Here is a 66662-nt window from a genome sequence, read left to right as displayed (position 1 = left end):
CTTCCTCTCCCACTCCCCCTGCTTGTGTTCCCTCTCTCGCTGGCTGTCTCTATCTCTGTCAAATAAATAAATACAATCTTTAAAAAAAGTATATTTTTCTCAATGTTGCTACTAAAATTCAGGGTAATCCTTACAGATTCTGAGGGAAAGTAGCACGTAAACATCGAAATTATACCAAATCCAGTTTGGGAGATACCTTCCCCCCTTTGTGCCCTTCCATCACAAGCTTGCCTCATATGTAGGGAAGCTTCACTGGCAGTGGTGGCCCCAGGTAGTATTCAGATCAAGGTGAGTGACCAAGACTGAATGCTGGAATATAGAAAGAAAATATCAAAACTTCAATTTGTTATTTATTTTATCTCTTCCCTTTAAAGCATTTATATTTGTATAATATTTATCACATAAAATTATTGAAAAGTATTATAGCCATGCAACTTACAAATAAACAAATATACATAACTGGGGATGTATGCTCAAAAACCATCTTCCAATGGAAAGAGAAATGCAAATGATGGAGTACACTAATGGATCCAGATTCCACATGTTATTGGTTGATTGATTGATTGGTTGGTTGATTTATAAATTTAATTGCTTAACATATAATGCAATATTGGTTTCTAAAATAGAATTCAGTGATTCATCACTTATATAAAACATAAGTCTTTTTAAAGGAATACACCCAGAATCCACTATAACCATGGATCCTGGATTCCTTTACCAGGCGAATCACATGTGGGACTTTTATCAAGAGAGGATGAGGCCACAAATACAACCTGAAAGAGCTGTTTCATCAAATCTGAAAATCAGGAGCTCCATCAGCCCACTTCTGCATTACATTCCCGTTTGTGAATCCTTTTCCTTCACTCTGCCGCAGAGACCACACAGATTTTTGAAGGGAACTTAAATCAATTGCAGTGGTTGTGTCAGATAAGACAGAAAGATCAGCTACAGTTAAAATAGAAAGGAGATAGAAGGAGCAATCACAAAGCCTGTCACGGCTGCAGAGCTCCAAGGGTAAAAAGTCCTCAACAGGATTACACGGCAGCCTCCTGTTGGAGAATGCTGAGCACCAACATGCATCAGACCTCTTGGAGAAGGTGCAGGGAGATGCAAAGTAGACAGAACAGGTTGGATAGTATGCAAAATTCATAGGGAAAACCAACCTACAGTTGTCCATCTGGTAGCCATCAATCAATACAGCTTACTATTACAGTGACCTCATGTGTTCCCATGAATTAATATTCAGGTTATAAATATCAGGGTTGACTTCAGAAACCATCATTGATAAGGAGTACTATTACGTTTTTGTGTTCTTTTCAGCCTTACAAATATACCACTGGGATGACCAATTAATGGGAATAATTTTATATTCTTCCTAGGTGGATTGGACACAGCCACAGACAAATTTCACTTTCTATTCAAAATTTTTATAGAAATATCTAAGGAAAAATGAGAAAGTGCTCCTGAAATGTAAATGCTTTCTAGGAATAAAAGAATGATGTTGACAATATATTATTTTGACAATAGCTTCATATAAAAAATGAGTGGAGAACATCAATGCAATGATTTGCATTTTTATAGAAATTTATAACTTTTAAATTATTTTTGAAATAAAGGAAACATTCTGAAGATGGTAGTTTTATTTGCCAATTTTTAATTTTTTTGGTTTTGTGTGTGTGTGTTCTTAAAAAATTTTTATTTAAATCCCAGTTAGTTAACATACAGTGTAATATTAGTTTCAGGTGTAGAATTTAGTGATTCAGTGGTTCCGTAAAACATCTGGTGTTCATCACAAGTGTACTCCTTAATCCCCATCACCTATTTAATCTATCCCTCCACTCACCTCCTCTCTTATAGCCATCAGTTTATTCTCTTTAGTTGAGTCAGTTTCTTGGTTTTCCTCTCCCCTGCCATGTTCATTTGTTTTGTTTCTTAAATTCCACATATAAGCAATTTTTTAAAACTTTATTTTTACATATGAGGAAAATCCATGGGAATATATTCTTTGGGATAATGCAAAAGAGTTCTGGGAGAGACAATAAGAATACACTCTCAGAGGGAGGCAAGATGGTGGAAGAGTAGGGGGACCTTGTTTCATTTGGTCCCCTGAATTTAGATAGATAACTATCAAATCATTCTGAATACCTATGAAGTCAACCTGAGATATAAGAAAAGAGTTGCTGGAATTCTACAAATAGAAAAGCAACCACTTTTTGCAAGGTAGGAGGTTCAGAGAAGTGAATCTGAGGAGATGTGTCAGAAGATAATTGGCAGGGGAGGGAGCCTCTATAAGCTGGCTACTGGAAAGTGATAGAGTCCCAGAGTGCAATATCAGAACCTGTAGAAATCTGCTCCAGCGAGAGGTGTCCCTGTCTGAAAGGTGCTCAGGTGGTGAAGTGGGACAGAATCCTGGATGGGACAGTGTGGTCTCAGGATCCCTGGGGTCACAGAAAGAATGGGGGTGCCTGAGCTGGCAGAGTTCCCAAGCGTTGGAGTGGGGAAACTGGAGAGGGTCAGCTAGCGCAGGAGGAGGCTTTCAGCTTGGTTCACCATAAACCATGAACCACAGCACAATCCAGTGGCAGCTCCCGTGCAGGGGCCGTGTAAAGGACAGAAAAGCAGCAACCCTCCGCCTTCTCCCTGGTAGGGGGCAGTGCTGGAGTGCACACAACTGCTCACATTGTGGAGGTACTGCAAAGGACAAAAAGAGGTGGCCCTCTGCCTTCTCTTAGGAGGGCTGGTGCAGGAGCATGCCCTACCATGTGACCACTCTCTGTGCAGGGACCCTACAAAGCACAGAAACACAGGGACCCTCTGCCTTCCCCCACAAGGATCAATGCAGGCCCTCACAGCAGGATCTGCAGAGTTTGGCACACACGAAAGTGAAGTCTGCTTATCACTGAGGGTTTAGTGAAGAGAGGGGACCATGATCTGTTGGGTTTGGGGCTTGAGATTGGGGCACAGCCATTTTAGAGAGGCAGGGAAGGCCTACAGGTAACAAAACCCACATAGAACAACCAGTAGCAGCTCATACTGAGCCCAGCGCCCTGGCAAGGGGTGGTGCAACTCCGCCCAAGCAAAGACACCTGAGAATCAGCACTGCAGGCCCCGCCCCCGGAAGAACAGCTGAAACAATAGAGGAACACCAAATTAACAGAGTACACAATACTGCAAAACTCCAGGGTTAGGGGAAGTAATATATAGAACTAAACTTTTTTTTCCTCATGATCCGTTTATCTTTCACTTTAAAATTTTCCTTTTCTTTTTTTACCCTTCTCAACTAGTTTCTTATTTTACCAATTTTTTCTTTTTTAAGTCTTTTTTTTAACTTTTCATTTTTTATATTTACATTTTATAGATATATTCTTCATTTTTTTGGCTTCTTTTCACTGTATTCAATTTTACTTTTGTACATATATAAGTTTTGCTTTCTTTAAATTTTGGGATTTAGTGTCTTCTAACACACAGACCAGACACAAGCAGGACCAAGTGGATCACCCTGTTTTGTCCACCTGGAAGATTATATTCTCTCCCCTTCCTTCCTTCCTTCCTTCCTTCCTTCCTTCCTTCCTTCCTTCCTTCCTTCCTTTTTTTTCTCTCTCCCTCTTTCTTTCTTCCTTTCTCTCATTCTTTCTTTCCTTTTCTTTCTCTTTCTTTTTCTTTTTTTCCCTTTCAGATATGTTTCATTTATTTATTATTTTTTATAATAATATTTTTATTGTATTATGTTAGTCACCATACATTACATCCCTGGTTTTTGATGTAAAGTTCCATGATTCATTAGTTGCATATAACACCCAGTGCACCATGCAGTGCCCTCCTTACTACCCATCACCAGCCTTCCCTTCCCCCACACCCCTCCCCTCTGAAGCCCTCAGTTTGTTTCTCAGAGTCCATAGTCTCTCATGCTTCATTCCCCTTCGGATTACCCCCTTTCTTTATCCCTTTCTTCCCCTACCTATCTTCCTAGTTCTTATGTTCCACAGATGAGAGAAATCATATGATAATTGTCTTTCTCTGATTGACTTTTTCACTTAGCATTATCTCCTCCATCCATCCATGTTGCAGCAAATGTTGAGAATTCATTCTTTCTGATAGCTGAGTAATATTCCATTGTATATATGGACCACAACTTCTTAATCCAGTCATCTTTTGAAGGGCATCGCGGTTCCTTCCACGATTTGCTATGTGGACAATGCTGCTATGAACATTGGGGTGCATATGGCCCTTCTCTTCACTACGTCTGTATCTTTGGGGTAAATTCCCAGTAGTGCAATGGCTGGGTCATAGGGTAGCTCAATTTTTAACTTTTAAGGGACCTCCACTGTTTTCCAGAGTGGCTGCACCAGCTTGCATTCCCACCAACAATGTAGGAGGGATCCTTTCTCCACATCCTCTCCAGCAATTGTTGTCTCTTGCCTTGTCAATTTTTGCCATTCTAACTGGCATAAGGTGGTATCTTAGTGTGGTTTTGATTTGAATTTCCTAATGGCTAATGATGTTGAACATTTTTCATGTGTCTGTTAGCCATTTGTATGTCTTCATTAAAAAGTGTCTGTTCATATCTTCTCCCATTTTATGATTTGTTTGTTTCTCATGTATTGAGTTTGAGAAGTTCTTTGTAGATCTTGGATACCAGTCTTTTATCTGTAGTATCATTTGCAAATATATCTCTCCCATTCCGTGGGCTGCCTCTTAGTTTTTGACTGTTTCCTTGGCTGTGCAGAAGCTTTTTATCCTGATGAAGTCCCACAAGTTCATTTTATCTTTTGTTTCTCTTGCCTTTCAGATGTGTCATGAAAAAGGTTGCTTTGGCTGATGTCGTAGGGGTTGCTGCCTATGTTCTCCTCTAGTTTTGATGGATTCCTGTCTCACATTGAGGTCTTTCATCCACTGGGAGTTTATACTTTGTGTATGGTGTGAGAGATGGTCAAGTTTCATTCTTTCGCATTAGCTGCCCAATTTTCCCAGCCCCATTTATTGAAGAGACTGTCTTTTTTTCCACTGGATGTTTTTTCCTGCTTTGTCAAAGATTAGTTGCCCAAAGAGCCGAGGGTCCATTTCTGGGTTCTCTATTCTGTTCCATTGGTCTATGTGTCTGTTTTTGTGCCAGTACCATCTGTCTTTGTGATCACAGCTTTGTAGTACAGCTCGAAATCCGTTGTACTTTACAGCTTTGTTTCTCCTTTTCAACAGTTTCTTGGCGATTCGGGGCCTTTTCTGGTTCCATACAAATTTAAGGACTATTTGTTCCAGTTCTTTGAAAAATGTCATCGGTATTTTGATCAGGATAGCATTGAAAGTGTAGATTGCTCTGGGTAGCATGGACATTTTAACTATGTTATTTCTTCCGATCCATGAGCATGGACTGTTTTTCCATCTTTTTGTGTCTTCTTCAATGTCTTCCAAGAGTGATTTATAGTTTCTTGAATATAGCTCCTTTACGTCTCTGGTTAAGTTAACTCCAAGGTAACGTATGGTTTTTGGTGCTATTGTAAATGGGATGGATTCTCTAATTTCTCTTTCTTCAGTCTCATTATTCATGTATAGAAATGTGACTGATTTCTGAGTGTTGATTTTGTATCCCGCCACATTACTGAATTGCTCTATAACTTCTAATAGTTTGGGGGTGGATTCTTTTGGGTTTTATTGAGAGATACGATTTTATTGTTGTCATGTTGCCTGTGAAGTCCTTGTTTCTATAGATTGTAAATTTCTGTTCTGTATCAGTTTTGGGATCTTTTTACTTTTATAGAACCTCCCTTAATATTTCTTGGAGGGCTGGCTTGGTGGTCACCTATTCTTTCAGTTTCTGCCAGTCTTGGAAGCTCCTTGTCTCTCCATCCATTCTGAACGGCAGCCTTGCTGGATAAAGTATCCTTGGATGCATATTTTTCTCAGTGCTCTGAATATGCCTTGCCAACCTTTTCTGGCTTGCCAGGTCTCTGTAGACAGGTCTGACATTATTCTGATGTTCCTCCCTCTGTACATGAGGCTGTAATCCCCCTTCCGCTTTCAAGATTATTTCCTTGGATCTAAGATTGGCGAATTGTACTACTATATGTCGTGGTGTTGGTCTGTTCTCATTGATCTTGGGAAGGGTCCTCTCTACCTCTTGGACGTGAATGCTTGTTGCCCTCACCAGATTAGGAAAGTTCTCAGCTATGATTTGTTCAAATATCTCTTCTAGACCTCTCTCTTTCTCTAACCCCTCGGGGATGCCGATGATTCTGACATTGGAATGTTTCACTGAGTCAGTAATCTCCCTTAGCCTTTTTTCTTGAAAGTGGAGTTTTTTAGCCAGGTTTCTTCTCTTTCCTTCTTTTCTATCACCTCATCCTCTAACTCAGTAAATCATTTTTCTGACTCATTTACCCTGGCTGTCAGACCATCCAGTTTAGATTGCATTTGATTTATAGCATTTTTAATTTCTCTCAGATTCGTTCTCATTTCAGCCCTTAGAGATTCTATATTTTCGCTAATATTTTTTACAAGCCTACACATCATCTTGACCTTTGTTACTCTGAAATCCATTTCTGACAATTTGGTTATATCCATATCCATTTGTTCTGTGGCAGAGGCCACAGTCTCTGTTTCTTTCCTTTGTTGGGAGTTCCTCCTCATTGTCATTCTAATGAGGTGTTGTTGCGGGGATATACAGAGACCAATTTATTGACCAGGATGCCAGCAAGATGCACCTGTTTTATAGGGACCTTAGGGATGTGGGCTTCTTGTTTTTTCAGCCTGCCTTCTGGGGGATGGTCCTGCCCCGCTGATACTTAGGCAACCCTGTTTGGACAGAGTTGCCCTGTCCCCTGTGGGGGAGGGGGAATGTGCACAGTGAGAACCGGTTTTTCTGGGCTTTTGTTCTCTGGCAGCTTTTTGTGACTCTTCTGAGAGTCAGAGCAGCAGTGACCATATCCAGACCTCTGTCTCAGAACAGAGAGTTCTGCTCTTTACTGAGCTCTCCAGGCCACTCTAACTCAATTTCTGTCCGTGCTACTAAAAACCTCCAGTAGCCCAGGTTGGGCACCCCACAGCCTCTCTCTCAGTCCTGGATGCCAGGGCCAGCAGGTCTCTGCCCTTTGTGCTTCTAACACCACCAGCTGCCCCTGGTTCCTGTGCACACTCCCGAGCTCCTGGTTTCAGTCTGCTTTCCCCACAGCTACTGGTCCAGGAGTCCAGCCTGCCCCCCAGTGCAGGAGGCTTCTGCTTCCTGATGCCCGAGCACAGCGGCTCCTTCCCCCTTCCGTTTATCTTCCTATATTTGCATGCTAACTCACTGTTCCCCACTTCATACCTCAATACCCAGCACCGGAGATGTTCGTTTGTAGAGATCCAGATGTATCTTCTTTTTTTTTTTTAATGTTTTTTTATTATATTATGTTAGTCACCATACAATACAGATGTATCTTCTTACATCTCAGGCTGATTTTGTGGGTGTTCAGGATGGTCTAGTAGATATCCAGCTCAATTCATTGGACTGGCTGAAATAGGATCCCCTACTCCTCTGCCATCTTTTTTCCTCTAATTTATTATTCTTTTTAAGGTGGAGGTTGGATATATGTAGTGGAACTGACAAATTTTCCTCTGGGCACTCCTTTAGCTGAATCTCACAAATTTTGGTATGGTGTTTTCATTTTCATTTAGGTCAAGATATTTATTTTTTCCTTCTGGTTTCTTCTTTAACGCATGGTTATATAGAAGCATGCAGTTTATTTTCCAAATATTTGACAGTGTTATTTCTGTTACTGATTGCTAAAGACAAACCATAAATCTGTTTTGGAACCCCTTAATTTACTAGCCAGTTCCACATGGTCATTGCTTCATTTGTTTTTTTCCAAGCTCAAAAAGTATTTATCTTGGCCTGTGTCCAATCTTCTATTCTGGGGAACTTGTTATCCAGTAGACAGATCGTTTTTTGGAGGCTATGTCTGGGACTATTATGAAGTAGAAGTGTGTATCCTCCAGAGTAAGAACTCACTTTCATACGGAACCACAAAGCAAACCACCCCATACCATTTACACAGACTTTTATTCAAGGTAACTTACTGACAGGGGCAATTGGGCAGGTAAGTGGTTAGAAAGATGATCCAGAGCACTACACAGCTATTCTCTGCAGGTATTCTCTGTGGATATTCTCTTCAGCTATTCTCTGAAACTATCTGGATCTTAATCATAGCTTTTATGAAGTGAGGGGCATGGTGGTGAGGTCACGAGGTAGTTATCTAAAGTGGGGAGAGGGAAGAACAAGATGGAGGATCAAAGAAAGACTCTGTGTTGTCAGCACTCCTATACTCCACCTCTAACATCTTTGGCCCATGGCCCATACAATTTTTGCTTAGTGTTCTTCCACAATGACACTAGAGGCAGATATCAGAAGGTGACTTACATCCCTATGCCAACAGTGGCAATATGAAAAGCAGCATGATATTCCTCAGAGACTCGGTAAGAGGTCCTTTCCTCAAACCTAACAGTCGGAGCGATTATGAACTTCAACGTAAGTGGTGGGCCATGACAGGAAAACGTTTCCTGATGCAACAGGAAGGAACATTAGCAATGGAAGGCTAAGGACATAAGGCAAATGTTTTACAGGCAATAAACATGGCAAATCTTACTTTAGCAACAACGTGGTAACTATTTGGTTCCCATGAGCCAATACCATCCCAGGATTTTTACAATTTCTCATTCTTAACCCATGGAATGCAAAAAGATATTTGCAAATGACACTACAGATAAAAGGCTGGTATCCAAGATCTATAAGGAACTTCTCTGGGAAACAAACTGAGGGCTTCAGTGGGGGGAGAATGGGATAGGCTGGTGATGAGTATTAAGGAGGGTACGTATTACAAGGTGCACTGGGTGTTATATGCAAACAATGAATCATGGAACACTGCAACAAAAACTAATGATGTACTTATGGTCTCTAACATATCATAATAATTAAAAAAAAAATCTCTGTGCTGCCCAGAGCAATCTACATGTTCAATTTACCACCAGATTTTTTCACAGAACTGGAACAAATAATCCTAAAATTTGTATGGAACCAGAAAAGACCCTGAATCACCAGGGGAATGTTGAGAAAGAAAACCAAAGCTGGGAGCCTCACAAAGCCTGACTTCAAGCTCTATTACAAAGCTGTGATCATCAAGACAGCATTGTACTGGCACAAAAACCAACACATAGATCAAAGGAACAGAATGGAGACCCCAGAAATGGACCCTCAACTCTATGGTCATCTAATCTTTGACAAATCAGGAAAGAATATCCAATGGAAAAAAGAGTCTCTTCAATAAGTGGTGTTGGGAAAATTGGACAGCCACATGCAGAAGAATGAAACCTGACCATTCTGTTACACCATACTCAAAGATAAACTCAAAATGGATGAAAGACCTCAATGTGAGATGGGAATTCATCAAAATCCTAGAGGAGAACATAGGCAGTAATCTCTTCAACCTCAGTCACAGATACTTCTTGCAAGAAACATCTATAAAGGCAAGGGAAACAAAAGCAAAATGAACTTTTGTGACTTCATCAAGATAAAAAGATTCTGCACAGCAGAGAATACAGTCAACAAAACTAAATGGCAACCTATAGAATGGGGGAAGATATTTGCAAAGGACCTTACAGATCAAGGGCTGGTATCCAAGACCTATAAAGAACTTATCAAACTCAACACCCCAAAACCAAATAATCCAGTCAAGAAATGGTCAGAAGCCGTGATCAGACGCTTCTCCAAAGACATACAAATGACTAACAGACACATGAAAAATGCCCCACATCACTTGCTATCAGGGAGATATAAATCAAAACCACAATGAGATACCACCTTACACTAGTTAAAATGGCTAAAATTAGCAAGACAGCGAACAGAAATGTTGGCAAGGATGTGGAGAAAGGGGAACACTTTTACACTGTTGGTGGGAATGCAAGCTGGTACGGCCACTCTGGAAAACAGTATGGAGGTTCCTCAAGAAGTTAAAAATAGAGCTACCCTATGACCCAGCAATTGCACTACTTGGTATTAACCCCAAAGATACAGATGTAGTGAAAAGTAGGGACACATGTACCCCAATGTTCATAGCAGTAATGTCCACAATAGGCGAAGTGTGGAAGGAGCCCGGATGTCCCTCAACAGAAGAATGAATAAATAAGATATGGTTCGTATATACAATGGCATATTACTCAGCCATCATAAAGGAAGAATACCTACCATTTACATAGACATTGATGGCACTGGAGGGTATTATACTGAAGGAAATAAGTCAAGCAGAGGAAGACAGTTATCATAGGGTTATGTGGAATATAAGGAATAGTGCAGAAGATTAAGGAGAAGTGAGGGAAAACCGAACGGGAAGAAATTAAAGAGGAAGACAAACCATGAGAGATTCTTGACTCCAAGAAACACACTGAGGGTTGTGGAAACTGGGTGATGGGCATTATGGAGGGCTCATGATATGATGAGCACTGGGTATTATACACAGCTAATGAATCATTGAACATTATATCACAAACTAATGAGGTACTATATGTTGGCTAATTGAATTTAAGTTTTAGAAAAAAAGGCTTCCTTTATCATTTTAGGAATTGGGAAGGCTTGCATTTTATCAATGACCACCTCCAGCATTACTTTAGTCTTCCCTAACTAGGTGACACCCAGGAACTTTACTAATTGACCTGGCCCTTGGATCTTGCCAGTATTTACCTCCTCATATCTTTAAATATGGCTGTAATGTCACAGGTGCTTGAGACCTCACAATCATCACAAGATATGCAACCTGAATTCAGTTGTTGTTGTACCTGGGTCCAGATCTTGTAAAACACCCATGCCCAAAATATACTCATGAATGGGGGAAATATACTCTAGAAAACAGTGGGGAGGAAGACTGCTGATCTGTAGGTAGAGACTAGTTTGTCTTACCTTAATAATTTGTCCCTTATAACCATCAATAGTGTTTATTTTTCTCAAAAATTTTGAGCGGTCTTCATACATAAATGTGCATCCGGTTCCAATGTCTATTAGAGCTAGTAGAGTTTGCTTGTTAGCGCAAACCCAATAAATGGTTAATTCAACAGGTCTCTGGTCACCCCCATTACACCCACTTGAGGGCAACGTTGCCCTAATATATAGTCTCTACTGGTAGGTTTGGTCTTTCATACCAAAAGAAACTAATTCTTCATCTGGGTTTCTAAAATGCTGGGTGTGAGTGGCATGTTCCATTTCTAGTTCAAATATAATTTCTTATGTTTCTTCCATAAAACTTTATCATAACGGAGGGGAGGAAGCATCCCTTTTATTAGGCCTTATTATCTTAACGCCAGGATTTATCCAATCAATCAGATTAGCTAAGCACCTGAGATTTGCAATGATCCCTGTGGCATACAATCTTTGTTGAAAGGTAGGTTGAACAATGACTGAGGACAGTTTTGATATCTCAAACCCATTTAACATAATACCATCTTCCCTAGCATCCCACAGTCATAAATCCCAAGTAGCCACCCTTTCTCAGCCCTTTTTGCTTAAAGCAGCTTGTTAGTTTCACTAATTCAGCTGCAGAATATTCCCTAATAGTCGTTTTCTGACTAGTGGGAATTTCTTCTTGGTCATCCCCAGGCTCATGAGTGGCCCAGGTCTCCACTCAAATCAAAAAGCATGTCTGCAAATAATTTCCCTCCTCTATGATTATGTCATCACAGGAATCTTCACCCCAGGGATCCCATGACTCAGTGTTCCAACTCTCCCAAAATACAATAGTTCTCACTTCAGTGTGTGGCAGTCTGTGTCCATGCTTCTTGTCATCCCATATGCCACAGTCTCCATGTGTTTCTCCTGCTGTTGAATTATTTAGGACGTAATGTCCATATTAGAGGCATATGTAGCTTATGGATCCCTCTCTAAAGCTGAAGTTTCTCCAGACTTTTCCAATTATCTCCTTACTCGTAATTCTATTTTCGATTTCCTTAAAAAAATTTTTTTAATAATAATATTTTTTTATTATATTATGTTAGTTACCATACAGTACATCCCTGGTTTTTGATGTAAATTTCCTTTTCCCCATTGTTTTGGATAGGATATCTAACAATCTCTTGGGCATTTTTGGCATGCCCCTGTATTCATGCACTAGTTTGAAATGCTCTAAAGATTTGGCCAAGTCTCCCCACGTGGTGCTGGCTGGCCAGCTTGGGGTTTCACCCATGGACAATGGGTTCCCCCTAGCATGGCCCCTTTCTCCATGCTTGTTTCAGTTTCAGCATCCTGACAATTGTTAGAAGGTGGATAAGAATCAGCCTGCAGACTGAGAAGGCACTTTACTACCAAAAAATGAAGGAAGCCACTCCATACTATTTACAGAGTTTTATTCAGGGTAACTTACTGATGGGCAATCAGACAGGTAGAATAGAATGGAAGGACAAAGATGGAGTTGCTACTAACAACACTCCTATGGGACAAAAAGAAAATGTTCCCATCAACTGAACAAATGGTTCAGTCTGATCCTTGTTGACTATCTCATTATCCAGGTGCTCATGTTTTCCATTATATGTTCATATCAGGGTTATGGTAGCCATAAGGTAATTTCATCTTTCCCTATTGTCATCCACAGTACTTATCAATTGGCAGAATCCTATCAGTACCCTACTGTTTTATTATGGATATGAAGAACCATTCCAAAAATCCCTGATCAGTCTTTACACACTCTTTTTGCTCATGTCATTAGCCAAGTTGGTGGTGGGCATGATGGCTTAGTGCATGGTGTCGATCACTTGGTGATTGATCAATTTCCATTTATTGTTATCCAGAAAAACCTTCATGGCCAGATGCGCCATCCTTCTATCATCTCATCAGAGTTTTGCTGAAACCTCCCTCTAATTGCCCTTTCCTCCACTTATTTTAGGAGTGTATCTCAAGTCATCTCTGAGTAACAAAACTTCCTTAATCACCAGGGAGTATTTTATCTGTAGTTATCGACATGGATGGGCCAGAGGGAAGTGGGTCTGCTTTCCTGGTATTACAGAAGGGTGAGAAACAAGCATGGATTATTAAACTTTGTGATATCCTCCCTGCCTGTCCTCTAACTCTAGCCATTGATACAACTCATCAGATGTCTCCTGGACAACAGTAAAAAACAAAAACAAAAACAAAAACACTTGTTCCCTTGTCATTGAACACTTCAGCAACTAGATTCAGTTCTGCTTCCCAGATTCCTATTCCATACCTAGGTATTTGGCCTGGAGGATCCTTCCAGTCCTTTTTACAAAAAGGCATTGTGATCTTTTTCAGCTTCTGCAACAAAGGTGTTAAAAATCTAATCTGGCCAATCTATCAGGAGTAGGTGGGTCCAAATTCCCTCTAGTGTGGCCTCTGTTCTGCAACTGAAATGGACCAACTTTGCCGCAGTTACAACTTTTTTATCAGGAGAATTATTTAATTTGTAAGAGATAGCATTTTTATCCTTGTCAGAGAAATTTAGTGTTATGCCACTTACATTGCTTTGAGAAATTTTGCAAGTAAGTCAGAGCAGGCTCTTGAATTTTCCTAGGGCTTATAAGTTGTTACTGCAGATGGGCCAAAGACACTAAAATACATCTTTAAATTGTTAATCACCAAGATATCACTTATAAAGTAAAAACTTGGGACATTAGAGGGATTTTTAAAAACAGTTGTAAGCATTTACAGTTCAAACATGTAACATATGAGTTCTAATTACACACTTTTTTACAATACATATAATTAATCAGCTCAGAACCTCATTTACAACATAATTTAACCAATTTTTTTCTGTTTATTACAATCTTTACCCAAACTCTATTAGGCATTTTTAACAGAAACATAGACCAACAAGTTTACACAGAAATTTTAGGAATTACTGAGTGTCTGCTAGAAAAACATCTTCACAGCTAGAAACTCATAAAATGGGAGTGAGGTGAGGGTGGAGCAGTTCTTACCAGTAAGCACGACTTTGTATTTATTTTTTTTATTGAAATATAATTGACATTCAATGTTACACTAGCTTCAGGTATACAACATATTGACTAATAATTCTATACATTATTCAATGCTGACCAACATAAGTGTAGTCACCATACAATGTAGTATCAATAGTATTGACAATATTCCCAATGCTGTACTTTCCATCTCTGTGACTTTCTTTTTATAACTGGAATTTTTTTTACCTTTTAATCCCCTTTATCTATTTCCCCATTCCCTTATCCACCTTTCCTCTGGCAACAACCAGTCTGTCCTCTGTATTTAAAAATCAATTTGTTTTGTTGTTTATTTGCTTTGTTTTTTAGATTCTATAATTAAGCAAAATCACATGGTATTTGTATTTCTCTGATTCCCTGACTTATTTCACTTAACATAATACTTTCTAGGGCCATCCATGTTTTCACAAATCACAAGATCTCCATCTTTTTTGTGGCTAAGTAATATTATATACATTATATATATATACATATATATATATATATATGGTGGCTAAGTAATATTATATATATTATATATATATTTTTGTGGCTAAGTAATTATATATATATATATATCATATCTTACCCATTCATCTATCAATGGACACAGGTTGCTTTTATATATCAGCTATTATAAATAATGCTGCAATAGACACAGGAGTGTATATACCTTTTTGAATTAGTGTTTTCATTTTCTTTGGGTAGATTTTCACTACTAAAATTACTGGACCATATGGTATTTCTTTTTTTTAATTATACGTTATTATTTTATTTTGTTTTATTTAATTTTAATTCCAGTAGAGTTAACATACAGTGTCATATTAGTTTCAGGTGTACAATATAGTGATTCAACAGCTCCATTCATCATCCAGTGCTCATGATGACAAGTGCAGTCCTTAATCCCCATCACCTATTTCACTAATTCTCCCCACCAACCTCCCCTCTGGTAACCATCAGTTTGTTCTCAATAGTTAAGAGTCTGATTCTTGGCTTGTCTCTCTCTTTCTCTCTCTCTCTCTCTCGCTCATTTGTTTTGTTTCTTAAATTCCACATATGAAATATGTGTTTCTGAAATTCCACTGACTGAAATATGTGTTCAAATGACTGACTTATTTTACTTAGCATTATACTCTCTAGGTCCATCCATGTCATTTAAGTGGCAAGATTTTATCCTTGTTTATAACTTAATAATATCCCATTGTATAAATACCACTTCTCCTTTACCCATTCATCTATTGATGGACCCTTGGGCTGTTTCCATACTTTGATTATTGTCAACAATGCTGCTATAAACAAAGGGGCGCAGAAGGAGTTAAGATGGTGGAGGAGTAGGGGAGCCCTAAGTGTCTCATCCCTTGAATACAACTAGATAGTTATCAAATCATTCTGAATGCCCAAGAAATCAATCTGAGATCTGAGAAAACAAATGCTGCAAGTCTACAAGTAGAAGAGTGACCACTGTTTCGAAGGTAGGAGGTGTGGAGACCTGAATTTGATGTGATACAGCTGAGGATATGGTGGAGGGGAGGGAGCCTGCTTAAGGAAGCTACTGCGAAGTATTATAAGCAGTGGAGTACAAAACTGGATCTTTCAGAGTCTGCTGCGGTGGGGGAAGTGCCTGGCTTAAGGGTGCTCAGGTGGTGAAGCGGGTGGAACCCGAGGCGTGACAGCATGGTCTAAGGATCCCCAGGGTCTCCATAAGAATGGCTGGTGCCTTAGTGTGGTAGAGTTTCCAGGCATAGGACAGGGGAAGCTGGCTGAGAACAAGGAATTTAGGTGCCTGCTTTCTGCTCTGTGTTGTAACTACTTTCCTGGGATGGGTCCAACAAAAGACAGAAGCATGGTGAGACAAGCCCCACCCCCCACCGGGGGGTGGTGGTGGGGAAGAGGGTGGTCTAGGCTGTGGGAGTTACTAAATTTGGAGTTTTTAAACTCAGTCACATGTCTGAGATAAAAATGCTCAGTCACAGCCTGGGTGAACACAAAATTCTGATGGAAACTGGGGAGACAAGAATAATTAATTGCTTTTCTATGAAAGCTCACTGAATAGGGGTGCGAATTTCCAGCTCCATGGCTAAAGAGTGGGGCGCAGTCGTATTCAGTGAGCCCATCAATGCTTTTAAAAGACTTCAGAGTGCAAAGCAGCACCACCTAGTGGATTCCAGAGCTGCTTACACCAAGCCTTGCCTCACTGCATACTGCAGGCACTAGTCCACTTGAGAATCAGCCCAACAGGCACCTCCCCCAGAAAAGAAGCTTAAAAAATTCACACAAAGTTTATCGATCATTGAGGGATGCAAAGCTTCAGTTCTTGGGGAAACAGTACATAGAATTCTTTGTATTTTTATTCTTTAGTCTTTCAGTATTATTTTTTTCAGGTATTTTCTTATTTTTCCAATTCCTTTCTATTTTTTTAATTTTAATTTTTATATATATTTTATATATTTTTCCTTTCGTTATATTTTATTTTATTTGTATATATACATACATATATATGTATATATATATTTTTTCTTTTTTGGAATCTATTTTCTTTTTTTAAATTTTATTTTATTTAAATTCCATTAATTAACATATAGTGTATCATTAGTTTTGAAGTAAGGTTCAGTTATTCATTTGTTGCATATAACACCCAGTGTTCATGACATCATGTACTCTCCTTAATGCCCATCACCCATTGACCCTATCCCCCCACGCACCTCCCCTCCAACAACCCACAGGTTTTTTTGCAATAATTGAGTCTCTTATGGTTGATCTACTTCTCTGAATTTGTCTTATTTTATTTTTCCCTCCCTTCCTCTATGATACTGTTTTGTTTCTTAAATTTCACATATGATTTATATGATAACTGTCATTCTCTGATTGACTTACTTCTCTTAGCATAATACCCCCAATTTTCTTCCACATCGTTGCAAATGGTAAGATTTCATTTTTCGATGGCTGAGTAATATTCCATTGTATGTATATACCACATCGTCTTTATCCATTCATCTGTCAATGGACATCGGGACTTTTTCCATAGTTTGGCTATTGTGGATATTGCTGCTATAAGCATTGGGGTGCAGGTTCCCCTTCAGAACACTACGTTTGTATCCTTTGGATAAATACCTAGCAGTGCAATTGCTGGGTCAAAGGGAGCTCTACTGTTAACTTTTTGAGGAACCTCCATCCGTATTCCAGAGTGGCTGTACTAGCTTGTATTCCCACCAACAGAGTAAAAGAGTTCCCCTTTCTCCACATCCTCGCCAACTATTGCTGTTTTCTGACTTCTTAATTTTAGCCAGTCAGACTGTTGTGAGGTGATATCTCATCCTGGTTTTGATTGTATTTCCTTAATGATGAGTTATGTTGAGCATTTTTTTCATGTGTCTATTGGTTGTTTGTATGTATTCTTTGGAGAAATAGTCTATTCATGTCTTCTGCCCCATTTCTTGACTGGATTATTTGGTTTTTGGGTGTTGAGTTTGATAAGTTCTTTATAGACCTTGGACACTAGCCCTTTATCTGATATGTCATTTGCAAGTATCTTCTCCCATTCTGTAGGTTGCCTTTTAGTTTTGTTGACTGTTTCCTTTGCCGTGCAGAAGATTTTGGTCTTGATGAAGTCCCAAGGGTTCACTCTTGCTTTTCTTTCCCTTGCCTTTAGAGACGTTTCTTGCAAGAAGTTTCTGTGACTGAGGTTGAAGAGGTTACTGCCTATGTTCTCCTCTATGATTTTGATGAATTCCCATCTCACATTGAGGTCTTTCATCCATTTTGAGTTTATCTTTGAGTATGGTGTAACAGAATGGTCAGGTTTCATTCTTCTGCATGTGGCTGTCCAATTTTCCCAACACCACTTATTGAAGAGACTGTCTTTTTTCCATTGGATATTCTTTCCTGATTTGTCAAAGATTAGATGACCATAGAGTTGAGGCTCCATTTCTGGGGTCTCCATTCTGTTCCTTTGATCTATGTGTTGGTTTCTGTGCCAGTAAAATGCTGTCTTGATGATCACAGCTTTGTAATAGAGCTTGAAGTCAGGCTTTGTGAGGCTCCCAGCTTTGGTTTTCTTTCTCAACATTCCCCTGGTGATTCAGGGTCTTTTCTGGTTCCATACAAATTTTAGGATTATTTGTTCCAGTTCTGTGAAAAAATCTGGTGGTATTTTGGTAGAGATTGCATTGGACGTGTAGATTGCTCTGAGTAGCATAGGCTTTTTAACAATATTTATTCTTCCGATCCATGAGCATGGAATACTTTTCCATCTCTCTATGTCTTCCTCCTCAGTTTCTTTCATAAGTGTTCTCTAGTTTCTAGAGTACAGAGCTTTGACTCCTTTGGTTAGGTTTATTCCTAGTTATCCTATGGTTTTTGGTGCAATTGTAAGTGGGATCAATTCCTTGAGTTCATTTCTTCTGTCTCACTGTTAGTGTATAGAAACGCAACTGATTTCTGTGCATTGATTTTATATCCTGCTATGTTGCTGAATTCCTGAATCAGTTCAAGGAATTTTGGAGTGGAGTCTTTTGGGTTTTCCACATAAAGTGTCATGTCATCTGTGAAGAGAGAGTTTCACTTCTTTGCCCATTTGAATGCTGTTTATTTCTTCTTGTTGTCTGATTGCTGAGACTAGGACTTCTAGTACTATGTTGAAAAACAGTGATGAGAGTGAGCATCCCTGTCAAGTTCCTGACCTTAAGGGAAGACTCTCAGTTTTTCCCCCTTGAGAATGATATTCACTGTGGGATTTTTGTATATGCCTTTTATAATATTGAGGTACGTTCCCTCATAGCCCCCACCCTTCAGTGCATCCTCAGGGAAAAGCAATCACTTTTGTGTGTATCGAATTCTGCAGACTTCTGGGTGCACACCCGCACAAAGCTGCCTGGGGAAGGAAGTGGGCTTTCACTGCAGTTCTGCCACTTGCTGGGCCCCTGCTTGGAGAGTGGTCACCCAGTCTTGCTGTGGTTTACAGTTTATGGCAACACCTAGCTGAGTGCCCACTCCGGGTCTCATTAATTGTAGCCAGCTTCCCCACTTCAGTGCTTGGGAACTCGGTCACACTCAGTCACCCCCATTCTTTCTGTGACCTTGGGGATCCTGAGACCACACTGTCTCAGCGAGAATCCTGCCCCACTTCGCCACTTAAGTACCTTTCAGACAGAGACATCCCTCACTGGAGCAGACTTCTAAAAGTTCTGATTTTGCACTTCGTTGCTATATCACTTTCCAGGAACCGGTTTATAGAGGCTCCCTTCCCCCTGCACCTCCTACCTTGCAAAAAGGGGGTCATTTTTCTATTTGTAGAATTCCAGCAATTCTTTTCTTAGATCTCACGTTGAATTCACAGGTGTTCAGAATGAATTGATAGATATCTAGCTGAATTCAAGGACCAGATGAAACGAGGTCCCCTTACTCTTCTGCCATCTTCCCCCCTCCTCCCAAAAAATGCTTAAAAAGAAAAGTACAGTTAGAGGCATCACAATTCCAGACTTCAAGCTATGTTACAAAGCTGTAGTCATTAAGACAGTATTGTACTGGCACAAACAAAACAAAACAAAACAAAACAAACCAACCAACAAACAAAAACCAGACACATAGATCAATGGAACAGAATAGAAAACCCAGAAATGAACACATAATGATATTGTTAACTAGTCTTTGACAAAATAGGTAAGAATATCCAATGGAAAAAGACAGAGTCTTCAACAAATGGTATTGGGAAAACTGGAAAAAAACATACAAAAGAATTTGAAACTGGACCACTTTCTTACAAGATATACAAAAATAAATTCAAAATGGATGAAAGACCTAAATGTGAGACAGAAATCCATGAAAGTCATTAAGGAGAACATGGTCAGCAACCTCTTCAACCTCCACCATAAGAACTTCTTACTGGACACATCGTCAGAAGCCAGGGAAACAAAAGCAAAAATGAACTATTTGGGACATCATCAAGATAAAAAGCTTCTGCACAGTCAGGAAACAATCAACAAAACTAAAAGGCAACCTAAGGAATGACAGAAGATATTTGCAAATGGCAGATCTGATAAAGGTTTAGTATCCAAAATCTATAAAGAGCTTGTCAAACACAACACCCAAAACCAAAAAAATGCAGTCAAGAAATGGGCAGAAGACATAAATAGACATTTTTCCAAAGAAGATATCTAGAGGGCTAACAGGCACGTGAAAAGATGCTCAACATCACTCATCATCAGGGGAATACAAATCAAAACCACAATGAGATACCACCTCACACCAGTCAGAATGGCTAAACTTAAAAACCCAGGAAACAACAGATGTTGGCAAGGATGTAGAGAAAGAGGAACCCTCTTTCTTGGAATGCAAACTGGCACAACCACTGTGGAAAATAGTATGGAGGTTCCTCAAACTACCTTATGATCCAGCAATTGCACTCCTAGGTATTTATCCAAAGGATACAAAAATACAGATTCAAAGGTGTACACGCACTCCGATGTTTATAGCAGCATTATCAATAATAGCCAAACTATGGAGAGAGCCCAAATGTCCATCAACTGATGAATGGATAAAGAAGATATGATATATACATATGATGGACTATTACTCAGCCATCAAAAAGAATGAAATCTTGCCATTTGCAATGATGTGGATGGAGGTAGAGAGTATTACGCTAAGCAACATAATCATTCAGAGAAAGATAAATACCACAGGCTTACACTCATATATGCAATTTAAGAAACAAAACAGATGAACATGTGGGAAGGAAAAAAACAGAGGGAAGCAAACCATAAGAGAGTCTTAACTATAGTGAATGAATTGAAGGTTGATGGAGGGGAGTGGGTGGGAATGGGCTGAATGGATGATGGGTATTAGAGACATGAGCATTGGGTGTTATATGTAATGTTGGATGATGAAATTCTACTCCTGAAGTCAATATTACACTTTATGTTACCTAACTAGAACTTAAATAAAAATTTGAAAAGAAAAAACAGGGGTGCCTGGGTGGCTCAGTTGGTTAATGAGATTGAGCCCCTGTCGAGCTCCCTGCTCAGCAGGGAGTCTGCTTCTCCTTCTCTGTCTGCCCCTCCCCCTGCTTGTGCTCCTTCTCTCTCTCTCTCTCTCTCTCAAATAAGTAAATAAAATTTTTTAAGAAAGAAAGAAAGAAAGAAAGAAAGAAAGAAAGAAAGAAAAAAAGAAAGAAAGAAAGAAAAAAAGAAAGAAAGAAAGAAAGAAGAAAGGGACATCTGGATGGCTCAGTCAGTTAAGCGTCTGCCTTAAGCTCAGGTCATGATCCTGGAGTCCCAGGATCAAGCCCCGCATCAGGCTCCCTGCTCAGTGGGGAGTCTGCTTCTCCCTCTGCTCCTCACCCTGCTCATGCTCTCTCTCTCTCTCTCTCTCAAATAAATAAATACTAATAATGAATATATATGCCTTTATCACGTATATCATTTGCAAATATCTTCTCCCATTCTGTAGGCTGCCTTTTAGTTTTGTTGATTGTTTCCTTCACTGTGCAGAAGCTTTTTATCTTGATGAAATCCCAATAGTTCATTTTTGTTTAATTTCCCTTTCCTCAGGAGAGACAGCTAGAAAAATTTTGCTATGACCAATGTCAGAGACATTACTGCTTAAGCTCTTCTCTAGGATTTTTATGTTTTTAGGTCTTACATTTATGTCTTTAGTCCATTTTGAGTTTATTTTTGGGTATGGTGCAGAAAGTGGTCCAGTTTCATTCTTTTGCATGTAGAGACCAGTTTTTCCAACACCATCGGTTGAAGAAACTGTCCTTTCCCCATTGGATATCCTTTCCTATAATTTACTATAGTTTTTAAAGCATGCATTTTAATTAAAAATTGCAGCAGCCACTGGCCAAGAGCATATGCTAAGGATATAATAGGAAAATATGTTTGTGACCTTGCGGGCTTTAGTGTGAATGTCAGAGCACAGAGCTGGGAATGCCCTGCTTGCCCAGCGGCCCAGAACGCCTGGCTTGCCCAGTAGTTGGGAACACCCAGCTCGCTCAGGGCAGAACGCTGCCCCAACCAAAACTTGATTGCTCTTAACAATAGCACGCGGGGTCTGTAGAAACATGTTTAAGAATAGGCCTCACCTGGGGCGCCTGGGTGGCACAGCGGTTAAGCGTTTGCCTTCGGCTTAGGGCGTGATCCTGGCGTTGTGGGATCGAGCCCCACATCAGGCTCCTCCGCAATAAGCCTGCTTCTTCCTCTCCTACTCCCCCTGCTTGTGTTCCCTCTCTCGCTGGCTGTCTCTGTCTCTGTCGAATAAATAAATAAAAAATCTTAAAAAAAAAAAAAAGAATAGGCCTCACTTGCTGAACGTTACATCATCTAATCCCTTCCCCGTGAAGTACTACTATTCACTAGGATGTACTACAGATCACAAGACGCCCCATGATTGTCTTTGATTGTTTATTGCCAATAAATACGCGAGGTTGCAGGTGTTCGGGGCGATCGCACTCTTGGCAGTGGCACACCTGGTGGTCGTCCCCTGCACCCACACTCTCTTTTGCAAGCTAATTTGTCTGTGCCTCGTCCTTCCCCCGAATCAACGCCATTGCTCCGCGGGCGGTGTCACGGCAAAAAATTTTGGTAAAAGTTAATTATCTAATATAAAGTAGAAATATTTGTATTTATGAGTCAGGAATTTCGTAGTTTGCAAGTTTATTTTCCTCTATGTTTAACACTTTTATTGATGATGTAAACTGTGGCACAGCTTGTATTCAGACCTTTCTATTTCATGGGTGTATATATTCAAACGTTATTAAATGTTTAAACAAAAAAATATGAAAAAGTTTTTCTCAATTACAAATTGATCATATAGAAAGAGTATACAAGATGTAATTCTGAGACAAATAGGGGCCATTTCTTGGCACTTTAGTCTCTTGCAGTTATCTGTTAAAAACCTTTTAAAATTTACTTAAAGGAGACCAAGTAGCCAATCTTTCAGCCTCGATTCATGTTTTAGCTTACATCTGAAGACAAATCCCTTGTTTTTGCTTTTGTCATTTTGTTGCATGGGTATTTTTCTGTTTGCTGGTTCTAGCATATCATTCTAATTCTAAGGCATTAGCATCAGCCTAAAACAATGACAAAGTATTTAATCATTTCCCCCTCCTACCAGTCACAGAGCTCTCTACACCAAAAATATCAGAAATGATGAAACTACATCAAAAACTAAGGATGTACTGTATGGTGACTAACATAACATAATAAAAAATTTTATTAAAAAAAGAAATGATGAAACACTTTTACTACTTTTTAAAATTATGGAAAGTTAAGAAAAGATACCCTGATAATTACATTAACATTTGTAAAGTAAGCACAGAGCATCATCTGTAAAGTCTGACTGAACTTCAAATGATATGTTCATATAACTTAGCAGCAATTCAGAACACAATAAACAAAAATAAACTTCTGATTTCTGACATATAAAGAGCTTGGCGGTCATCACTTGCATCTTCACAATAGAATAAAGCTAAAAAAACTGAAATGCAACAACTCTTCTTAGATTCATCAAAGAATTGAGATCAAAAGACAAACTATTATCCTGGAAACTGAAGAAACAGGCAGTTATAGAGAATTACAACTTGATCAGGAACAGAAGCCCACAGCTTAAGTCCGTATATTTAAAGTGTAATTGATGAATTTCTGGAGTCTTTGTGTGGACTAGGTTTAGATCTTAAAATTCGGAGGCTCATTCTTCAGGAAGTCCCTACACTTCCCATAGTTTTTCTTGAAACAACCCTACGAGTTTTTTACTGTGAATATCAGAGAAAAATCCTGTAGTGCTTCCCACAAGGGAAGAAGAAAACTAACCATTTTCAAAAAATATCCTGAGCCTTCTTCCCCTTAAACAAGGCCTGCCTTCAAGGAAATTATTTTACCATAGCCTAACATAAGAGGATTTTACCAAAACCCAACCAATCTCGGGAAGGAAACATCCAAGTCCAGCCCTCTTTAGATTTTGAAAAAGAGGAAGGAAAATACATAATTAAGGCTCACTAAAAGACTAAAATCTAATTATAGGACTGCAGAAGGCTTGCTCTCCTCCCATGCATTATCACCACATTAATAGGGCTCCTGCATAGTAACAGGGGATTATAGCTGAAAGAATTGAAAACCTCAGACCATATTTATGGAGTCTACGGATAACCAGAGACAGCAGGGGAGACAAAAACAAGGACAGTAGAGGAAATTTTAGTCTCTAACATCACAGCTACAGCAGATAGTAAACACAGTCTAACTTTTAGCCACATAAACATAAAAGTTTATACTAAAGACCAATCCACCTCAGCGTCTTTCACCTACTATAAAAATAATAATTATATATTTTTACTGTTAAAAAATTACAGGCAAAAACAGTCTGAAGAAACAAAGTAAGCACCTGAACTAGACTCACAATTGGCAGAGATTTTGGAATTATCAGACTTTGAGTTTGGTTAATAAACTAATGGCTTTACTGGAAGAAATAGATAACATGCAATAACAGATGGGTAAGGTAACCAGAGACATGGAAACTCTAAGAATGAATCAAGAGAAAATGTTAGAAATCAAAAGTATTGTAACAGAAATGAATGTGTTGATGAGCTCAATAGACGAGACAAATCAGTGAAGTTGAACGTATGTCAATAGAAACTTCCAAAAGTTAATCCAAAGTCATGAATGAATAAAAACAATGGGATGGAATATACAAGAACTGTGGAATAATTACAAAAGGTATAACATACACCTAATAGGAATATTAGAAGGAGAAGGAAGAGAGAACATAAATATTTGAAGTAATAATAACTCAGAATTCTCTAAATAACAGACACTATAGATCAGAAAAGCTCAGAAAACATCAACTATGAATTTAAACTTCAAAAAATCAGAGGCAAAGAAAATATCTTGAAAGAAGTCAGTGGTAGTGATGGTGGATGTGAAACCTTAGATACAGAGAAACAGGAGAAGAATTACTTTGGACTTCTCTTCGGAAACCATTTAAGCAAGAATAAAGTGGAGTGAAATATTTAATGTTGAAAGAGAAACCTCACCAACATAGATTTTGTATATGATATACAACTTTATGTCCACAAATTTGATAACCTAGATAAAATGAACCAATTTCTTAAAAGATGAATTCATTAAACACACACAAAGATAAATATATAATCTTAATAGGCCAATATCTATTAAATAAATTTAATCAATAATTAGTAATCTTTCCAAAAAATGCTCCAGGCCAATATGGTTTCACTGGTGAATTCTACTAAAAAATTAAGGTGGAAATGATACCAATCCTATACAATCTCTTTCATAAAATACAGCAGGAAAAACAATTCCTAACTTGTTCTCTGAGGCCAGCGTTAGCCAAATAAAATCACGCAAAGACAGTACAATTCAGAAAAAGTACAGAATACGTGAACGTAAATGCATTATCCCTCAACAAATGCTAGCAAATTGAATCCAAAAATGTATAAAAGCAATTATGTACCACAATCAAGTGGGATTTATCTCTGGTATGCAAGGGCATTTCAATATTGAAAATTAATTAATGAAATCAATGATATCAACAAGCTAAAGAAGAAAAGCATAAATCATATCAATAGAAATATAAAATGCAGTTGACAAAATCCAACATGCATTCACACACAAAAAAACTCTCTCAGGAAATAAGGCATGGAGGTGACTTCCTCAACTTTTAATAAATAACATCTATAGAAAACTGACAGCTAACTTCCCACTTAATGCTGAAACTAAATGTTTTTTTCCCAAGAAAGAGAACACAAGAAAGATGTCCCCTTCCATTACTCCTACTCAACATACTACTGGAAGTCCCCCCGAATGCATCAGAATAAATAAATAAATAAATAAATAAATAAATAAATAAATAAATAAACAAACAAGCTTATAGATTGGCAAGGAAAAGATAAAGTATCTTTGTCCATAGGTGATATTATTTTCTGTGTCCAATAACTGACCAGAGAGAAATATCTGGAACTAAAAAGTGAATATAGCAAGATTGCAAGATACGTTATTATATAAAACTCAATCACCTTCCTAAACCAGCAATGGACAACTGCAATTTGAAATGAAAAACATAGGGGTGCCTGTGTGACTCAGTCATTTAAGTGTCCAACTCTTGATTTCAGCTCAGGGTCGTGAGATTGAGCTCCATGTCCAGCTCCACTTGAGATTCTCTCTCTCCCTCTGCCCCTCCACAGCCCCCCCCCACACAAAAATCAAAAAACAAAAACACACAATACTATTTACATGAAATACTTAGGAATAAATATAACAAAATATGTACAAAATCTATATGAGGAAAACTACAATATTCAGATGAAATAAATCAAAGAACTAAATAGATGGAGATATTTCATGTTAATGAATATAATTCTCAATATTGTTAAGATGTCATTTCCAGCTAATTTGATCAATAGATTTACTCAATCTCAGTCAAAATCACAGAAAGTTATTTTGTAGATACCATCAAATTTATTCTAAAATTTATATGGAAATACAAAATGTCCAGAATAGTCAATCCAATATTGAAGAACTAAGTCAGAAGACTGACACTAGCTAATGCCAAAAATTGCTACAATACTATGGTGATCAAATCAGTGTGGTGTTGGAGAAAGAATCAACCAAAAAATTAATGGAACAGCATACACAGCCCAGAAATAGACTCACACAAATATTGTCAACTGATTCTTGACTGTGAAGCAAAGACAATTCAATGAAGAAATGCATGTCTTTCCAACAATGGCAAAAGAACATTTGGACATCCACATGCAAAACACATTATATATGTATGTGTGCATATGCACACACAGACCTTACACATCTCACAAACAACTCAAAATGGATCATAATTCTAAAAACAAAATGCAAAACTTTATATAAAACTTCTATACTATAATATGAAAGAAAATCTAGGTGACTTTGAGTTTGGTGATGAATTTTTAGTTAACATCAAAGCACAATCCATGAATGAACAAATTGGTCAGTGTGACATTATTAAAATTAAAAACTCTGCTATGTGAAAGTATGTCAAGAGAATGAAAAGACAATCCACAGACTGAGAGACAATATTTACAAAGGTCATATCTGGCAAAGGAATTTTATCTAAAATAAACAAGAACTCTTAAAACTCAACAATATGAAAATGAACAACCCAATAAAAAATGGACAAAAGAGTTGAATAGATACCTCACAAAATAAGATATACTTATGGCAAATAAGCATATGAAAAGAAGTCCAGCATCACATGTTATTATAGAATTGCAAATTATGAGATACCACTACACACATATGAGAATGGCCAAAATCCAATGCCCTGACTACACCTAATGCTGGTGAGGATATGGAGCAAGGGAAACACTCAGTCATTCTGGTAAGAATGCAAAATGATACATTCACTTCTGGAAGACAGTTTGGCAGTTTCTTATAAATTTAAACACAGGGGCACCTGGGTGGCACAGCGGTTGAGCGTCTGCCTTCGGCTCAGGGTGTGATCCCGGCGTTCTGGGATCGAGCCCCACATCAGGCTCCTCCGCTGGGAGCCTGCTTCTTCCTCTCCCACTCCCCCTGCTTGTGTTCCCTCTCTCGCTGGCTGTCTCTCTCTGTCAAATAAATAAATAAAATCTTTAAAAAAAATAAATTTAAACACAGTTTCCAGCAATTGCTCTCCTTGCTATTTACTCAATTGATTTCAAATCTTTTGTTCATACAAAAGACTACACACACACACACACATGGTTTTATTTTGTGATTGTAAACACTTGAAAGCAACCAAGATGCTTTTCAACAGAAGAGTGTATAAATAAACTGTGTACATCAATATAATGGAATTTTATTCAGCAATAAAAAAAGAAATGAGGTATTAAGCCACAAAGACAGGAAGAAAATTTAAACGCATATTCTAACTGAAAGAAGCCAGTCTAAAAAGACTACTTACTATAGGATTTTACCTCTATGACATTCTGGAAAAGGCAAAACTATTGAGACAATGAAAAGATAAATGGATGCCAAGAGTACAGGAGGGGAAATCCAGAGGGGAGAGGTTGAGTAGACACAGCACAGATTCTTAGGGCAGCAAAACCCTCCTTTATGTTTTAGGGCTATGAGACTGCTATGATAATGTAATAGTGGGTATTACAGTGGATGACATTATTCATTTGGCAAAATCCATAGAACTGTACAACACAAAAAGTGACTGCTGATGTCCCTTTGGACTTTAGGTAGTAATACTGTATCATTCATTAATTGTAGAAAATGTACTACACTAATGTAAGATGTTAATAATAGGGGATACTGTGTGTGGAGTGGTGAGAGGGGATATATGGGAACTCTACTTTCTGCTCAGTTATTTTATAAACTTAAAAATACTCTAAAGTCTACTGAAAATTTCTTTTCATGTCCTTAGTTCTCAAATTAGTTAAAAACATCTGAGGTGTGCATGCATTAGTTTTCAAAGAAAATGTACTGGCGGAACTGCAAAATTGATAATAATAATTTTCTTATTTTGAGTTGTATGTATTTTCATGTATTACTTGTGTAATTTTGAGCAACTAGCCTACCCTACTCCCCAGATAAACCCTGCCAAGATATGAGTCTTATGTTAATGCTTGCTCCATTTTCTAGTATTTGTTTTATCGCTCAAGCAGTATTCACAAGGACACTTGTGTGTACCCAGGAAACTTGATTTTAAAAGGTATACTTCTGGAGGGGCAGTAAACTCTCCTTAATCCACTTCCCACCACCACCACCATCCCACTGCTCCCATTTTAACTATGTATTAAAAATAAACTCAAACATTCAAAGTACTAGTAAAATGAACATCATATACATATTACACAGTTTTAACAATTCCTAACTTAGCTATGTTTTCTTTTTCTAATTGTTTTGCTGAATTTTAGAAAGTAAATTATAAATACATGATTTAATAATCGAATATTTCTTTTTTTAATGTTTTAAGTTTGTATTTTAATTCCAGTTAGTCAACATATAGTGCAATACTGGTTTGAGGAGCAGAACCCACCCACACTCACCCTCCTCCCACCCCCCCCAACAATACCCAGTGCTCATCCCATCAAGCGCCCTCCCCAACACCCATCAGCCATCCAGGCCATTTCCCGCCCACCTCTCCCTCCCCTCAGCAACTCCCAATGGGCTCTCCACACTCAAGAGTCTCCTATGGTCTGCCCTCTCTCCCTTCTTTTTTTTCCCCTTCCCCTGTTGGTCATCTATCCTGCCCCTCAAACTCCACATGTTATTTCTGTATGTATCTTTAAAAACAAGAACAATTTCCTCCATCCTCCAAAAATTAATCACACTAACCAAAGTAATGGTTACAAAGTAACAAAGTAATGGTTACTTTGGTTAATGAATTAGACTAATAGAAAGTAATTTTTTTTTGTATTTCTAGTATCTAGTCCATATTGGTTTCTCCAATTGTAGTCTTTTGCAGCTGTTATTTTTTTCCAACTAGGATTCAATCGAGAACCATGCTTTGCAATACGCTGTCATGTCATAAAGTTAAAGTCTAATCCACAATATCTGGGGATTCAGGAAAAGTCTCCAAAGGTCAGATCCAATTGTCACGTTCCAACTCACTAATTGAGGAGGAAACACTTCTAAAATTACTTCCTGCGGTCTCAAAGTTTCATGGGAAATGTAGTCTTAAACGCTATGGGCCTACCGCGCAGCACTCTGGGAACGGGTCCTGGGGCTCCTTCTGCGCAAGTGCACATGCAGCCGTGCTCTTTTCCGCCCGCCTTCCCTCGTTGAAAAAGGACGGCAATTCGGCTTCTTTGGGTGTCTGGGGGAGCAGAGGCTTTGCACTGGGACTGGGAGTACTGGGGACACGGCTCCGGGAGGCCTGGGGTCCTGCCAGTTCCGGTAGGTTTGTATGCGGCGTGCGCGAGTGAGAAGTCCTGGGAATTTCCCGGCGGGTCTTCCCTTCCCCCAACCCCTGTGTGCTTGCGGCGTCTGCTCCCGCCTGCTTCCGTGGCGCAGGTGGGGCTGCGTCCCCTGTCTGGAGAAGGTACCCCTTGCGGGCGCCGAGTGCAGAAACTGCAGGCAGTGGGAAGGGAATCCACCTTTATAATGTTTTCCATGAACATGAGGCTACTAACAATAGCTTGTGGAATTACTCTGAGAAATAAGGTGTTATCTGCAAAGCTTTTTGTCAAGTACTTGTGATAATCAGTGTGTAAGTTGCTATCACAAGACACTTTGTTTCCTTTGGTATTTCATTTAAGCCTCACAATTGCCTTATAAATATGCCATTTTAAAAAGTGAAAGGACTTTACTGGAGGCTCAATGGTACACACCAGGGCACAAAGCTGGTAGGTGGGAGAGGTTGGATGTAAATACAAGCAGATTTTATTCCCTACCTCTTGCTCTTCCCAGCATCCTTTCTGCCCCAAACAAAGAGTTACAACCTTTGGAGCTCTTAGCAGAGTAGCCTGTCCCCAGATTTCCAGAGATGTGATTGTGAAGCGAATATGGATAGAATCTCACAATGTGATGAAATCCTGGGATTTGTGGGTTCTTTTTAGAGCCCCTGGTCAAGAGACTCTTGAACTTTCCTGCACCGTCTAAGCTATCTCCATCCTCAAAGGCATAGTCTGATAATCTAATGCAGTGCTAGCCAATAGAAAGATAATGGAAACTAAATATAATTTAAATTTTTTTAGTATCAACAATAGAAAGAAAGAGATGAAATTAGTTCTACTGATGTGTTTAACTTAGTTTATCCAAGTTATTATTAACCACACTTCGGGTGTAGTAGTTGAACGCAGCGAATGGCTACATTACTGGAGAGTACTTGTAGTGAATTTCAAAGTCAGGTTTAGAGTGTTAAGTGCAGGTTTCAGATACAGTGAATTTGTTTCTCAGGCCCAGATTCCAGCCCCTCTGTAGTAAAGTAACTTCAGCCTGGAAAAAGAGAGCCCTAGGAACAACTGTCATTTAGAAGAACAGCTCTTCTGACAGGTTCCTCACTGGAGCTTCAGAGCAGAGGCAGAAGTTTCAAGAAAGGCACAGGTCCTGACTTGCTCCACCAGAAGCAGTTCTTGATCCCTGTATGGCATGAGTCAGACTTGGTGATCACACGCAGAAACCATCACAGACTGTGTGACCGTGGACATTGGACCAGCTTGCAGAAGGTGGTAGCCTGAGGTTGAGAGGGATGGGTGACTGTCAGGCTGTACAGGAAAAGGCACTTCACTGCATGGCTGGTAAGGACATGATGCCTAGGGAAGGTGTAACCTGCCAGAACTGATGAAATCCTAAACAACACCCAGTTTCCTTCATTCTCCCCTCATTCTTTCCAGATTCTGAGCTGCCCTCATACCATGTCCATAACCACATGTGGCATCTAGAGTTAAATGACAAAAGGACAGAAGAAAAGTTTTCTATATTAGACACTTTTGGAAGCTCTAAATATTGGGCCTGAAATGAATGATTTTTTGTAAAGACACCCAGGGCAGAATTAAGAACTTAAGCACAGTGCTGTTTACTTACACAGGTAAGTACTATAGGCATCTTAGAAATCTGTTTTAGAATTTGCAACCAAGTCAGAACAAAAAGTTAGGAAAAATATTTCTTGCATAAAGCATCCCATCTTTATTTTGAAGTTTTCTGGGGAAGCTCTAACTCAAGGTGTAAAGACAACACAAATTTGATTAACAATCCCATCTAAGTAGGGTTTTTTAAACAGCATTAGTTTAAATGAAGGTAGAAGGTTTTACCTTTGTATACCTGAATTTGTTTAACGAATATCCTCTTGTTTTATTTTATGTTTTTTGTTGTCGTTCGTACTTAGTCAGAAGGGGATATAAATTGTTAATTCAACGACTTCTGAGTTTCACAGCAGTGAAAATCCAAGATTAAGCCTATATAATCATACCGCACATTCACTTGTTCACGGACTACCTCTGTGTGGTCCTTCTTGTTCCCTCTCAAGAATGTCAAAAGGATATTCCTCTATAGGGAAACCTTTTTTCCAGCTGATGTTACGAGATTTTTACGTAAATGAAAATAGTTGTAAGGCAGAACAGGTTTCTCATGATCCTATTTCTCTTCCTCTTTCCCAGCTGAACCTTTTCATTTCTTTACATTTTTCAAGGAGCAGCAGAAAATGAACATAGTGCAGGTAAGTTCTATTTTTAATAATCTCTTTGTTTTATAGTGGATTTTATAAGGGCTTAAGAGTCTATTAATATGAAAAAGTAGAAATAGAAATGGATCAGATGCATTCAGAGATGGAAATACAGATGAGTAGCAGAGCAAAGGTGGGATGTTGATATGAAATTGGAGCTCCAAATTTATTTCTGAGTTTTGGTAGACTTGTCAGAATGTCAGACAAACCGTACTGCTTTAGAGGTTGACGTTTGGTGAGAGGATTAAGCAAACTGATACCTCATAGAACGTCAAAACATTTGAAGATAAAAAAGATCTTTATTTTTTGAGTACGTGATTTAGTTAACTTTTCAGTAATAACTGTAAAATAATATAGAACATTGTCTCTACTTGTTCTTCAATAAAAGTAGAAGATGTAGCACTAAATGTTACTTGGTCAGTTCTGTTTTCCAGAAACTCAAACACAGGGGTTGAATTAGACATTTTTTCTGTTGAATCAGCTGAATATCCTTAAAATTACTCTCCATAAATATTTTGAGTAACCATGATATTCAGGTTGCTTAGCAGTTTAAAATTGTGTTCTCTTTCAAATGTTTCAACACTTTCTATCTACACTTCAAACCTCTACATGATGCTTTGGTTTCTCTCCCCACTTGCCTGTCATATCCAGTGACCAGAGACTTGATTATAATCAAATCCACTGGGTCTGTGTAATTCTTTCCTTGCCTGACTTTTCTGTAGCATTTGCCTCTACTTCTCACTCTGTCCTGGAAAGTCTGTTTGTTAGTGTCCATGACACCCTCCACTGGCCCCATCCTTACAATGCTGATGTCTTTTAGAGTCATCTTCTTTCCTTTGTCCTTTCATGTGGTTCATTCCCACTTTCTGACCTTGGCCCTTTAATCTGCTCTATTAATCTTAGAATGGTTTCATTCTCTTTATTTTTTTTTTTAAGCTTTATTGAGATGCAGTTTGCATACCATGTGATTCACCCATTTAAAGTGTAGAATTCAGTAATGTTATAATATACTCACAGACTTGTGCAAATATCACCTGTCAATTTTAGAGCAGTTCCATCATCTAAAAAGCAACTCTACATTTTATCCCCTCTCGTTTGCTCATTTCCCCCAAGCCACCACTAACCTATTTTCTGTCTGTAAAGGCAGTGCTGAACCACTGCCTGTATTATTTCTTGTAGGGCAGTTCTGCCTGTGACAGATTTTGTATTTGTTTATCTGAGAAGGTTTTAATTTTTCTATTTTTGCTGGATATACAATTCTTGGTTGACAACTTTTTTCTTTCAGCACTTACTTATTTCACTGCCTTCTGTCCTCCATGGTTTCTGATTAGTAATCTGCTTTTAATACTGTTGTACATGATGAATCACTTCTTTCTTGTTGCTTTCAATATTGTCTGTCTTTATTGCTTGATGCTATACTATATTCCATTTTTTGTCATTATTTTTCTTTCTGTTTTTCTCACACTATGTAATTTCAATGGGCATATTGTCCAGTCTGTTCATTCTTTCTTTCACCTGCTCAAATCTGCTATAGAATCCCTCTGGTGAAATTTTGATTTAGTTATTATAGTTTTCAACTCTTGAGTTTCTATATAATTTCTATTTGTTGTTAAAATTTCTACCTCTTTATTGATATTCTTGATTTAGTGAAATATTTTTCTTTTATTTTCCTTTAGTCCTTGGACATTGTGTTTTTTCTAGGTATTTGACCTTATTTAATATGGCTGATTTAAGGTTATTGTCTAGTAGGTTCAATGTCTGCTTCCTTAAGAGCAGTTTCTATTGATTATACCTTTTCTGCATATGGGCCTTACTTTCTTGTTTCCTTGTTTACTGAACTCTTTTGTTGAAAATAGGATATCTTAAATAGAAGAATGTGCCTAGTCTAGAGATCAGAATTTCTCCCCTCCATTGGGGTCATTGTTGAAATTTATTTGTTCAGTGACTTTTTAAAAAATTCTGTAGAGCCTGTGTTTCTTTCATCTGAGGCAGCTGAAGTGTCTACAGAAGTTTCTTTAAATGCCTAGAACCAGTAAGTCTCCCAGTCTTTGCTAAGGGGCTCTGTGCATGTCAGGGAATTCTTCAAGTCAGACAGACGGTTTATAACTCTGCATTAGCTTGGACTTCCTTCTAATGCCAAACCTCAAGGTCACCTAGAGGTGACCGCTCAGGGCCTTCTCATACTTTTCCTGAGTATGCTCACAGCCTTAGGCATATGCACAGCCCTTTGCAAGTTTGCAGCCTCCTTGATTCTCAGGAATATATCAGAGCTTTTCAGAAACATTTATGGACATCTCATTGTCCAGCTTTTCCTTTCAAGCATCTTGATTAAGCCCTTGTTTGCCTCAGCTGTTAGCTACCACCTCAGGTAGCCATTAAGTTAAACAGATGCCTTTAGTTTTTGACAAATGATGAGTGAGGATAAGGCTTTGCACACTGAGCTCTGAGTTAGCTCAAATAAAGGCGTCCTTATAAGTGGGGTCTTTCAGGAAACCACCAAATGGGCCAAATAATGACTGTTATCTGTGAATGAGGCTTCGATGGATCTTCAACCCAGTTCTGCTGGTGTGGTTGCCAGGCTGCTGGTTGCAGACCATTGGTTGTCAAACTACTGCAGATTTGGAAAGAGAGGGGTGGGAACAGGGTAAGTTAAAAGGTCACAATGTCACCATTCTTACTATGATTCAGCTGTTTTGTTTTTGTTTTTTATAAATGTTTTACTTTGTTAGTTTTTATATTTTTTGCTAGTTTTTTTAAAAAGATTTTATTTATTTATTGAGAAAGCAAGAGAGCGTGTGAGTGGGGGGAAGGGGCAGAGGGAGAGAGAGAGAGAATCTCATGCAGACTCAGTGCTGAGCATGGAGCCTGATGTGGGGCTTGATCCCATGACCCCAAGATTATGACCTGAGCCAAAATCAAGAGTTGGACGCGTAGCCACCCAGGTGCCCCAAGTTTTGCCAGTTATTTCATAGTTTTTATGAAGGAGAAAATTTTTTGGATCCTTAACCGTTTTTATTTATGTCACTTGTTAGCTTTTTTTTTTTTAATCCAAGTGACCTTATGAAGTCAGATATTAAAGAGATTTGCAAAAATGACAGCAGTGCCACTTTTCTCACTAATTTTTTTAGCTTTGGAGAATATAATTATCTTTTCTTTTTTAGATTAAATTTCATGAGAGGTGTTCCTGTTCTTTTATTTATTTGTTTTAGTTACCAGCTACTACTACTGAGTTTCACATGCAGGAGGTACTCAGTACTGCTGAAGACATGAATGAATAAATAATTGGATACGTAACACTGAGGGGAAAAAAGAAACTTGTTTCTGTCCTATTATCTTAGTTTTCTTCCCTTGCTTTTCTACTTTTAATTGTGATAAGAACACTTAACAGGAGACCTGCCATCAGCACATTTTTGTGTGTATAATACTGTATTGTTAACTACAGGGATGATGTGGTACGGCACATCTCTGGAACTTGATGATTTTGCATAACTGAAACTTTATACCTGTTGAACAGCAACTCCCAAGTTCCCCTGCCTCCCAGCGCCTTTGAAGTCTTTTGTTGTGGAAATTTTCCCTTTTCACATTTTCCAAGATTCTGCCCTTTCCTGACTCCTATTACTTTTCAGAAAGCTTTTTCTTTGGCTTTGTGGCTTATACTTTTTCTGCCAGCCTTTTTAATACTCATCCTTCCCTAAATGTTATTTGGTATTTTTCTTTCCTCAGGCCCGTATAGGATGTGTAGCATATAGCTCAAATTGCTGTCTGATTGCCTCTTAAAATTTTAGTACCATCTTCATTGCTAGTAACTCCTAAGTGCTTGTCTTCATCCTTAGACTCCCTTCTGTATTCTAAAACCATGTGTATATCAGTTTAAGGGATAGTCCCAGCTTTATGTTCACAGACCCTTCAGGAGCAACTTGAACAGATGTGTCTTGCTAAAACTTCTAACACGTTTTTTTCCCTTTTGTTTCCTAAATGTCAGTGTTTGGCACCAGCATTCCAGAAGCTGCTCATTTAATTAGACTGGGTGGTTGTACAAGAAAGTAGTTATAAATTGGTTGCTGCTGCCACGTTGTGATCATATCCCTATCCTCATATTCCTTATATTCATTGCTGTTACTTCAGTATAAATAAGTAAATTCACTTATATTGGTTTCTGTGATTCCAAATCCTTGGTAAGTTGCTCTTTGCTCTTCATGAGCTCTAGATTTATATATCTTTATATATGTGTTTATACCTAAATTTGATCATGTAAAATATCTGCACACCTTGCATGTTATCTTCTTTGTCTCCTGTTATTTACAGTGATAATGTCTAAGGAGGGAATGAACATCTTAGAATTCTCTAGAATACCCACAGTACCTTGGGATGAAGAGGAAGAGTTGTAGGAAATCTCTTTACATTGATTTTTTTTTTGTCTTAAAAAAATCTATAACTCATAAACAGATATAAATGAATTATAGTAAGTTAAAAGCCTTTATAACTGAGCAACTCCACAGTTAAAGACAAAATTAGGTCAGAAATAGGTGTCTTTATACAAGTGGCTAACAGACACTGAAAAAATTGTTCAAAATCATTAGCCATCAGGGAAATTCAAATCAAAACCACATTGAGATACCACCTTATGCCAATTAGAATGGCAAAAATAGACAAGGCAGGAAACAACAAATGTTGGAGAGGATGTGGAGAAAGGGGATCCCTCTTACACTGTTGGTGGGAATGCAAGCTGGTACAGCCACTCTGGAAAACAGTGTGGAGGTCCCTTCAAAAGTTAAAAATTGAGCTACCCTATGATCCAGCAATTGCACTGCTGGGTATTTACCCCAAAGATACAGACGTAGTGAAGAGAAGGGCCATATGCACCCCAATGTTCATAGCAGCATTGTCCACAATAGCTAAATCATGGAAGGAGCCGAGATGCCCTTCAACAGATGACTGGATTAAGAAGATGTGGTCCATATATACAATGGAATATTACTCAGCCATCAAAAAGAACGATTTCTCAACATTTGCAGCAACATAGACGGCACTGGAGGAGATTATGCTAAGTGAAATAAGTCAAGCAGAGAAAGAGAATTATATGGTTTCACTCATTTATGGAACATAGGAAATAGCAGGAAGATCAGTAGGAGAAGGAAGGGAAGAATGAAGGGGGGTAAACAGAAGGGGGAATGAACCACTAGAGACTCTGGACTCTGGGAAACGAACTGAGGGCTTCAGAGGGGAGGGGGTGGGAGATTGGGATAGGCCGGTGATGGGTATTAAGGAGGGCACATATTGCATGGTGCACTGAATGTTATACGCAAAGAATGAATCATGGTCAAAAACTAAGGATGTACTATATGATGACTAACATAACAAAAAATTATTATTAAAAAAAAGAAATAGGTGTCTTTGATAACCATGTCTTTTGGAGCTTAAGAGTAAATAGGAAAAGTAGTAATTCTCAAAGATATTTTCTTTGTCCCATAATTCTGAATCTTTGAAAACAATGTGTTGTTACAGGGATCCATGTCATTTGAAGATGTGATTGTCGAATTTACCCAGGATGAATGGCAGTACATGAGCCCTGCACAAAGGACCCTGTACAGAGATGTGATGCTAGAGAACTATAGCCACCTCATCTCAGTGGGTGAGCAGACCTTATCATGTGACTTCATCTAAATTAAATTTCCTTTTTTTTAAAGTTATCAAAACACATGGACTCCTTGTAGAGATTAATGTTGTACTGGCTTTTGAGTAAGAGGTCTAAGGTACCTGAAGCCTTTAGGAAATAGACACACGTTTATGTTATTCCTTTCCCGTGGGATACTTCAAATGAGCACGCTTATTTTGCTGCTTTTGTTGCTGAATCTTTCTCCACCTTTGGAAACCAACAAGCCCATGGATCTGGTATATATATACCTTCAATTGTCATGTTTACAGGGTACTGCACCACCAAACCTGTGATGATCTTCAAGTTGGAGCAAGGAGAAGAACCCTGGTCCTTAGAGGAAGAATTCCTAAACCAGATGTACCCAGGTGGGTGACCACTGACAGAAGGAGACACTTGGGGTAGTTAAACTTTTAGGGGAATACCTTTGAAAGTTTTGTTTGGTTGGTTGGATTGGTTTACCCTTTTAAACAGCTCTATTGAGATACTATTTACATATCGCACAATCCACCCATTTAAAGGGTATAATTCAGTGGCTTTTCATATATTCAGAGATATGTGTAAATATCACTACAGTCAATTTTCATCACCTCAAAAGGAAATTTCATAACCCTTTAGTTATTACCTCCCTATCCTCCTGTCCCCTACAGCCCCAGCAATCACTAATCTACTTTCTGTCTTTCTGCCTCTTGCAGATATTTCATGTAAATGCAGTCACACATTATGTGGTCTTTTATGATTGGTTTATTTCACCTAGGATTGCAAGGTTCATATGTATCAGTACTTCATTCATCCGTTGTATGGCAAAATAACGTCTCATTGTATGTATTTGCCACATTTGTTTGTCCATTCTTCATTCAATTGACATTTAGGATTCTACCTTTTGGCTATTGAATAATGCTGATAGAAACATTCATTTACCAGTTTTTGCATGGATTTTTTTTTCCCCTGGACCTAACGCTTTTATTTCTCTTATTGAGTTACACTTGATTCAAATTGCTGGGTTGTGTGGTAACTGTTCAAGAATTTCCAGACTATTTTCCACAGTGCCTGTCTGTTTTTCTTTCCTAATGACAGCATATGAGGATTCTAATTTTTCCACATCTTCACCAACACTTCTTATTATCTGACTTTTTTATTCTAGCCATCCTAGTAGATGTGAAGTGGTATATCATTGAAGTTTTGATGTGCATTTCTGTACTAGTCATTTGGCCTGGCATAATAAATACCATAGTCTGGGTGGCCTAAACAACAGAAATTTATTTCTCATAGTTCTGGAAGCTAAAAGTCCAACATCAGGGTGCCAACATGATTAATTTCTGGTGAGGCTTCTTCCTGGCTTGCAAATGACTGCCTTCTGACTGTGCCCTCATATGGCCTTTCCTCTGTGCTTTCATGGAGAGACAGCTGTGATGTCTCTTCCTGTTCTTTCAAGGACACCAGGCCTATAAGAATTCGAGCCCCGCCCTTATGAACTCATTTAGCCCTAATTTCCCCAAAGGCCTTACCACCAAACATAGTTAAATTGAGGGTCAGGGCTTCAACATATGGATTTGGGGAGAGAGATAATTCAGTCCATAACAATTTGCCTGGTCACTAGTGATGTCAAGCATTTTTTTCATGTGCTTATTGGTATTTTTGTGTACACTGATGAATTCAGGAACTTCAAAATTTTTAGTTTCAATATAATTCTTAGAGCAAAAGAGTAAAATCATCCTAAGTGTGTTTACTGAAAGTTTTTGTTGTGTGTCTGTTTTTGTGTTGTGTGTCTTTTCAATCAGAGAACATAATTTTTAGATTAAGCATGTTTCCTAGTCACTAGATATAAATTATTTGTTCGTATTGGTTAACTAAAAAAGATACCCCGAAATAAGTATATTTGAAAGAGGAGCGCCTGGGTGGCACAGCAGTTAAGCATCTGCCTTCGGCTCAGGGCGTGATCCTGGCGTTATGGGATCGAGCCCCACATCAGGCTCCTCCGCTATGAGCCTGCATCTTCCTCTCCCACTCCCCCTGCTTGTGTTCCCTCTCTCGCTGGCTGTCTCTATCTCTGTCGAATAAATAAATAAAAATCTTTAAAAAAAATGAATAGTAAAGTTATTAAGTCAAAAATGAAATAATTTAGAGTTTCATGTTATTCAGGCTTTAATTTAGGCAATAAATGCAGTAACTTAGGGGCTCCTGGGTGGCTTGTCGGCTAAGCATCTGCCTTCAGCCCAGGTCATCATTTCAGGGTCCTGGGATTGAGCCCTATGCCAGGCTCGCTGATCAGTGGGAAGCCTGCTTCTCCCCCTGCCCCACACCTCACTCATGCTCTCTCTCTCTCTCTCTCAAATAAATAAATAAAATTTTTATAAATACATAAGTAAAAAATGCATTAATGTAAAAGAAGACCCTCTTTTCTTTTTTTTCAAGATTTTATTTATTTATTCGACAGAGATAGAGACAGCTAGCGAGAGAGGGAACACAAGCAGGGGGAGTGTGAGAGGAAGAAGCGGGCTCCCAGCGGAGAAGCCTGATGTGGGGCTCGATCCCAGGACCCTGGGATCACGCCCTGAGCTGAAGGCAGATGCTTAATGACTGAGCCACCCAGGCGCCCAAAATACCCTCTTTTCAAGAGCACAGGTTAACGTAAACCCTTAAGCATTTGAATGACTGCACCAAACAGTATCATACCAGCTGTAATAAAACACAAAATAATGGGGTTCTAAGAATTTAAAATTCACCAGAATTAGGAGATAATAATGTACCTCATCTGATGAAAGATACTATGAACATTAAATAAGTAGGCCTATATGGGATGTAAATGATATTTCTGTTAGAGTGAATCAGGGGCACCTGGGTGGCTCAGTTGGTTAAGTGACTGCCTTCGGCTCAGGTCATGATCCTGGAGTACCAGGATTGAGTCCCTCATCTTTCCCCTCCCTTCTCCCTCTGACCCTCCCACCTCTCATGCTCTTTCTCTCTCTCTCTCTCTCTCTCAAATAAATAAAATCTTAAAAAAAAATTGAACCATATATTTGTACATGTATCCTGAGATCAAAGAACAAGCCTTTCATGTTCCCGTAGATTAATTATAAGATAGTGAAAATATAATGTTAATCTAGAAAGAAAGCCATTAACTCCAACAAATTAGAATCCCATAAATAATATTCTCAACATATTTTGATAAATCTAGAAATTAATAAGATGAGTAAACAAAAAACTCAACATGCGTATTTTTAAAATTATCTCTTTTAAACAGTGTATTAAAAAGATATCAAGTCCAAAGTTGTGTGACACTTATAAAATTGCATATTATAAACTTTATGATATAGCTAAATTAGTGAACAGAGGTAAATTGGTAGTCTAGTAATAAGCAAGAGCAATAACAAAAATATACTAACGCAAGCAGTATTTAAAAGTGAAAATAAAAATTAATAAACTGGAAGATTGAGAAATTATAGAATCTTTCTTAGAATTAAAAAAAACCAGTAAAATGGATGGAATTTTAGCTAACCCTAACAAAGACAAAAGAAGCACTTATATAATGAATTCAAAATTATAAATATTTAATGCAATACCAAAATCTCATTCATAGGAGTGTTGTGGTAGGATTTGCTCTATCACATATGTAAAGCTCTGAGAGTTAAGTAGTATGGAACTGGAAGTGGATAGTTGAATAAAGTGAAACAAAAGAAAGCTCAAGGAAAAAAACATACACTTCATAGATAATTGTTTTTGGTAGATGGCACTATCACCACAAAACAGTGGAGAAAAGAATCCTACAGTAACTTTATGGATCTAAACAAAAAATGGGATTCAGGTGGCTTAAAGGCCTGATTTTTTTCAAAGCAAAACTAGAAATATTCTGTAGGATAATAAGGAGAGTGTATTCGTGACTCTGCTTGGGGAAGAAATTAATAAGATATAAAAGTATTAACCAAGGGAAAGATGGAATAAACGCATTCCATTTTATTCTCCATTAAGTACAGGTAAGTGTATGTGTGTGTGTGTATCTATACATACTTCTGTATCGCTATATATGTGTGTATCGATATACATATGGTACATATATGTAGAATAAATGTAATATTCTGAAAGATTACAGAACGTTGAAGGTGAGCTAGAGACAGTGGCACCGGATGAAATACAGGGTGGTGGTGTTAGGAGAAGGCTGGTGGGGACCCTGGTATCTCACCCCTCCCCACTGTTAATGTGGTAACCTGCTCTTCCAATTCCCAGAGGTGTCAGTGGAGGTTTAGTGGGGAACATGGGCTGCTCTCCACGTTTGGCAGTAGTGAAGCTTCATTCTGCTTCTTCTGTTGGCAGGATTTCAGAGGAGGTTGGCTGAAATTGAATGGTAATTTTGATAAGTACAGTTTATTAATTTTCTCATAAAGATCATGTATTTGTTGTTCTATCTAGAAATATCCAAACTCAGAGTAAGACAGATTTATTCATATGTCTTCTAGAAATTTTTAAATTTCACATTTTACATTTTGTGATTCATTTGGTGTTAGTTCTCATAGACAGGATGGGATATGTATCGTTTAAATTTTTGAAAAGCAGAATCCAGTTATTCTAGCACCATTTATTGAAAAGATTATCCTTTCTCTACTGAATAGCATTTCCATTGTTCTTAGAAAATGGATAAATGTCTATTTTGTACATACTACATAAGTTTATGTGTGTGTATATTTGTACTTACATTTTCCACATTTAAGATTGTATTTCTGTGGTATCTGTATTTTTTTATTCATCTACATCTGTCCTTATGCCAATACCACATTAATGTTACTATTCTAGGTTCTTAATTAGACCTTGAAATCAGTTAATGTGAGTCCACCAACTTCTTTATAAACTTAAAACGAGCTTTTTGATATTTACAAAAAGCATGCCAGCTTTTCAACTGGGATTGTATTGAATTAATAGATCAAATTAAAGAGTTTTAGCATCTTAAAATCCAATCCATAAAGAAGTGCACATCTCCTTTTATTTATGATTTCTTTGATTCCTTTTATCAGTAGTTTTTGGAATATAGATACCAAGTATTTTGGGTTTTGTTTTTAGCACCATGGTAAATTATATTCTTTGATTTAAAATTCCAATAATTGTTTGTATATGATTGGCTTTTGTATATCAGCTTTGTATTTTGCCCTTGCTGAAAACACTTATTAGTTAAGGAGCTTTTTTTAAAGATCTTTTTCTGGTTCTCTCTGTTGATTTCGCATCTTTTATTTCTATCCTTGCTGTACAGCATCGGTGGGAGCTTCCAGTACAGTCTGGAATAGTACTGAGGCTAGACACCCGTGTTTTTCCAGTCTTAGGGTTTACGTATTCAGTCTTTTAAGTATGATGTTAGCTATATGCTTTTTGTAGACTTCCTTTACAATAGGTTAAGGGATGGATTTTGAATTTTGTGAAATATTCTTTGCCCTAAATTATTTGATTATATGGTTTTAATTCTTTAGATAATTAATATGATCATTACATTGATTTTTAAATATCTCAACAGTTTGTATTCTTGAGATGAATCCCCCTTGATCCTGATAAATCATTTCTTGTCTATATTGCTTTGGGGTTTTTAAATTTTATTTAATTATTTGTTTATTTATTTTTGAGAATTTTTACATTTGTCATGAGGGTTATTGGTCTGTAGGTTTCTTGTATTTTCTAGAAGAGATTATGTAACATTGGTATTCTTTTGGGGTTTTTGTTGTTGTTGTTGTTGTTTTAACTTTTGGCAGAATTCACTAGTTACTGCCTTTTAATCCTGGAGCTGTTTCGTGGTCACATACTTGTTGACCACATATTCAGTTTCTTAAATAGATACTGATCTATTCATGTTATGTCTTCCTTCTTGAGTGAATTTGGTAGTTTTTTTTTTTTAATGAAACATCCATTTCACTTAAATTGTCAAATTTATGGGCACAGTTTCCTTTAATATTCTTTTATTATCTTTTTAGTGTCTGTTGTATCAGTAATTATGTCTTCTCTTGCATTTTTTTCTGATATTAATACTGTGTGTCTTTTTTCCTCTTTTGGTTTAAATCATTTTTTAAAAAAATCTTCAGTGAACTAAGCTTTGGTTTGATTGATTTTTCTCTGCTTTCCTTGTTCAGTTTCATTGTCTTTTTTAGTCTTCATTATTTTCTTCCTTTTGCTTTCTTTAGATTTATTTTGTTCTCTCTCTCTCTCTTTTGTTAGGATATATTAGTCACCATACAGTACATCATTAGTTTTTTGTTTTTTTTTTTTTAATTTGTTCTCTTTGTCAAGTTTCTTAAAGTGGAACTGGGTAACTGCTTGGAGTCTTTTCTAATATAAAAAAATGTAAGCTATAAATTTATCTCTGAGCACTACTTTAGCTCCATCCCACAGATTTCTATATGTCCTAAACATCATTTGTTCTCATTCAATTCTAACTATCTTAATTGCCTATGAAATTTTCTCTTTGACCAATGGGTTAATTAGAAATCTATTAATTTACAAATATTTTGTGTTTCTTCAGGTGACTTTGTGTTACTGATTTCTAATATAATTTCTTGATGGCCTGAGAGTATACTTTGATTTCTGTTCTTTTATATTTGTGAAGTTTTTTCTTGCAGTATATAGAATGTGGTGTGCTGTGATGAATGTTTCATGTGCATTTGAAAGTAATGTAAATTAAACTGTTTTTAAATGTACTACATTCTTGGGTTTTGAGAGCATGGTTATTCCAAATGCTGTTTCCATCCCTTCTAGCTGTAATATTGCAGTATTCCTGCCTCTTTTCCCTTCTTTCCTTCCCCTACCTGCTGTATTGCCATAAGTGCCCTAAAACAACAGATTTATTGCTTTTGTTATTGCAGATTCCATAGAATAGATAGGAATGTGGTTCCAAGGAAGAATTTTGGTTTGGCTCTTACGATCCCTAAATGTCCCGTGGATAGAACTTTCTTAGGATTCTTCATGATCTTTCTAGTGAGGTCTTCGTTTTGGCTCATGGAAAGAAATTTTCTAAGAGTGTGTAGTCCTTCATACCTGTGGCAGTGGAACTTTCATTCCCTGTTGAACCTATTTTCATTTGGCTTGAGCAGGGTGGGTATTGTCAAAAAGATTTTATGTTCTGTTAAACCACCTTCTTTTAGACCTTTGGTTAGAAGGAACAGGCTTGTAGCTCTTTTTGTTATGTATATTGTTGACTTTGGATTGCCCAGTGCCCCATATAAGATATATGGGAAGTAGAAAGAACAGCCTTGGAATCCTCTGCTATGTCACTTCTTGAGTTCCAAAGTCCACATTCCATTTTGTAGCATCTTATTTACTTACTATTGATTTAGTTATTGATTTATTGATTGTACAGGGATTTGTTAATTGTAAGAGGGAGGACTTGGGAAGAAAGGAGCTAGCTACTCAGTCTTGTCCAGCACTGGAAATAATACCTGTTTTCTTTAAACAACATGGATGAGGAAAAAGTATATCTGTCTTTTCTGTATGTACATGAATTATTGATCTTTGGAAATGTGACCTGTAACAGAATATAATACATAACAAACATATGGCTGTAAGTTCCTCTCCATAAGAAATATAAGATATAAAGATGTTTTCAATTTTTCTCATTTTAGGATATTTCAGTGTTGGTATTCACATTGAGAGGAACCAGGAAAAACAAGAGAAACCTCTGTGGCAAGTAATATTCACTGATAACAAAACATTGAGTAAAGAAGGGCAGAAAGTTTTAGAAAAACCATTTACTGTGGATATAACTCCAAATTCTTCTGGAAAAATGCCCTGTAAATGTGACTCATGTAGAATGAATTTGCCAGTTGTTTCTGAATTAATTATTTGTGATGGAAACTATTCAAGAAAGAAGGCTGGTTACATGAATGTATGTAAAAAGTTGCAGCTTGATATTAAACATGAGAAAATTAATACTGGAGAGAAATCTTACAGTTATAATAAAAACATGAAACCTCTCAGTAATAAGAAAGATCATCAGAAACTTCAAAGCCTGGAGCAATCTTTTGAATGTAATGAATTTGGGAAAGTTTTACATGATACAACTCTCTGTGTTATAGGAGAGGAATCTTATAAGGATGATGAATTTAGGAAAAATTGTGATAAAGCAGCTTTATTTAACTACATGAGAACTGGCACAAGAGAGAAATGCTTTGATCTTAATGAATGTGGGAAATCCTATGACAAAACCACCACTGTGAAATACAATAAAGTTCACATGGCTATGACAAACTCTGAATATAATGAACGTGGGAATAACTTCAGCAGAATCTTACCTCTCACTCAATCTCAGAGAACTGTTAAAGAACAGGGTGCTTTTGCAAGCAATAAATGTGATGAAAACTTGAGCCAGAGCTCAACGCATATAGTACAAAAAACGACACAAATTAGAGATGAATTTTGTGCATATAATGGATGTATAAATGCCTTCTACCAGAAATTAGACCTTATAGTATGTCAGAGAACTCACAAAGAGGAACTCTACCAATGTGATAAATTTGGGCAGTCCTTCCATCAAAACTCAGCCCTCAGTGTACATCAGCAAAGTGAAACTGGAGAGAAGTCATTTGAATGTAATGAATGCAGGAAATCCTTTCATCAGAAAGCAAAACTAATTCATCATCAAAGGACCCATTCAGGGGAGAAACCTGAGGAATGTGAGGACTGCAGGGAATCTTTTTGTTCAAGTTCACACCCTATTCATTATCCTGGAACTGATATGAGGGTCAGTCTCTATGAATGTAATAAATGTGGGAAAACTCTCTGTCAAAAGTCAAACATCCATGAAAATCTGACAGTTCACATAAAGGATTATCATAACAGTGGATGTGGGAAATCTTACAAGAAGTCTGCTCTCATAGTACACCAAAGAACACACACAGGGATGAAACTCTATCAAAGTAATATACGTGGGAAAACATTCTCCAAGATGGTACATCTCAAAGAACATCAGAGAATTCACACAGGGGAGAAATCCTACAAATGTATTCAATGTGGGAAAACTTTCTCCAAGACATCACATCTCAGAGCACATCAGAGAATTCACACAGGAGAAAAACCCTACAAGTGTATTGAATGTGGGAAAACTTTCTCCCACAAGACACACCTTAGTGCACATCAGAGAATCCATACTAGGGAGAAACCCTATGAATGTAACAGATGTGGGAAAACTTTTGCTGATAATTCAACCCTCAGAGCACATCAGAGAATTCACACAGGGGAGAAACCCTATGAGTGTAATGAATGTGGGAGGTCCTTTGCCCACATATCTGTTCTCAGAGCACATCAGAGAATTCATACAGGTGAGAAACCCTATGAATGTAATGACTGTGGGAGATCTTTTGCCCATAATTCAGCCCTTAGAGCACATCAGCGAATTCACACAGGGGAGAAACCTTATGAGTGTAGTGACTGTGACAAAACTTTTGCCCATAATTCAGCTCTCAGAGTACATCAGAGAATTCACACAGGGGAGAAACCATATGAATGTAATGAGTGTATGAAAACATTTGCCCATAATTCAGCTCTCAGAGCACATAAAAAAATTCATACAGGGGAGAAACTCTATGAATGTAATGAATGTAGGAAAACTTTTTCACAGAAGACACATCTCAGCACACATCAGAGAATTCACACAGGGGAGAAACCTTATGAATGTAGTGAGTGTGGGAAAACCTTCTCTCAGAAATCGTACCTCAGTGGACATGAAAGAATTCACAAAGGTGAAAAACCTTATAAATGTAATGAATGTGGGAAAACTTTTGTTTATAAGGCAGCCCTCATAGTCCATCAAAGAATTCACACAGGAGAGAAACCCTATGAGTGTAATGAATGTGGGAAAACTTTCTCCCAAAGAACACACCTCTGTGCACATCAGAGAATCCACACAGGGGAGAAACCTTATGAATGCAAGGAATGTGGGAAAACTTTTGCTGATAATTCAGCCCTGAGGGCACATCAGAGAATTCACACAGGGGAGAAGCCCTATGAGTGTAATGAATGTGGGAAAACTTTCTCCAAGACCTCACACCTCCGGGCACATCTGAGGACTCAAACAGGCGAGAAACCCTACGCATGTGATGAATGTGGGAAAACTTTCTCCCAGAAGTCATATGTTATTGCACATCAGAGAATTCATACAGGGGAGAAACCCTATGAATGTAATATATGCGGGAAACCTTTTGCCCATAATTCAACCCTCAGAGTACATCAGAGAACTCACACAGGTGTAAAATCCTATGAATGTAATGAATGTGGGAAGACTTTCTCCCAGAAGTCACACCTTAGTGCACACCAGAGAATTCACACAGGGGAGAAACCCTATGAGTGTAATGAATGTGGGAAAGCTTTTGCACAAAATTCAACTCTCAGAGTACACCAGAGAATTCACACAGGAGAGAAACCCTATGAATGTAATGAATGCAGGAAAACTTTTATTCGTAAGGCAGCTCTTAGAGTACATCACACCAGAATGCACACCAGAGAGGAAACCCTTACATGTGAATTTGGGAAGTCCTGAAGGGACTCATACCTTAGTTGATAACACACGGTAAAAAAGCTCGTGTCACAGACTGGCAGATTGTTTCCCTTAAACATTTCCTTTTCCACTAGGCACATAGTTTGCCTAATTTCCCAGTCTGTCTTTCATTTGAGTGATACTGGTCATGGACTATGACACTATTACATTTAAGCTAAGTCTACCCTTCAAAAGTCACCTTACATTCTTGCTGTCCTATGTTATGTTGGAATAGAGATATTTCCAGGGCAGACTAGGCATGTGTGTTAAACATGGTAGAACACAAGGTGAAAGAAGCCAAAATCTGAATAACTGGGTGGAACAGTTCTCCACTAAAGAGCTTCACAAGTTGGCTTAGGAAAAAAAACAACAACAACAAACAAAAAAACAAAAAAAAAACTGTACACTGTTGAGCTCTTCAAGATTTTGTTCTATTGGTTAAATGCACATAGCTTAGCTAACTCTCTTACAATGGGACAAAACCCTATGAATATTATTTCAGAAGACCTATGAAATTCAGCCTGTCATCGTACATCAGAGATTTGACCTGAGGAAGAAAACTGTCAATATCCTGACTGGAAGCTTTTGTTAAAAATTAGAGAAATCTCAGGGAAAAACATAAAAGCCTTTACTACATATTAAACATCAGATAATTAAGATTCGACCCAAATCTTATATTTTGATAAACGTTATTTTTTAACAAATGTTGCAAATTTGCTTCAGATAATTTTTTTCCTGACGAAATGTATGTTTCAGAATTGAAGATAAAATCTTCACCTAGAACTGATGTACCTAAATTTGTGATTTATATGTAACATCAAGTTTTATAGAAAATATATAATAAAATATTCTATACACGAACTCAACATGGAATGTGAAGTTTTAAAGATGGAGGAATAATTTGAATTCTGTGGACAAGACGAATAAATGTTTGTGGCTAGTCTCTGAGCTGTGTCGTACACCTATTTCAGTTTATGTAACAGTATTCATTACTGCTGATGAGTTCTAGTAGAAGGCAGCAGCCACACCTGCTATGGAACCTGTCCACTTTCCTTTTTTGAGTTACGGTTTACGTTCTGTTGGCTTCCCTCAGCTTGATGCTGTTGATGCTATGAAATTTTGGCCTGCCTGCTGTGTCTGCCTGGTAGTGTAGCCCTGTTTTTCTAGGATATTGGAGATCCATAAGATTTCCTATTTCCTTGTGTGTATGAATTTTTGTGTGGGTAGGTGGGCTGGATGATTCTTACATGTTTTTTGGCCTTCGTTATATCCCACTAGTGGTTTATTTTGTACTGTGTAATTATAAAGGACATCATATCCTCACTCCTCCTGTGTGCATATAGCCTACACATCTTGTGTAGGATCTTTTTCCAACCTCATAATGCGTGCTCACATTATGCACCTTATGCAGCATTGCAAACCATTGTTATTTTTCTTCTGCTTGGACAGCAGGTTTTGGAATTGAAAAAGGCTACTTTCATGTCATAAGTACCACATTAGTTTTAAAAAGCAGACTAACTTTTGAGGGAATAATTTAGTGTTGCATAGTTTTAGTCAAAATATTGCTTAGTCTGTTGTCATTTGAGGCTACATGATTTGGTCAGCACAAAGAAGAATAAATGCAGCCCTCATTTTTCAAAACCTGAAATATAAAATTTCTCTCAACTTCGGACATGTTGCTGTCTGCAAGTGTGATCTGGTAGATTGAGCATGAGGACAATAAGTCAGTTGATTCCCTGAATAAGTTTTCTATTCCCAATCCCCTGCTGATACTGTCAGGGGAAATAATGGCATACCTTTAGCATTAATTGGAGAATAGGTACTTCTTTGACACTGGGTTGTTACCACTCAGCAGCATCACTGCCAAGGAAAAGAGCCTGTACTAAGAGCTCACCCTGTTGAATGAAGGCTGTATCATACACCAGGCACTGAATCAGCACTCCTTGTGGCAAGGAGGTTCCAGCAGATAAAGTATTTGCATCTCCTCAGTCTCTGACACCTTGATGCAACTTCAGCTTAGTGCACAATGTTCAAAGGTAAATGGTAGGGGGAAAAAAATCTCTTACTGCATGCCTGATTTTTTGGAAAACTATATATGAAAAGGAAATTATCAAACCTGGAGTACTGTTAAAAAATTAATTCCAGGGGCGCCTGGGTAGCGCAGTCGTTAAGCGTCTGCCTTCGGCTAAGGGCGTGATCCCGGCATTCCGGGATCGAGTCCCACATTGGGCTCCAACGCTGGGAGCCTGCTTCTTCCTCTCCTACTCCCCCTGCTGTGTTCCCTCTCTCGCTGCCTGTCTCTCTGTCACATAAATAAATAATCTTTTAAAAAAATTAACTTCAGTTTAGAATAGTTTAAAATTTAAATAAAAATTACCGATACTATATGCTCCTCACTCAGTTTCTCTTACTAACATCTTACTCTGCTATATTTGCCTTAACTAAGTAATGACACTGATACATTATTAAATAAACATCATTTTTCAGATTGCACTGGTTTTTCTTTCTTTTTTTTAAAAAAAAGATCTTATTTATTTAAGAGAGAGTGAGTGGTAGGGAGAGGGAGAGAGAATTTGAGGCAGGCTCCACACACAGTGCAGATCCTGACATGGGGCTCAGTCCCACAGCTGCGAGATCATGACCTGAGCCAAAATCAAGAGTTGGATGCTCAACCAACTGAGCCACCCAGTCACCCCTTTCCCTAATATTTTTATTTTTTTATTATTTTTTAATGATTTTTTATTATATTATGTTAGTCACCATACACTACATCCCCGGTTTCCGATGTAAAGTTCGATGATTCATTAGTTGCGTATAACACCCAGTGTACCATGCAATACGTGCCCTCCTTACTACCCATCACCAGTCTATCCCATTCCCCCACCCCCCTCCCCTCTGAGGCCCTCAGTTTGTTTCTCATAGTCCATAGTCTCTCATGCTTCATTCCCCCTTCTCATTACCCCCCCTTTCTTTATCCCTTTCTTCCCCTACCGATCTTCCTAGTTCTTATGTTCCACATATGATAATTGTCTTTCTCTGCTTGACTTATTTCACTTAGCATTATCTCCTCCAGTGCCATCCATGTTGCAGCAAATGTTGAGAACTCCTTCTTTCTGATAGCTGAGTAATATTCCATTGTATATAAGGACCACAACTTCTTAATCCAGTCATCTGTTGAAGGGCATCTAGGTTCCTTCCATGATTTAGCTATTGTGGACAATGCTGTTATGAACATTGGGGTGCATATGGCCCTTCTCTTCACTACGTCTGTATCTTTGGGGTAAACACTCAGTAGTGCAATGGCTGGGTCATAGGGTAGCTCACTTTTTAACTTTTGAAGGGACCTCCACACTGTTTTCCAGAGTGGCTGTACCAGTTTGCACTCCCACCAACAATGTAGGAGGGATCCCCTTTCTCCACATCCTCTCCAATTGTTGTTTCTTGCCTTGTCTATTTTTGCCATTCTAACTGGTGTAAGGTGATACCTCAGTGTGGTTTTGATTTGAATTTCCCTGATGGCTAATGATGTTGATCATTTTTTCATGTGTCTGTTAGCCATTTGTATGTCTTCATTGGAAAAGTGTCTGTTCATATCTTCTGCCGATTTTTTGATTTGTTTATTTGTTTCTTGTGTATTGAGTTTGAGAAGTTCTTTGTAGATCTTGGATACCAGTCTTTTATCTGTAGTGTCATTTGCAAATATATTCTCCCATTCCATGGGCTGCCTCTTAGTTTTTTTGACTGTTTCCTCAGCTGTGCAGAAGCTTTTTATCTTGATGAAGCCCCACAAGTTCATTTTTGCTTTTGTTTCTCTTGCCTTTGGAGATGTGTCATGAAAAAAGTTGCTGTGGCTGATGTCAAAGCGGTTACAGCTTATGTTCTCCTCTATGATTTTGATGGATTCCTGACTCACATCAAGGTCTGTCATCCATTTGGAGTTTATCTTTGTGTATGGTGTAAGATAGTGGTCAAGTTTCATTCTTTTACATGTAGCTGTCCAATTTTCCCAGCACCATTTATTGAAGAGACTGTCTTTTCCCCACCGGATGTTTTTTCCTGCTTTATCAAAGATTAGTTGCCCAAAGAGCCAAGGGTCCATTTCTGGGTTCTCTATTCTGTTCCATTGGTCTATGTGTCTGTTTTTGTGCCAGTACCATGCTGTCTTTGTGATCACAGCTTTGTAGTACAACTTGAAATCCAGCATTGTGATGCCCCCAGCTTTGTTTTTCCTTTTCAACAGTTCCTTGGCGATTCGGGGCCTTTTCTGTTTCCACGCAAATTTAAGGGCTATTTGTTCCAGTTCTTTAAAAATGTCATTGGTATTTTGATTGGGATAGCACTGAAAGTGTAGATTGCTCTGGGTAGCATGGACATTTTAACTATGATCATTCTTCCGATCCATGAGCATGGAATGTTTTTCCATCTTTTTGTGTCTTCTTCAATGTGTCTTCTTTCAAGAGTGATTTGTAGTTTCTAGAATATAGATCTTTTACGTCTCTGGTTAAGTTAATTCCATGGTAATGTATGGTTTTTGGTGCTATTGTAAATGGGATGGATTCCCTAATTTCTCTTTCTTCAGTCTCATTATTCGTGTATAGAAATGCAACTGATTTCTGAGCATTGATTTTGTATCCCACCACATTACTGAATTGCTCTATAACTTCTAGTAGTTTGGGGGTGGAGTCTTTTGGGTTTTCCATATAGAGTATCATGTCATCTCCGAGGAGAGACAGTTTGACTTCTTTGCCGATTTGGATACATATTATACCTTTTTGTTGTCTGATTGCTGTTGCAAGGACTTCTAGAACTATGTTGAATAATAGTGGTGAGAGTGGGCATCCTTGTCGTGTTCCTGATCTTAAGGGAAAGGCTTCCAGCTTTTCCCCATTGAGAATGATATTTGCTGTAGGCTTTTCATAGATGGTTTTTATGAGATTGAGGAATGTACCCTCTATCCCTACACTCTGAAGGGTTTTAATCAGGAAAGGATGCTGTATTTTGTCAAATGCTTTTTCTGCATCAATTGAGAGGATCATATGGTTCCTGAGACTTTTCTTGTTGATATGATGTATCACGCTGATTGATTTGCGAATGTTGAACCACGCTTGCATCCCAGGGATGAATCCCACTTGATCGTGGTGGATAATCCTTTTAATGAACTGTTGGATTCTATTAGCAAGTATCTTGTTGAGGATTTTGGCGTCCATATTCATTAGGGAAATCGGTCTGTAATTCTCCTTTTTGAGGGGGTCTTTGCCTGGTTTGGGGATCAAGGTAATATTGGCCTCATAGAATGAGTTTGGTAGCTTGAACACAAGCAGGGGGAGTGGGAGAGGAAGAAGCAGGCTCATAGTGGAGGAGCCTGATGTGGGGCTCAATCCCAGAACGCTGGGATCACGCCCTGAGCCGAAGGCAGAAGCTCAACTGCTGTGCCACCCAGGCGCCCCTGTAATTCTCCTTTTTAATGGGGTCTTTGCCTGGTTTGGAGATCAAGATAATATTGGCCTCATAGAATGAGTGTGGTAGTTTTCCTTCCGTTTCTGTTTTTTGAAATAGCTTTTGGAGAATAGGTCTTATTTCTTCCTTGAATGTCTGGTAGAATTCCACGGGGAATCCATCAGGCCCTGGCATTTTGTTTTTTGGAAAGTTTTTAATCACTGCTTCAATCTCTTCATAATTAATTGGCCTATTTCAAAAATCAATTTCTTTCTGTTTCGGTCTTGGTAGTTTATAGGTTTCCAGGAAGGCCTCCATCTCTCCCAAGGTAATATTGGCCTCATAGAATGAGTTTGGTAGCTTTCCTTCTGTTTCTATTTTTTGAAATAGCTTTAGGAGAATAGGTATTATTTCTTCTTTGAATGTTTGGTAGAATTCCCCAGGAAAACCGTCCGGGCCTGGAGTTTTGTTATTTGGAAGGTTGTTTATCACTGGCTCAATCTATTCATAATTAATTGGCCTGTTTAAAAAGTCAATTTCTTCCTGTTTCAGTCTTGGTAGTATATAGGTTTCTAGGAAGGCCTCCATCTCTTCCAGGTTGCTTAATTTATTGGCATAAAGCTGTTGATAAAAGTTTCTAAAATCCTTCCAATTTCATTGGTGTTGGTTGTGACCTCTCCCTTTTCATTCATAATTTTATTAATTTGGGTCCTTTCTCTATTCTTTTGGATAAGTCTTTCCAGTGGCTTTTCTATTTTACTTATTCTTTCAAAGAACCAGCTTCTAGTTCTGTTGATCTGTTCTACTGTGCTCCTGGTTTCTAATTCATTGATCTCTGCTCTAATCTTGATCAACTGCTTTCTCATGCATGGATTAGGCCTGTTCTTCTGTGCTGTTCCAGCTTCTTGAGGTGAGAATATAAAACTGCATTTTAGATTTTTCTATTCTTTTGAGTGAAGCTTTGATGGCTATGTATTTCCCCCTTAGGACTGCCTTTGCAGTATCCCATAGGTTTTGGACCATTGTGTTTTCATTCTCGTCGGTCTCCATAAATTGTTTAATTTGATTTTTGATTTCCTGGTTTATTGAATCATTCTTTAGCAGGATGGTTCTTAATCTCCAAGTGTTTGAGTTTTTTCCATGTTTTTCCTTGTGATTGAGTTCCAATTTTAAAGCATTATGGTTTGAGAATATGCAGGGAATAATTTCACTCTTTTGTTATAGGTTGAGACCTGTTTTGTGACCAGAGCATGGTCTATTCTTGAGAACGTTCCATGGGCATTAGAATAGAATGAGTATTCTTTGGTTCTGGGGTGTAGTGTTCTATATATATCTATGAGGTCCAACTCGTCTAGTATGGCATTCAAAGCTCTTGTTTCCTTGGTGATTTTTTGCTGAGGTATCTATCTATTGGTGAAAGTGGAGTGTTGAGGTCCCCTACTATTAACGTATTTTTATCTATATGTCTCTTTATTCTGGTTAAGAGTGGGCTTGTGTATCTTCTGCTCCCCTGTTGGGGGCATAGATATTTCTAATTGTCATATACACTTGTTGGATACATTCTTTAAGAATGATATAGTGCCCTTCTGTATCTCTAAGTATAGTCTTTAGTTTAAAATCTAATCTGTCTGATATGAGAATTGCTACCCCAGCTTTCTTTTGAGGTCCATTGGCATGAAAGATGGCATTCCATCCCTTTACTTTCAGTCTGGATGTATCTTTAGGTTCAAAATGAGTCTTTCGTAGACAGCAAATGGATGGGTCATGTCTTTTTATCCAATCTGCAACCCCGTGGTGTTTTATGCGAGCATTTATGCCATTTACATTGAGACTGATTATTGAGAGATATGATTTTAATGATGTCATGTTTCCTGTAAAGTCTTTATTTCTATAGATTGTAGCTTTCTGTTTTGTATCACTCTTGGGACATTTTTACTTTTATAGAACCCCCTTTAATATCTCCTGTAGGGCTGGTTTCGTGGTTACAAAATTGGTCAGTGACTGGTGAATCTGGAAGGTCTTTATGTCTCCATCAATTCTGAATGACAGCCTTGCTGGATAAAGGATCCTTGGCTGCATGTCTTTCTCTGAAAGAGCTTTAAAAATGCCCCTCCCAACCCTTTCTCTCATTCTAGGTCTGTGTAGACAGGTCTGACATAATTCTGATACCTTTGCCTTGGTACGTGAGAAATTTCTTTGCCCTGGCTGCTTTCAGTTCTGTATCCTTGGATCCAATATTTGCGAATTACAGTATGACGTGACTTGGCATAGGTTTGTCATGGTTGAGCTTGGGAGGGGGTCCTCTCTGCGTCTTGGACATGAAAGCTTGTTTCCTTTGCTAGATTAGGGAAGTTTTCAGCTACAATTTGTTCAAATATCTCTTCTAGACCTCTGTTTTTCTCCACCCCCTCGGGGATGCTGATGATTCTGACCTTGGATCGTTTCATTGAGTCAGTAATCTCCCGTAACCTACATTCGTGGGCATGGATTTTTTTTAAGTCCAGCTTCTATTTTCACTTTTTCTTCTACCACCCATCCTCCAATTCACCAATATGTTCTTCTGCCTCATTCACCCTAGCCGTCTGAGCCTCTAGTTTTGACTGCATTTGATTCATTGAATTTTTAATTTCTCTCTGATTCACTGTCGTTTCCGCCCTTAGAGATTCTATATTCTCGTTAATATTTTCGTTTATATTTTTTTCAAGTCTATACATCATCTTGACCGTTGTTACTCTGAACTCCATTTCTGGTAATTTGGTTATATCCATATCCGTTAGTTCTGTGGCAGAGGCCACAGACTCATTGTCTTTTCTTTGCTGGGGGGGATTTCTCCTTCTCATCAGTCTGATGAGGAGAGGTTATGGGGTTGTCCAGAGCCCAAATTATTGACCAGGACCCAGGCAGTGTGCACTTGTTTTATAGGGATCTTAGGGATGTGGGCTTCTTGATTTTTTAGCCTGCCATCTGGGGGAGGGGCCTGCCGCGCTGATACTCAGGCAACCCTGTTTGGGTAGAGTCTCCCTGTCCCCTGCGAGGGGGGATGGGGATGGGCCCACTGTGAGTTGGTATTTCCAGGCTTTTGTTCTCTGGCGGCTTGCTGTGCCTCTTCTGAGAGTCAGAGCAGCAGTGGCCAAATCTCAGCCTCTGTCTCAGAACAGAGGGATCACAGTCCGCTCTCCACTGAGCTTTTCTGGCCACTTTAACTCTGTTTCTGTTGGTGATGCCAAACCCTACAGCGTCCCGGGATGTGCGCCCCACACCCAGCGTCCTAGCCCTCACTTCCAGGGCTGGCATGTCTCTGTCCCTTGTGTTTCTAACACCGCCAGCCACCTGCCGCCCCTGCGTGCTCCAGGACTCCGTTTCAGTGTGATTCGTGTGCACTCCGGAGCTCTGGTTTTCAGACGGGTCACACGTGTTCCCCGGCTCATGGTTTCAGTCTGCTCTCTCACAGATGCCAGTCCGCAAGTCAGCCTTCTCCCTAGTGCAGGTGGTTAGTGCTTCCCAGTGGCTGAATGCAGTGGCTCACTCCCCCTCCATTTATCTTCCAATATCTGTGTGCGGATTCATGGCTCCCTGCTTTGTATCTCAATACTCAGTGCTGGAAATGTTCATTTGTAGAGATCCAGATGTATCTTCCTGCATGTCAGGCTGATTCTGTGGGTGTTCAGGATGGTCCGGTACCTATCCAGCTCGACTCAGGGGACCAGCTGAAAAAGGGGACCCCTACTCCTCTGCCATCTTAACTCCCATCTTCCCAGGTTTTTCTATTTTTTTGAGTGAGGCTTGGATAACGATTTATTTCCCCCTTACGACCGCCTCTGCAGTATCCCATAGTTTTTGGTCTGACGTGTTTTCATTTTCTTTTGTTTCCATAAATTGCTTAAGCTCTTCTTTGATTTTCTGGTTTACCCAAACATTCTTAAGTCAGATGGTCTTTAGCTTCCAAGTGTTTGAGTTTCTTCCAATTTTTTTCTTGTGATTGAGTTCCAGTTTCAAAGCATAATGGTCTGAGAATATGCAAGGAATAATCTCAATCTTTTGGTTTTGGTTGAGACCTGATTTATGACCCAGTATGTTATCTATTCTGGAGAAAGTTCTGTGTGACTTCCAATAGAATAAATTTCTGTTGTTTTAGGGTGAAATGTTCTGTATAATGTATGTATGAGGTCCATCTAGTCCAGTGTGTCATTCAAAGCTCTAGTTTCTTTGTTGATTTTCTGATTAGATTGTCTATTGCTGAGAGTGGAGTGTTGAGGTTCCCTACTATTAAAGTATTATTAGTAGTAAGTTTATTTATTTTGGTTAACAGTTGGCTTATATAGTTGGCTGCTCCCGTTGGAGGTGTAGATATTTATAATTGTTAGATCCTGTTGTTGGATACACCCTTTAAGAGTGATAAAGTATCCTTCTGTATCTCTAACTACTGTCTTTTTTTTTTTACTCTCTACTTCTTGGTTTTATTTTACTCTAAATAATAGCACTGTTCTCAAAAGCCGATCCTCAGCAAGTAGAACAAAGGCAGCCTCAGTCATTAACCCCTAACTTTTTTTTTCTTTAAAGATTTTATTTATTTATTTTTTTGGGGGGAGCATGCACAAGCAGGGGGAAGGGCAGGGGGAGAAGGAGAGGGAGAGAATCCCAAGTAGGCTCCCCACTGAGCATGGAGCCTGATGTGAGGCTTGATCTCACAACCCTGAGATCATGACCTGAGCCAAAACCAAGAGTCAGATGCTTAACCGACTGAGCACCTGGGTGCCCCAACCCCAAACTTCTGAAGGCACAGAGGCCCAGGCTGAAAGCCACCAGGCTCACACAGGTCAAAGACTAGCCTTTCGTGCCTCCAGTGACACCTTGGCCCTTCTGAGACTCACCTTACAGATGAGGAAACGCTCAGAGAGGTGAAGCAACCTGCGTGGGGTCACACAGGAATCCCATGCGTGGGGCACCCCAGAACCTCTACCTGCCCCACCCAGCTTCCTTCAGAAACCCACCCCTGACACCCAGCAGAAGCCCCTATCAACGGGGACCCATTAACAGACAGCCCTCCAACTGCAGCAAAGGGGGCAGAGGTCCCAGAAACATCCCTTTCCCCCACCCTTGCCCCAAGACCCTGTGGGTACCCAGGACCAGAAGCAACCCCTCGGGCCTTTTCGGACTAATAATTAGTTGAGATAATAATGAAGATAATGCTGACGCATGTACATTCACTAGCACGCACCATGTATTATCCCAGTGAATAAGGCAGACGCTAGTATTATTCCCATTTTACAGATGAGGAAACTAATGGAACAAAAGGTCTAACTGCCAGGCCCAAAGTCACACAGCTGGAGAGTGGTGGCGCTGGGGTTTGAACCCAGGCAGTCTGAATGCAGATTCCCCACAATATTCCCAAGGGGTACTCGGAATATCCCATTCTGCAGAATTCCACGTTCCACCCCAGTCCGGACTCCATTAGCTCCATGCTCACAGGCACCAGCAGCAGAGCGGCCACGTCGTGCCAAGTGTCGCACAGCCCTTCCTGCTAACAGTCAAAAGCATGGATCCTACACTCACTTTACAGATGGGAAAACTGAGGCTCAGAGAGGTCAGGAGACTGGTGGAAGGTCACATGACCCACAAGGCCAGAGCTGGGATCTGACTGGAAATCTGACCCCTCCATAGCCTCCCCCTGGCCTCATGGGCTCCCGCCCCACTGGCTGCATGTACCACAGCCTGAGAAACTGTAAACCGAATCCAAACCAAAAATCAATCAAGGGGCGCCTGGGTGGGACAGCTGGTTAAGTGTCTGACTCTTGATTTCAGTTCCGGGTCGTGGGATTGAGCCCTACGTCTGAGCCTGCTTGAGACCCTCTCTCCCTCTCCCTCTGCCCTTCCCCCTGTCCTCTCTCTTTCTCAAATAAATAAATAAATCTTTTAAAAAAATTAATCAACACAATGGTGCCTCACCTTCACACCTCACATCACAGACACGAAATACCTGTTTACACAACATCTAGCTTGTGCTTCACAGCAGCTCTGCCAGAGGGGGCACATTATGCCCATTTTCCAGATGGGTAAACTAAGGCTCACCCACATGAACTGCCTGTTCAGGGTCATCAACTCTAACCAGGTCTCCTCCTGCAGAGAGAGCCCTGCTCTGATGTGTCCCACACAAATCAGGCCCCACAAGGCTCAACGCCCTCTCTGGGTGGACCCTCCACCTGGACTCCATCCTGCCCCCTCCAAAACCTGATTGTGATAGGCTGTGTCGCTGCTCGGGAAACATGTACTCCCTCCCTCTCGGCCGCCATCGGGGCAGTACATGTCTTTGTACCTGACGTTGGGCTTGGCCGTGTGACTTGCTTGGACCAACAGAAAGCAGAAGGAACACCACCCGAGTTCATAAAAGAGACTTTCTGACGCACCACGGGTTCCCATTGAACTCCCTAGCATCTGCCGTCCACCAGAGAAACGCCACTGCCCATCGGCCTGGTTATCATGATGAAGATATGTAGGGCAGATATGCACCCAACTCAAAGCCTGATGTCCAGCCTGTGCCCCAAAACCCAGCCAAGTTCAGCGGAGTCATCTGCTGACCCGGTAGCATGAAACAAATGGTTCACTATTGAAGTTGAGAACTTGGAAGGAAGTTGGGAGATACTCGTTACACAGTATTGTCACATGAAAATGGGACTAATGGGGCACCTGGGTGGCACAGCGGTTAAGCATGTGCCTTCAGCTCAGGGTGTGATCCCGGCGTTCCGGGATTGAGCCCCACATCAGGCTACTCCACTATGAGCCTGCTTCTTCCTCTCCCACTCCCCCTGCTTGTGTTCCCTCTCTCGTTGGCTGTCTCTCTCTCTGTCGAATAAATAAATAAAATCTTAAAAAAAAAAAGAAAATGGGACTAATACACAGCCACCTATCTGTAGAGAGAAGCAGGCGGACGTGTGTGTACAATAGGCAAACATCTTCCAAGACAGGCCCCAGCAGGCTGTATTCAAACCCAAGGGCTGCGAAATGTGGTGCCTGCAGGAACGATCACCCTCCCTACAGTCACCCCAAATGCTACCCCGTGACCACCAGTAAGACGGAGCCATCCACCGTTCCCTCCCCCTGAAATGCACCAATCGGCTCTCTCTCTCCCTCAGCCTCAGGAGGAATGTGAAACATTCAACAGCTCAGGAGAGAAACAGGGCAGGCGAGATCCAAATCCCAAACCCCCTTTACTCCAACAGCAACACACCCTGGAATCTGCTGTCTGATTGGAAGGCAGGAAGTGCGCAAACACACAGGAAAGCGATGTCTATTACACCCCTGGGCGTCACAGCAAAAGCAAGCCACTCAACGCCCATCCACAGAGGATCCGTCGGATAACCAACAGCGCCCTCAGGCATTGGGGTATTATTCAGCTTTTTAAAGAGTATTATTCAGTCAACACATTCTGAAATGGCAAAGGACCCAAATCTATTTTTAATTTATGTGTGAAATTCTTTGTTTTATCATCGCTGTGGTTAAAAGAGTATGTCTACACGTACGGATTCATTGTTTCTTCCACCACCGTCTGCAGAGCAAACAAGTGAAGACAGATAGGGTCTCTGCCTTCCTGGAGCGTGAAGTCTAGAGGCGGAGGAAGGCAAGGGTAACAACTCCACTACAACACGTTAACAAGTACAGTAACAATCAAGGCATACTGAGCACTGACCACGAGCCAGGCCCTTCTCCATTACTCTGCACAAAAACCCTCCGAAGGAAGACCTGCGATTTACCCCTGGTCACTAACAAGGAAACTGGGGCTCAGAGAGGTTACATCAGCTGCCCAGGGTCACAGAGCAAATAAGTGGTAAAACCAAGATTCGATTCCTTCCATGTGGCTCCAGGTTGAACATAGAAATAACTTAATTAGCAGAATGTGATAAGGACTGATTGACTTAAGCCATTACAAGGAAAGACATTTTGGCAAATCCTGAAGTTCTTAGACAAGAGGAGCCATGGACACTATCAGACCATTTAACAAGAGGCATCTGGCCAATCCCTTTAGGAAAATGGGCTGTTTCATCAGAAGGTTTGCAAAAGCTTTCATACTTCCCAAACACAGTGCCTGAGAACAGTTCCACCTCGACACAGAACCAAACCCTTACAACCCACTATGAACGTCACAGAAGCTGGCAACCACTGCATCAAATTTCAGTTTTCTGGGTCAACATGCTGAGGCCTTGTCACCAACCTCCAAACCTCTTCTCGCTTTGCCTTTTCGTGGTGCTGGGGGGCTCGGTGCCCGAGGTCAGAACCTGGGTGAATAGAGCCTGGGCAGAATCACCTCAGATGCTCAGGAGGTGGAGGCCAAGGGGTCAAGGGTCAGCTCAGGCCCTCTGGCTTCTCTCTCCTACAGGCAGACGTCCCGTGAGGTGCACTGGTGGGGCTGACAGGGGACGCCCCGGCCTGCTGGTCGGGGTCAGAGCTGCGGCTGTGAGGAGGAGGGGCCACAAGTCAGCAAGTGAGTGGGCAGGAAGGCTCTGAGTGCTCATGGGCATGAGTCAACACCAAATACTCTGGTTGGGTGCACGTAGCAATGCTGACCTCCAGAGCTGGGCCCCCAACAGGCTGTGGCCATTTAGAATCGATTTATGATTTTCATTGAGTTTTTCTCTTCCCCCCCTTTTTTTTTTGGTTCCCAAAATACCTCAATTTACAAAAAACACACATTGGGCTTCCATCCATAGCTGACAGCAAATAAGGCCCTGCCTTGGTTGGAGAATCTTTTCTGGAACGACCCATCATTTGTCTTATCCATAAGCTCTGTGCCACCATCTTTCTACTGAGTCCAGGCAGCAGTGTGGGTGCTACTCCCCAGCCTGAGGGCCCTACCCCAGGCTGGGCTCCTGGAGCCACTGCAGCCCCACAAGCTGAAACCTTTTGGGATGGCACACTGCCGTCCCTCAGAGCTCAGTCTCTAAGGTGAGGAGGGTCAGCCCCCTGCCCCCCAGGTGCAAGAAGCAGGGTTCTCCCGCCGCATGGAGATAAACAGTCTCAGGCTAACCAACGCAAATGGAACTCATGCATGGAACCACCGGAGCTTGCCCCGTTCGCAGGAACAGTTTGGAAACTGGCACAAAACAAGGCGATCTCTCAGAAGGCAATCAGAGATGCTTCCAGCTTGCCCGTCTGCAGCTGGAGACTCAAGCTGTGGGGGAGGGGAGGCAGCCACACCAACTCCAGCCTAGGCTGGGCACTTGTGGACTGGGAGGCTGCCCTGTAGAGTGTGGCCTGGAGAAGAGATGATGCCCCGGAGGTGGTGGGGGCACAGGTGTGCAGGGAAAGGCAGCCAATGCGTGAATGACCCCTCTTCATTATCTTGCATAGGGGACCCCGTATGCTCAAAGGCACTTTTGCAAGGGCCGTGCCAGATGCTCAAGCCCCCAAGAGAGGCTCAGGTCCCCATTATCCTGTGGATGGGGTATCAGTGAAGGAGAACAGGACCCAGAGCCCCAGGTTCCTTCAGTGGAATCCTAACTGGTAGAGATGCAGGTCCCCGCTGCCCCTGTGACCCCCGCCGCTTCTGTGCCCACTGATGTTCACTCTGGGCCTTCTGGGGCTGGACTCTGTAGGACTCAGGGTGCAGGAATCCCCCAGTGTGTTGTTCTCCTCTCCTGCCCCTTCCCTGAGCCCAGGGCTGTCTTCAAGGAGTAAGGAAATGCATTCAGGGCTCCAAGGCTGGGACTCTCACCCATGCTGCTTTTCCGGCCTGGGGCAGTTCACCTGGCTGGTGAGCCGAGTCTCATTGCTGGACAGCGGGCATGAACATGGCGCTCTGCACAGTGACCACATTGTGCAGGTGTGGCCCTGCCTCCCTATGTGCCACTGCCTTGTACCTGTACCGGGCTTGCCTGCCCAGGGCCTGCTGCTTCCACAAGTTGTAGTAGGTGGGGTCCAGAGTAGTGGTTCCCGGGGCTTAACGGCCTTGACGACAAGCACCTCCACGGGCACACTAGCCGGGCTCTCACCAGTGATGTCATGCACCATCAGGATGAGCTCATAGTGCCGCTATTTCTTCACACCTACAGGTGGAAGGAAACAGGGGTCAGCTGGCCCAGGACCACCTCCCTCTCTTGGAACCACACCGAGGGGCTGCGGGGCAGGCCGTGGGTGTCACCAGAGGGTCGCTGGAACGTTCTCCTCCTCCTTCCCTGGCCCCAGGGTAACAGCCACCATGCGCCACAGCAGACCCGTCCCACTCTGAGCTCACGGTAAAGGTGGCAGCAGGTCACTTATAAGGCCACCTTAACTAACTAAAACTTAAATAAAAATCTGAAAAGAAATAACAAAAAAAACCTTACGGACAATACATTTAGAGCAACATCTGTATTTACTGAAAAAACCCACGTAATAAGCAGACTGCCCAGTTCAGACCCACGTTGGCCAAGCGTCAACTGCAATACTGGAAATCCTAGCCAGAGCAATTACACAAGAAAGATAAATCAATAAAAGGCATCCAAACTGGAAAACAAGAAGTGAAGGTCACTCTTTTCAGATGACATGATATTATATGTAGAAAACCCTAAACACAACGACAAAAAAAAACCTATTGAACAAAATTCAGTAAAGTGGCACAGTACAAAATGCATAAAAATGTGTTGCATTTTTACACACTAACAATGAAGTATCAGAGACATAAACGTAAAAAACAATCATATTTACTACTGCCTCAAAAACCCGAAAGACTTAGGGACAAATTTAACTGAGGAGATGAAAGCCTCTCTACTGACAACTCTAAGACATTAAGGAGAGACACCAAAGACAACAGAAGTTAATGGACACTCCACGCCCATGGATTAGAAGAATTAATAGTGTTAAAATGTCTATACCACCCAAAGCCATTTACAGATTCAATGCAATTCCCATCAAAATTCCAATCATATTTTTCACAGACATAATTATAGCACAGAATCTTTAAAATGTGTATGGAACCACAAAAGACTCTGAAGAGTCAAAGCTATCTTAAGAAAGAACAAAGCTGGAGGCATCATGCTCCTTGGTTTCAGATTCTATTACAGAGCTCTACTGATTGCTGGCATACTGGCATCAAAGCAGATACACAGATCACCAGAACAGAAGACAGAGCCCAGAAGTAAACCCACACATCTATGGTCCAGTACCTTATGACCAAGGAGCCAAGAATATACAAGGGGGAAAGGAAAGTCCCTTTACTAAATGGTTCTGGGAAAACTGAACAGACCCATGCAAAACAATGAATCTGTACCACTATCTTACACTTGACACAAACATTAACTCAAAATGAATTCTCAAAATCTGATTATAAGACTGAAACTGTTGGCCTCTCGCTAGGAGTTTCATAGGAGCAAAAGAGCCACCAACGTAGCTCCAGGAGTGATTTTTTTTGATCATACTAAAAGCCAAGGCAATAAAAGCAAAGTAATAAGTGAAGCTACAAGAAACTTCCTGTCACCACCAAAAATCAACTCAACAAAGAGGCAACCTACCGCCTGGGAGAGAAAAGACTTGCATTTATTGCATCATAAGGGCACTTTCAATATAGATGATTCCTACAACTCATCACAACAACAAAAACAAACAAAGTGGAAGGATTTTCCAACCGGACATTATGCAGAGAAGACACAGAGAAACATTCGAGATGCTCCACATCAATAATCATCAGGGAAATGCAAATTCGAACAACACTGGTATTCGCCTCACGCTGCTTAGAAGGCAGTATCAAAAGACAGAAATAACAAGCGTTAGCTAAGATGTGAAGGAAAGGGATCCCTGGTGCACTGTTGGTGGGTACAAGTAAGTATCACGCTGTGGAAAACAGTATGCAGCCTCCGCAAACAAAAGAAAAATTAAAGAGAACTATCCTACAATCCAGTAATCTCTTCTTAGCTTTTAAACAAAACTAGAAAATACTTATTCTGAAAAACATATTTAGACCTTCATTTTCATTGCAGCAGTATATTCAGTAATTAATATAACATATGAAACATAATATTTAAATATATAATATGTACATCATCTATAATACAAATTATAATACAAAACTATATATACATAACATAACTTAGAGGAGCCAAGAGAGAACAATAACCTACAATTACACGTCCGTGGAGAAATGTATCCATAAAGAAGATTTGGTGTGCCCTTGCCACGCGGGCACCCTTCCTGCCACCGCCGTCACCTTGCTGGTGTTGACGCCCCAGAACTCACCGACCCAAAACCCCATCGTCGCTGATGCACCTGATGTCCTGGCGAATGGAGGGGGATCACGCTGCCGCTGACACAGCCCTTGAGGTCATTGATGCGGCAACCATCAGAAATGCCGCGGACCTCACCACCCTTCCCACCGCTGCTCGCCACCCTCAACTCCACTGTCCCCACTGCCGAAATCACCATTCTCATCCAGGACACCGCCGCATGGCCCCCACATCCATCCATGGCACTGCCCTAACAGAACTAACAGCTCTAGCCTCTAGCCTCTGATGTCATCCACGCTGCCTACACCGCCCACAAATGGCTGCCCCTGATGTTAGTGACGCGCCACTGCCAGCAACGCCACGGACCTCACCACTGTTGCCGCGGCCACTCTTGCCACCTCAGAACTCACCGTTTGTACTCGCCACTGAAGAAATCATGGCTCCCGCTGCCGTTGCCATCGCCGTCACCTCGTGGACACAGCCATCAAATCCGCTGCCGCCCTGGATGCCTAAGCTGCACCTGATGGTGGCGGTGTTGATGGCGCTGCTGCAGGCAGCGCCAGACACGGTGGAGACGGCCGGGGTGTCCAATGAAGTGGCACCCCTCCTGGAGGTGCCTGTGGCTGCGCCCTTCCTGAAGGTGTCGCCCTTCCTGAAGGAGGCACTGGAGGCGGCAGTGCAATCCAAGGTAGTAGCTCCCCTGCTAGAGGTGCGGGGGGGTGCCCCGCACTTGCTGGGGGCGGAGCCCCGCACTTGCTGGGGGCGGAGCCCCGCACTTGCTGGGGGCGGA

The 66662-nt window shown here is 39.9% G+C and overlaps 1 protein-coding gene across 2 annotated transcripts; it reads left to right on the top strand.

The window, feature by feature from the left end:
* The first annotated feature begins 29629 nt into the window (after positions 1-29629).
* ZNF658 (zinc finger protein 658) lies at positions 29630-50355 on the top strand. 2 transcript variants are annotated; one of them, XM_008711820.2, is made up of 6 exons: positions 29642-29831; positions 31271-31464; positions 32033-32091; positions 37603-37729; positions 38023-38118; positions 45340-50355. In XM_008711820.2, exons 2-6 carry the CDS (start codon positions 31398-31400, stop codon positions 48249-48251), a joined length of 3261 nt encoding a protein of 1086 aa, XP_008710042.1. In that variant the 5' UTR covers positions 29642-29831; positions 31271-31397; the 3' UTR covers positions 48252-50355. The 2 variants fall into 2 exon arrangements, with proteins under 2 accessions (XP_008710043.1, XP_008710042.1); XM_008711821.2 differs by lacking the exon at positions 31271-31464 and having other exon boundaries at positions 29630-29831.
* The last annotated feature ends 16307 nt before the right edge of the window (positions 50356-66662 follow it).

The sequence above is a fragment of the Ursus maritimus genome, unplaced genomic scaffold (assembly GCF_017311325.1).
Source record: "Ursus maritimus isolate PB19 unplaced genomic scaffold, ASM1731132v1 scaffold_34, whole genome shotgun sequence".
Classification (NCBI taxonomy): Eukaryota; Metazoa; Chordata; class Mammalia; order Carnivora; family Ursidae; genus Ursus; species Ursus maritimus.
Note: the sequence above shows the minus strand (reverse complement) of the source record. Positions and strands in the feature narration are given on the sequence as shown.

What these genes read in the sequence shown, in the direction of transcription:
- ZNF658 (XM_008711820.2), top strand. Translation starts at nt 31,398, where the DNA reads ATGATTTTTTGTAAAGACACCCAGGGCAGAATTAAGAACTTAAGCACA. An exon ending in AGTGCTGTTTACTTACACAG is followed by an intron (nt 31,465 to 32,032) that starts GTAAGTACTATA and finishes CCTCTTTCCCAG; the next exon opens with CTGAACCTTTTCATTTCTTT. An exon ending in AGAAAATGAACATAGTGCAG is followed by an intron (nt 32,092 to 37,602) that starts GTAAGTTCTATT and finishes GTGTTGTTACAG; the next exon opens with GGATCCATGTCATTTGAAGA.